Source organism: Aotus nancymaae, unplaced genomic scaffold (assembly GCF_030222135.1).
Source record: "Aotus nancymaae isolate 86718 unplaced genomic scaffold, 86718_ANA_hifiasm-v0.15.2.pri h1tg000102l, whole genome shotgun sequence".
Taxonomy (NCBI): domain Eukaryota; kingdom Metazoa; phylum Chordata; class Mammalia; order Primates; family Aotidae; genus Aotus; species Aotus nancymaae.
In genome coordinates this window covers 2,519,229-2,591,317 of record NW_026988517.1, presented here as the reverse complement: position 1 = coordinate 2,591,317, position 72,089 = coordinate 2,519,229, and the positions used below count along the sequence as shown (strand labels likewise).

Here is a 72,089-nt window from a genome sequence, read left to right as displayed (position 1 = left end):
GAAACGTTTCCCTGAAACTGCTCTGCTGTGCGTTCGTTCACCTAAGAGAGTTGAATCTATGTTGAGATTCAACGAGACAAAAACACGTTTCTTCTAGGAGCTGCGCTGGGATATTCCCGAGTGAATGGGACCATAGGCTGTACAGAGAAATACTGCTTCTTAAACCAAAACGGAGCTATCTAACTGAATGGTTGTCAATGTGCACATTCAACTGAGAGAGTTAAACTCACGTGAGTATTCAGCAGTTTGCAAACCCTTTCTGTGCAGAATCCCAAAACCGGCATTTCCATCCCAATGCCGGCATACGTACGATACAGCAGTAAACTTTGTCTAAAACTCAAGAGAAACGTTTCCTTGAAACTGCTCTGCTGTGCGTTTGTTCACCTAAGATAGTTGAATCTATGTTGAGATTCAGCGAGTCAGAAACACGTTTCTTCTAGGAGCTGAGTTGGGATATTCCCGAGTGAATGGCACCATAGGCTGTACAGAGAAATATCTGCTTCTAAAACCAAAACGGAGATCTCTAATTGAATGGTTTTCAATGGGTGCATTCCAATGCCAGAGTTAAACTCACGTGTGGATTCAGTGGTTTGCAAACCCTTTCTGTGCAGAATCCCAAAACTGGCGTTTCCAGGCCAATGCTGGCATACGTACGAAACAGCAGTAAACTTCGTCTAAAACTCAGGAGAAACGTTTCCTTTAAACTGCTCTGCTGTGAGTTTGTTCACCTAAGAGAGTTGAATCTATGTTGAGATTCAGCGAGTCAGAAACACGTTTCTTCTAGGAGCTGCGTTGGGATATTCCCGAGTGAATGGGACCATAGGCTGTACAGAGAAATATCTGCTTCTAAAACCAAAACGGAGCTATCTAACTGAATGGTTGTCAATGTGCGCATTCAACTGACAGAGTTAAACTCACCTGTGGATACAGCCGTTTGCAAACCCTTTCTGTGCAGAATCTCAAAACCGGCATTTCCAGCCCAATGCCGGCATACGTACGAAACAGCAGTAAACTTCGTATAAAACTCAGGAGAAACGTTTCCTTGAAACGGCTCTGCTGTGCTTTCGTTCACCTAAGAGAGCTGAAACTACGTCGAGATTCAGCGAATCAGAAACACGTTTCTTCTAGGAGCTGCGTTGGTATATTCCCGAGTGAATAGGACCATAGGCTGTACAGAGAAATATCTGCTTCTAAAACGGAATCAGAGCTTTCTAACTGAAAGGTTGTCAATGGGCGCATTCAACTGACAGAGTTAAACTCACGTGTGGATTCAGCGGTTTGCAAACCCTTTCTGTGCAGAATCCCAAAACAGGCATTTCCAGCCCAATGCCGAAATACGTACGAAACAGCAGTTAACGTCGTCTAAAACTCAGGAGAAACGTTTACTTGAAACTGCTCTGCTGTGCGTTCGTTCACCTAAGAGAGTTGAATCTATGTTGAGATTCAGTGAGTCAGAAACACGTTTTTTCTAGGAGCTGCATTGGGATATTCCCGAGTGAATGGGACCATAGGCTGTACAGAGAAATATCTGCTTCAAAATCGGAAACGGAGCTATCTAACTGAATTGTTGTCAATGGGCGCATTCAACTGACAGATTTAAACTCACGTGTGGATTCAGCGGTTTGCAAAACCTTTCTGTGCAGAATCCCAAAACCGGCATTTCCAGCCCAATATTGGCATACGTACGAAACAGCAGTAAACTTCGTCTAAAACTCAGGAGAAACGTTTCCTTGAAACAGATCGGCTGTGCGTTTGTTCACCTAAGAGAGTTGAATCTATGTTGAGATTCAGCGAGTCAGAAACACGTTTCTTCTAGGAGCTGCGTTGGTATATTCCCGAGTGAATCGGACCATAGTCTGTACAGAGAAATATTTGCTTCTTAAACCAAAACGGAGCTATCTAACTGAATGGTTGTCAATGTGCACATTCAACTGACAGAGATGAACTCACGTGTGAATTCAGCGGTTTGCAAACCCATTCTGTGTAGAATCCCAAAACTGGCTTTTCCAGTCCAATGCAGGCATACGTATGAAAGAGCAGTAAACTTCTTCTAAAACTCAGGAGAAACGTTTTCTTGAAACTGCTCTGCTATGCGTTCGTTCACCTAAGAGAGCTGAATCCATGATGAGATTCAGCGAGTCAGAAACACGTTTCTTCGAGGAGGTGCGTTGGTATATTCCCGAGTGAATGGGACCATAGGCTGTACAGAGAAATATCTGCTTCTAAAACGGAAACGGAGCTATCTAACTGAATGGTTGTCAATGGGCGCATTCAACTGACAGAGGTAAACTCACGTGTGGATTCAGCGGTTTGGAAACGCTTTCTGTGCAGAATCCCAAAACCGGAATTTCCAGCCCAATGCCGGCATACGTACGAAACAGCAGTAAACTTCGTCTAAAACTCAGGAGAAACGTTTCCTTGAAACTGCTCTGCTGTGCGTTCGTTCACCTAAGAGAGTTGAATATATGTTGAAATTCAGCGAGGAGAAACAGGTTTCTTCTAGGAGCTTCGCTGGGATATTCCCGAGTGAATGGGACCATAGGCTGTACAGAGAAAAATCTTCTTCCAAAACTGAAACGGAGCTATCTAACTGAATGGTTGTCAATGTGTGCATTCAACACACAGAGTTAAACTCACGTGTGGATTCAGCGGTTTGCAAATCCTTTCTGTGCAGAATCCCAAAACCGGCATTTCCAGACCAATGCCGGCATACGTACGAAACAGCAGTAAACTTCGTCTAAAACTCAGGAGAAGCGTTTCCTTGAAACTGCTCTGCTGAGCGTTCGTTCACTTAAGAGAGTTGAATCTATGTTGAGATTCAGCGAGTCAGAAACAGGTTTCTTCTAGGCGGTGCATTGGGATATTCCCGAGTGAGTGGGACCATAGGCTGCACAGAGAAATATCTGCTTCTAAAACGAAAACGGAGCTATCTTACTGAATGGTTGTCAATGTGCACATTCAACTGAGAGATTTAAACTCACGTGTGGATTCAGCGGTTTGCAATCCCTTTCTGTGCAGAATCCCAAACCCGGCATTTCCAGCCCAATGCCGGCATACGTACGAAACAGAAGTAAACTATGTCTAAAACTTAGGAGAAACGTTTCCTTGAAAGTGCTCTGCTGTGCGTTTGTTCACCTAAGAGAGTTGAATCTGTGTTGAGATTCAGCGAGTCAGAAACACGTTTCTTCTAGGAGCTGCGTTAGTATATTCCCGAGTGAATGGCACCATAGGCTGTACAGAGAAATATCTGCTTCTAAGACCAAAACGGAGCTATCTAACTGAATGGTTGTCAATGTGCACATTCAACTGACAGAGTTAAACTCACCTGTGGATACAGCCGTTTGCAAACCCTTTCTGTGTAAAATCTCAAAACCGGTGTTTCCAGCCCAATGCCGGTATACGTACGAAACAGCAGTAAACTTCGTCTAAAACTCAGGAGAGACGTTTCCTTGAAACTGCTCTCTGTGCGTTCGTTCACCTAAGAGAGTTGAATCTATGTTCAGATTCAGCGAGTCAGAAACACGTTTCTTCTCGGAGGTGCGTTGGTATATTCCCGAGTGAATGGGACCATAGGCTGTACAGAGAAATATCTGCTTCTTAAACCAAATTGGAGCTATCTAACTGAATGGGTGTCAATGTGCACATTCAACTGAGAGAGTTAAACTCACGTGTGGATTCAGCCGTTTGCAATCCCTTTCTGTGTAGAATCCCAAAACCGGCATTTCCAGCCCAATGCCGGCATACGTACGAAACAGAAGCAAACTATGTCTAAAACTCAGGAGAAACGTTTCCTTGAAAGTGCTCTGCTGTGCCTTTGTTCACCTAAGAGAGTTGAATCTATGCTGAGATTCAGCGAGTCAGAAACACGTTTCTTCTAGGAGCTGCGTTGGGATATTCCCGAGTGAATGGGACCACAGGCTGTACAGAGAAATATCTGCTTCTAAAACCAAAACGTAGCTCTCTAATTGAATGGTTTTCAATGGGTGTATTCCAATGCCAGAGTTTAACTCACCTGTGGATTCAGCGGTTTGCAAACCCTTTCTGTGGAGAATCCCAACAACGGCGTTTCCAGCCCATTACTGGCATACATACGAAACAGCATTAACTTCGTCTAAAACTCAGGAGAAACGTTTCCTTGAAACTGCTCTGCTGAGCGTTCGTTCACTTAAGAGAGTTGAATCTATGTTGAGGTTCAGCGAGTCAGAAACAGGTTTCTTCTAGGCGGTGCATTGGGATATTCCCGAGTGAATGGGACCATAGGCTGCACAGAGATATATCTGCTTCTAAAACGAAAACGGAGCTATCTTACTGAATGGTTGTCAATGTGCGCATTCAACTGACAGAGTTAAACTTACGTGTGGATTCAGCGGTTCGCAAGCCCTTTCTGTGCAGAATCCCAAAACCGCCTTTTCCAGCCCAATGCCGGCATACGTACGAAACAGCAGTAAACTTCGTCTAAAACTCAGGAGAAACGTTTCCTTGAATCTGTTCTGCTGTGCGTTCATTCAGCTAAGATAGTTGAATCTATGTTGAGATTCAGCGAGTCAGAAACACGTTTCTTCTAGGAGCTGCCTTAGGATATTCCCGACTGAATGGGACCATAGGCTGTACAGAGAAATGTCTGCTTCTAAAACCAAAACGGAACTATCTAACTGAATGGTTGTCAATGGGTGCATTCCAATGCCAGAGTTTAACTCACCTGTGGATTCAGCGGTTTGCAAACCCTTTCTGTGGAGAATCCCAAAAACGGCGTTTCCAGCCCAATGCTGGCATACGTACGAAACAGCATTAACTTCGTCTAAAACTCAGGAGAAACGTTTCCTTGAAACTGTTCTGCTGTGCGTTTGTTCACCTAAGAGAGTTGAATCTATGTTGAGATTCAGCGAGTCAGAAACACGTTTCTTCTAGGAGCTGCGTTGGTATATTCCCGAGTGAATGGCACCTTAGGATGTACAGAGAAATATCTGCTTCTAAGACCAAAACGGAGCTATCTAACTGAATGGTTGTCAATGTGCACATTCAGCTGACAGAGTTAAACTCACGTGTGGATACAGCCGTTTGCAAACCCTTTCTGTGTAGAATCTCAAAACCGGTGTTTCCAGCCCGATGCCGGCATACGTACGAAAGAGCAGTAAACTTCTTCTAAAACTCAGGAGAAACGTTACTTTGAAACTGCTCTGCTGTGCGTTCGTTCACCTAAGAGAGCTGAATCTATATCGACATTCAGCAAATCAGAAACACGTTTCTTGTAGGAGCTGCGTTGGTATATTCCCGAGAGAATGGGACCATAGGCTGTACAGAGAAATACCTGCTTCTAAAACTGAACCGGAGCTATCTAACTGAATGGTTGTGAATGTGCGCATTCATCTGACAGAGTTAAACTCACGTGTGGATTCAGCGGTTTGAAAATCCTTTCTGTGCAGAATCCCAAAACCGGCATTTCCAGCCCAATGTCGGCATACGTATGAAACACCAGTAAACTTTGTCTAAAATTCAGGAGAAACGTTTCCTTGAAACTGCTCTGCTGGACGTTCGTTCACCTAAGAGTGTTGAATCTATGTTGAGATTCAGCGAGTCACAAACACGTTTCTTCTGGGAGCTGTGCTGGGATATTCCCGAGTGAATGGGACCATAGGCTGTACAGAGAAATATCTGCTTCTAAAACCAAAACGGAGCAATCTAACTGAAAGGTTTTCTATGTGTGCATTCAACATACAGAGTTAAACTCACGTGTGGATTCAGCGGTTTGCAAACCCTTTCTGTGCAGAATCCCAAAACCATCATTTCCAGCCCAATGATGGCATACGTACGAAACAGCAGTAAACTTCGTCTAAAACTCAGGAGAATCGTTTCCTTAAAACTGCTCTGCTTTGCGTTCGTTCACCTAAGAGAGTTGAATCTATGTTGAGATTCAGCGAGTCAGAAAAACGTTTCTTCTAGGATCTGCGTTGGGATATTCCCGAGTGAATGGGACCATAGGCTGCACAGAGTAATATCTGCTTCTAAAACGAAAACGGAGCTATCTAACTGAATGGTTGTCAATGGGTGCATTCAACTGAGAGAGTTAAACTCACGTGTGGATTCAGCGGTTTGCAAACCCTTTCTGTGCAAAATCCCAAAGCCGGCATTTCCAGCGCAAAACTGGCATACGTACGAAAGGTCAGTAAACTTCGTCTAAATCTCAGGAGAAACGTTTCCTTGAAACTGCTCTGCTCTGCGTTCGTTCACCTAAGAGAGTTGAATCTATATTGAGATTCAGCGAGTCAGAAACCCGTTTCTTCTAGGAGCTGCATTGGGATATTCCCGAGTGAATGGGACCATAGGTTGTACAGAGAAATAACTGCTTCTAAAACCAAAACGGAGCTATCTAACTGAATGGTTTTCAATGGGTGCATTCAACTGACATAGTTAAACTCACGTGTGGATTCAGCGGTTTGCAAAACCTTTCTGTGCAGAATCCCAAAACCATCATTTCCAGCCCAATGACGGCATACGTACGAAACAGCAGTAAACTTCGTCTAAAACTCAGGAGAAACGTTTCCTTGAAACTGCTCTGCTGTGCGTTCGTTCACCTAACAGAGTTGAATCTATGTTGAGATTCAGCGAGAGAGAAAGACGTTTCTTCTAGGAGCTGCGTTGGGATATTCCCGAGTGAATGGGACAATAGGTTGTACAGAGTAATATCTGCTTCTAAAACCAAAAAGGAGCCATGTAACTGAATGGTTGTCAATGTGTACATTCAAAAGACAGAGTTAAACTCACGTGTGGATTCAGTGGTTTGCAAACCCTTTCTGTGCAGAATCCCAAAACCGGCATTTCCAGCCCAATGCCGGCATATGTACGAAACAGCAGTAAACTTCGTCTAAAACTCAGGAGAAACGTTTCCTTGAAACGGCTCTGCTGTGCGTTCGTTCACCTAAGAGAGTTGAATCTATGTTGAGATTCAGCGAGTCAGAAAGAGGTTTCTTCTAGGAGCTGCGTTGGTATATTCCCGAGTGAATGGGACCATAGGCTGCACAGAGAAATATCTGCTTCTAAAACCAAAATGGAGCTATCTAACTGAATGGTTGTAAATGTGCGCATTCAACTGACAGAGATCAACTCTCGTGTGGATTCAGGGGTTTGCAAACCGTTTCTGTGCAGAATCCTAAAACCGGCTTTTCCAGCCGAATGCCGGCATACGTACGAAACAGCAGTAAACTTCGTCTAAAGCTCAGGAGAAACGTTTCCTTGAAACTGCTGTGCTGTGCATTCATTCACCTAAAAGAGCTGAATCTATGTTGAGATTCACCGAGTCAGAAACAGGTTTCTTCTAGGAGCTGCGTTGGAATATTACCGAGTGAATGGGACCAAAGGCTGTACAGAGAAATATCTGCTTCTAAAACCAAAACGGAGCTATCTAAATTAATGGTTCTCAATGTGCGCATTCAACTGAAAGGGTTAAACTCAAGTGTGGATTCAGCGGTTTGCGAACCCTTTCTCTGCAGAATCCCAAAACCGGCTTTTACAGCCCAATACCGGCAAACGTACGAAACAGCAGTAAACTTCGTCTAAAACTCAGGAGAAACGTTTCCTTGAAACTGCTCTGCTGTGTGTTCGTTCACCTAAGACAGTTGAATCTGTGTTGAAATTCAGCGAGTCAGAAACACGTTTCTTCTAGGAGCTGCGTTGGGATATTCCCTAGTGAATGGGACCAGAGGCTGTACAGAGAAATTTCTACTTCTAAAACCAAAACGGAGCTGTCTAACTGAACGGTTGTCAATTTTGAGCATTCAACTGACAGAGTTAAACTCACGTGTGGATTCAGCGGTTTGCAAACCTTTTCTGTGCAGTATCCCAAAACCGTCATATCCAGACCAATGCCGGCTTACGTACGAAACAGCAGTAAACTTCGTCTAAAACTCAGGAGAAACGTTTCCTTGAAACTGCTCTGCTGTGCGTTCTTTCACCTAAGAGAGTTGAATTTATGTTGAGATTCAGCGAGTCAGAAACAGGTTTCTTCTAGGAGCTGCGTTTGTATATTCCCGGGTGACCGGGACCATAGACTGTACAGAGAAATATCTGCTTCTAGAACGGAAACAGAGCTATCTAACTGAATGGTTGTCAATGGGCGCATTCAACTGACAGAGTTAAACTCACGTGTGGATTCAGCGGTTTGCAAACCCTTTTTGTGCAGAATCCCAAAACCCGCATTTCCAGCACAATGCCGGCATACGCACGAAACAGCAGTAAACGTCGTATAAAACTCAGGGGAAACATTTCCTTGAAACTGCTCTGCTGTGCGTTCATTCACCTAACAGAGTTGAATCTAAGTTGAGATTCAGCGAGTCAGAAACACATTTCTTCTAGGAGCTGCGTTGGGATATTCCCGAGTGAATGGGAGCATAGGCTGTACAGAGAAATATCTGCTTCTAAAACCAAAACAGAGCCATCTAACTGAATGGTTGGCTATGTGTGCATTCAACAGACAGAGTTAAACTGACGTGTGGATTCAGCGGTTTGCAAACCCTTTCTGTGCAGAATCCCAAAACCGGCATTTCCAGCCCAATGCCGGCATATGTACGAAACAGTAGTAATAAACTTCGTCTAAAACTCAGGAGAAACGTTTCCTTGAAACGGCTCTGATGTGCGTTCGTTCACCTAGGAGAGTTGAATCTATGTTGAGATTCAGCGAGTCAGAAACACGTTTCTTCTAGGAGGTGCGTTGGGATATTCCCGAGTGAATGGGACCATAGGCTGCACAGAGAAATATCTGCTTCTAAAACCAAAACGGAGCTATCTAACTGAATGGTTGTCAATGTGCGCATTCAACTGACAGAGTTCAACTCTCGTGTGGATTCAGGGGTTTGCAAACCGTTTCTGTGCAGAATCCTAAAACCGGCTTTTCCAGCCCAATGCCGGCATACGTACGAAACAGCAGTAAACTTCGTCTAAAACTCAGGAGAAACGTTTCCTTGAAACTGCTCTGCTGTGCGTTCGTTCACCTAAGAGAGCTGAATCTATGTGGAATTCATTGAGTCAGAAACAAGTTTCCTCTAGGAGCTGCGTTGGAATATTCCCGAGTGAATGGGATCATAGGCTTTACAGAGAAATATCTGCTTCTAAAACCAAAACGGAGCTATCTAACTTAATGGTTGTCAATGTGCGCATTCAACTGACAGGGTTAAGCTCAAGTGTGGATTAAGCGGTTTTCGAACCCTTTCTCTGCAGAATCCCAAATCCGGCTTTTACAACCCAATGCCGGCAAACGTACGAAATAGCAGGAAATTTCGGCTAAAACTCAGGAGAAACGTTTCCTTGAAACTGCTCTGCTGTGCGTTCGTTCACCTAAGAGAGTTGAATCTATGTTGAGATTCAGCGAGTCAGAAACAAGTTTCTTCTAGGAGCTGCGCTGGATTATTCCCGAGTGAATGGGAGCATAGGCTGTACAGAGAAATATCTACTTCTGAAATGAAAACGGAGCTATCTAACTGAATGGTTGTCAATGTACGCATTCAACTGACAGACTTGAACTCACGTGTGAATTCAGCGGTTTGCAAACCCTTTCTGTGCAGAATCCCAAAACAGTCATTTCCAGCCCAATGCCGGCATACGTACGAAACAGCAGTAAACGTCGTCTAAAACTCAGGAGAAACGTTTCCTTGAAACTGCTCTGCTGTGCGTTCGTTCACCTAAGAGAGTTGAATCTATGTTGAGATTCAGCGAGTCAGAAACTCGTTTGTTCTAGGAGCTGCATTGGGATATTCCCGAGTGAATGGGACCATAGGCTGTACAGAGAAATATCCGCTTCTAAATCAGAAACGGAGCAATCTAACTGAATGGTTGTCAATGGGCACATTCAACTGACAGAGTTAAACTCACGTGTGGATTCAGCGGTTTGCAAACCCTTTCTGTGCAGAATCTCAAAACCGGCATTTACAGCCCAATTCTGGCATACGTACGAAACAGCAGTAAACTTTGTCTAAAACTCAGGAGAAACGTTTCCTTGAATCTGCTCTGCTGTGCGGTCGTTCACCTAAGAGAGTTGAATATATGTTGAGATTCAGCGAGTCAGAAGCAGGTTTCTTCTAGGAGCTGCGTTGGATTATTCCCGAGTGAATGGGAGCATAGGCTGTACAGAGAAATATCTGCTTCCAAAACCAAAACGGAGCTATCTAACTGAATGGTTGTCAATGTGTGCATTCAACTGACGGAGCAAAACTCACGTGTGGATTCAGCGGTTTGCAAACCCTTTCTGTGCAGAAACCAAAAGCCGGCATTTGCAGCCCAATGCCGGCATACGTACGAAGCAGCAGTAAACTTCGACAAAATCTCAGGAGAAACGTTTCCTTCAAACTGCTCTGCTGTGCCTTCGATCACCTAAGAGAGTTGAATCTTTGTTGAGATTCAGCGAGTCAGAAACACGTTTCTTCTTGAAGCTGCGTTGGGATATTCCCAAGTGAATGGGACCATAGCCTGTACAGAGAAATATCTGCTTCTAAAACGAAAACGGAGCTATCTAACTGAATGATTGTCAGTGTGTGCGTTCAACAGACAGAGTTAAACTCACGTGTGGATTCAGCGGATTGCAAACCCTTTCTGTGCAGAATCCCAAAACCGGCATTTCCAGCCCAATGCCGGCATATGTACGAAACAGCAGTAAACTTCTTCTAAAACTCAGGAGAAACGTTTCCTTGAAACTGATCTGCTGTGCGTTCGTTCACCTAAGTAAGCTGAATCTATGTCGAGATTCAGCGAGTCAGAAACACGTTTCTTCTAGGAGCTGCGTTGGTATATTCCCGAGTGAATGGGACAATAGGCTGTGCAGAGAAATATTTGCTTCTAAAACGGAAACGGAGCTATCTAACTGAATGGTTGTCAATGGGTGCATTCAACTGACTGAGTTAAACTCATTGGTGGATTCAGCGGTTTGAAAACCCTTTCTGTGCAGAATCCCAAAACCGGCTTTTCCAGCCCAATGCCGGCATACGTACGAAACAGAAGTAAACGTCGTGCAAAACTCAGGAGAAGCGTTTCCTTGAAACTGCTCTGCTGTGCGTTCGTTCACCTAAGAGAGTTGAATCTATGTTGAGATTCAGCGAGACAGAAACACGTTTCTTCTAGGAGCTGCGTTGGGATATTCCCGAGTGAATGGCACCATTGGCTGTACAGAGAAATATCTGCTTCTAAAACCAAAACGGAGCTGTCTAACTGAATGGTTGTCAATGTGTGCATTCAACTGACGGAGCAAAACTCACGTGTGGATTCAGCGGTTTGCAAACCCTTTCTGTGCAGACTCCCAAAGCCGGCATTTCCAGCCCAATGCCAGCATACGTATGAAACAGCAGTAAACTTCGTCTAAAACTCAGGAGAAACGTTTCCTTGAAACGGCTCTGCTGTGCGTTCGTTCACCTAAGAGAGTTGAATCTATGTTGAGATTCAGCGAGTCAGAAACAGGTTTCTTCTAGGAGCTGCGTTGGATTATTCCCGAGTGAATGGGAGCATAGGCTGTACAGAGAAATATCTGCTTCTAAAACGAAAACGGAGCTATCTAACTGAATGGCTGTCAATGTGCGCATTCAACTGACAGAGTTGAGCTCACGTGTGAATACAGCGGTTTGCAAACCCTTTCTGTGCAGAATCCCAAAACCGGCTTTTCCAGTCCAATGCCGGCATACGTACGAAAGAGCAGTAAACTTCTTCTAAAACTCAGGAGAAACGTTACCTTGAAACTACTCTTCTGTGCGTTCGTTCACCTAAGAGAGTTGAATCTATGCTGAGATTCAGCGAGTCAGAAACACGTTTCTTCTAGGAGCTGCGTTGGGATATTCCCGAGTGAATGGGACCATAGGCTGTACAGAGAAATATCTGCTTCTAAAACCAAAACGGAGATCTCTAATTGAATGGTTGTCAATGTGCGCATTCTACTGACAGAGTTAAATTCACGTGTGGATTCAGCGGTTTGGAAACCCTTTCTGTGCAGAATCCCAAACCCGGCAATTCCAGCCCAATGCCGGCATAAGAAGGAAACAGCAGTAAACTTCGAATACATCTCAGGAGAAACGTTTCCTTAAAATGTTCTGCTGTGCGTTCGTTCACCTAATAGAGTTGAATCTATGTTGAGATTCAGCGAGTCAGAGACAGGTTTTTTCTAGGAGCTGCGTTGGGATATTCCCGCGTGAATGGGACCATAGGCTGTACAGAGAAATATCTACTTCTAAAACCAAAACGGAGCTATCTAATTGAATGGTTGTCAATGTGTGCATTCAACTGACGGGTTTGAACTCACGTGTGGATTCAGCGGTTTGCAAACCCTTTCTGTGCATAATCCCAAAGCCGGCATTTCCAGCCTAATGCCGGCATACGTACGAAACAGCAGTAAACTTTGACTAAATCTCAGAAGAAACGTTTCCTTGAAACTGCTCTGCTATGCATTCGTTCACCTAAGAGAGTTGAATCTATATTGAGATTCAGCGAGTCAGAAACACATTTCTTCTAGGAGCTGCGTTGGGATATTCCCAAGTGAATGGGACCATAGGCTGTCCAGAGAAATATCTGATTCTAAAACCAAAACGGAGCCATCTAACTGAATGGTTGTCAATGTGTGCATTCAACAGAGAGAGATAAACTCACGTTTGGATTCAGCGGTTTACAAACCCTTTCTGTGCAGAATCCCAAATCCGGCATTTCCAGCCCAATGCCAGCATATGTACGAAACAGCAGTAAACGTCGTCTAAAACTCAGGAGAAACGTTTACTTGAAACGGCTCTGCTGTGCGTTCGTTCACCTAAGAGAGTTGAATCTATGTTGAGATTCAGCGAGTCAGAAACAGGTTTCTTCTAGGAGCTGCGTTGGGATATTCCCGAGTAAATGGGACCATAGGCTGTACAGAGAAATATCTGCTTCTAAAACCAAAACGGATCTATCTAACTGAATGGTTCTCAATGTGTTCCTTCATCTGACGGAGTTAAACTCACGTGTGGATTCAGTGGTTTGCAAACCCTTTCTGTGAAGAATCCCAAAACCGGAATTTCCGGCCCAATGCCGGCATACGTACGAAACAGCAAGAAACTTCGTCTAAAACTCAGGAGAAATGTTTCCTTAAAACTGCTCTTCTGTGCGTTCGTTCACCTAAGAGAGTTGATTCTATGTTGAGATTCAGCGAGTCAGAAACACGTTTCTTCTAGGAGTTGCATTGGGATATTCCCGAGTGCATGGGACCATAGCCTGTACAGAGAAATATCTGCTTCTAAAACCAAAACGGAGCTATCTAGCTCAAAGGTTGTCAATGGATGCATTCAACTGACAGAGTTAACCTCACGTGTGGATTCAGTGCTTTGCAGACCCTTTCTGTGCAGAATCCCGAAACCGGCATTTCCAGACCAATGCCGGCATACCTACAAAACAGCTGTATGACATCGTCTAAAACGCAGGAGAAACGTTTCCGTGAAACTGCTCTTCTGTGCGTTCGTTCACCTAAGAGAGTTGAATCTATGTTGAGATTCAGCGAGTTAGAAACACGTTTCTTCTAGGAGCTGCGTTGGGATATTCCCGAGTGATTGGGACCATTTGCTGTACAGAGAAATATCTGCTTCCAACGCCAAAACGGAGCTATCTAACTGAATGGTTGTCAATGGGTGCATTCAACTGACAGAGTTTAACTCATGTGTGGATTCAGTGGTTTGCAAACCCTTTCTGTGTAGAATCCCAAAACCGGCATTTCCAGCCCAATGCTGGCATACGTACGATAACAGCAGTAAACTTCGTATAAAACTCAGGAGAAACGTTTCCTAGAAACTGCTCTGCTGTGCGTTCGTTCACCTAAGAGAGTTGAATCTGTGTTGAGATTCAGCGAGTCAGAAACACGTTTCTTCTAGGAGCTGCGTTGGGATATTCCCGAGTGAATGGGACCATAGGCTGTGCAGAGAAATATCTACTTCTAAAACCAAAATGGCGCTATACAACTGAATGGTTGTCAATATGTGCATTCAACTGACGGAGTTAAACTCACGTGTGGATTCAGCGGTTTGCAAACCTTTCTGTGCAGAATCCCAAAACTGGCATTTCCAGCCCAATGCTGGCATACATATGACACAGCAGTATGACTTCGTCTAAAACTCAGGGGAAACGTTTCCTTGAAAATGCTCAGCTGTGCGTTCGTTCACCTAAGAAAGGTGAATCTATGTTGCGGATCCGTGAGAAAGAAACCCATTTCTTCTAGGAACGGCGTTTGGATTTTCCCGAGTGAATGAGACCATTGGTTGTACAGGGAAATATCTGCTTCCAAAACCAAAACGGAGCTATCCAACTGCATGGTTGTCAATGGTTGCATTCAACTGACAGAGTTAAACTCACGTGTGGATTCAACCGTTTGTAAACTCTTTCTGTGCAGAACCCCAAAACCGGCATTTCCAGCCCAATGCCGGCATACGTACGAAACAGCAGTAAACATAATCAAAACCCAGGGGAAACGTTTCCGTAAAACTGGTCTGCTCTGCATTCGTTCACCTAAGAGAGATGAATCTATATTGAGATTCAGCGAGTCAGAAACACGTTTTTTCTAGGAGCTGCATTGCGATATCCCCGAGTGAACGGGACCATAGGATGTACAGAGATATATCTGCTTCTAAAACCAAAACGGAGCTATCTAACTGAATGGTTGTCAATGTGTGCATTCAACTGACGGAGTTCAACCCACGTGTGGATTCAGCGGTTTGCAAAACTTTCTGTGCAGAATCCCAAAACTGGAATTTCCAGCCCAATGCTGGCATATGTACGAAACAGCAGTATGACTTCGTCTAAAACTCAGGAGAAACGTTTCCTTGAACTGCTATGCTGTGCGTTCGTTCACTTAAGACAGTTGAATCCATGTTGAGATTCAGCGAGTCAGAAACACGTTTCTTCTAGGAGCTTCGTTGGGATATTCCACAGTGAATGGGACCATAGGCTGTACAGAGAAATATCTCCTTCTAAAACCAAAACGGAGCTATCTAACTGAATGGTTGTCAATGGGTGCATTCATCTGACAGAGTTAAACTCACGTGTGGATTCAGTGGTTTGCAAACCCTTTCTGTGAAGAATCCCAAAACCGGAATTTCCGGCCCAATGCCGGCATACGTACGAAACAGCAAGAAACTTCGTCTAAAACTCAGGAGAAATGTTTCCTTAAAACTGCTCTTCTGTGCGTTCGTTCACCTAAGAGAGTTGATTCTATGTTGAGATTCAGCGAGTCAGAAACACGTTTCTTCTAGCAGTTGCATTGGGATATTCCCGAGTGCATGGGACCATAGCATGTACAGAGAAATATCTGCTTCTAAAACCAAAACGGAGCTATCTAGCTCAAAGGTTGTCAATGGATGCATTCAACTGACAGAGTTAACCTCACGTGTGGATTCAGTGCTTTGCAGACCCTTTCTGTGCAGAATCCCGAAACCGGCATTTCCAGACCAATGCCGGCATACCTACAAAACAGCTGTATGACATCGTCTAAAACGCAGGAGAAACGTTTCCGTGAAACTGCTCTTCTGTGCGTTCGTTCACCTGAGAGAGTTGAATCTATGTTGAGATTCAGCGAGTTAGAAACACGTTTCTTCTAGGAGCTGCGTTGGGATATTCCCGAGTGAATGGGACCATAGCCTGTACAGAGAAATATCTGCTTCTAAAACCAAAACGGAGCTTTCTAACTGAATGGTTGTCAATGGGTGCATTGAACTGACAGAGCTAAACTCGCGTGTGGATTCAGCAGTTTGCAACCCCTCTCTGTGCAGAATCGCAAAACAGGCATTTCCAGCCCAATGCCTTCATACGTACGAAAAAGCACTATGACTTCGTCTAAAACTCAGGAGAAACGTTTCCTTTTAACTGCTCTGCTGTGTTTTCGTTCACCTAAGAGAGTTGAATCTGTGTTGAGATTCAGCAGTCAGAAGCACGTTTCTTCTAGGAGTTGCGTTGGGATATTCCTGAGTGAATGCGACGACACGTTGTACAGACAAATATCTGCTTCTAAAACCAAAACGGAGCGATATAACTGAATGGATGTCAATGGGTGCATTCAACTGACAGAGCTAAACTCCCGTGTGGATTCAGCCGCTTGCAAACCCTTTCTGTGCAGAATCCCAAAATCGGCATTTCCAGCCCAATGCCGACATACTTACGAAACAGCAGTATACTTCGTCTAAAACTCAGGAGAAACGTTTCCTTGAAACTGCTCTGCGGTGCGTTCGTTCACACAAGAGAGGTAAATCTATCTTGAGTTTCAGCGAGTCAGAAACACGTTTCTTCTAGGAGCTGTGTTGAGATATTCCCGAGTGAATGGGATCATAGGCTGTACAGAGAAATATCTACTTCTAAAACCAAAACGGAGCTATCTAACTGAATTGTTGTCAATGGGTGCATTCAACTGACAGAGTTAAACACACGTGTGGATTCAGCGGTTTGCAAACCCTTTCTGTGCAGAATCCCAAAATCGGCATTTCCAGCCCAATGCCGACATACTTACGAAACAGCAGTATACTTCGTCTAAAACTCAGGAGAAACGTTTCCTTGAATCTGCTCTGCTGTGCGTTCGTTCACCTAAGAGAGTTGAATCTATGTTGAGATTCAGCGAGTCAGAAACACGTTCTTGTTGGAGCTGCGTTGGTATATTCCAGAGTGAATGGGACCATAGGCTGTACAGAGAAATATCTGCTTCTAAAACCAAAACGGAGCTATCTAACTGAATGGTTGTCAATGTGTGCATTCAACTGATAGAGATAAACTCACCTGTGGATTCAGCGGTTTGCAAAACCTTTCTGTGCAGAAACCCAAAACCGGCATTTCCAGCCAAATGCCGTCATACATATGAAACAGCAGTAAACCTCGTATAAAACTCAGGAGAAACGTTTCCTTGAAACTGCTCTGATGTGCGTTCATTCACCTAAGAGAGTTGAATCTATGTTGAGATTCAGCGAGTCAGAAACACGTTTCTTCTAGGAGCTGCGCTGGGATATTCCCGACTGAATGGGAGGATAGGCTGTACAGAGAAATATCTGCTTCTAAAACCAACACGGAGCTATCTAACTGAATGGTTGTCAATGTGCGCATTCAACTGACAGAATTGAGCTCCCGTGTGAATTCAGCGGTTTGAAAACCCTTTCTGTGCAGAATCCCAAAACCGGCTTTTCCAGTCCAATGCCGGCATACGTACGAAAGAGCAGTAAACTTCTTCTAAAACTCAGGAGAACCGTTACCTTGAAACTGCTCTGCTGTGCGTTCGTTCACCTAAGAGAGCTGAATCTATGTCGATATTCAGCGAATCAGAAACACGTTTCTTCTAGGAGCTGCGTTGGTATATTCCCGAGTGAATGAGACCATAGGCTGTACAGAGAAATATCTGCTTCTAAAACGGAAACAGAGCTTTCTAACTGAATGGTTGTCAATGGGCGCATTCAACTGACAGAGTTAAACTCACGTGTGGATTCAGCGGTTTGCAAACCCTTTCTGTGCAGAATCCCAAAACCGGCATTTCCAGCCCAATGCCGGCATACGTACGAAACAGCAGTAAACGTCGTCTAAAACTCAGGAGAAACGTTTCCTTGAAACTGCTCTGCTGTGCGTTCGTTCACCTAAGAGAGTGGAATCTATGTTGAGCTTCAGCGAGTCAGAAACACGTTTCTTCTAGGAGCTGCGTTGGGATATTCCCGAGTGAATGGGACCATAGGCTGTACAGAGAAATATCGGCTGCTAAAACGAAAACGGAGCTATCTAACTGAATGGTTGTCAATGTGCGCATTCAACTGACAGAGTTAAACTCACGTGTGGATTCAGCGGTTTGCAAACCCTTTCTGTGCAGAATCCCAAAACCGGCATTTCCAGCCCAATGCCGGCATACGTATGAAACAGCAGTAAACTTCGTCTAAAACTCAGGAGAAACGTTTCCTTGAAACTGCTCTGCTGTGCGTTCGTTCAACTAAGAGAGTTGAATCTATGTTGAGATTCAGCGAGTCAGAAACAGGTTTCTTCCAGGAGCTGCGTTGGGATATTCCAGAGTGAATGGGACGAATGGTTGTGCAGAGAAATATCTGCTTCTAAAACCAAAACGGAGCTCTCTAACTGAATGGTTGTCAATGTGTGCATTCAACTGACGGAGTTAAAGTCGCTTGTGGATTCAGCGGTTTGCAAACCCTTTCTGTGCAGAATCCCGAAACCGGCATTTCCAGCCCAATGCCGGCATGCGTACGAAACAGCAGTAAACTTCGTCTAAAACTCAGGAGAAAGGTTTCCTTAAAACTGCTCTTCTGTGCGTTCGTTCACCTAAGAGAGTTGATTCTATGTTGAGATTCAGCGAGTCAGAAACACGTTTCTTCTAGGAGTTGCATTGGGATATTCCCGAGTGCATGGGACCATAGCCTGTACAGAGAAATATCTGCTTCTAAAACCAAAACGGAGCTATCTAGCTCAAAGGTTGTCAATGGATGCATTCAACTGACAGAGTTAACCTCACGTGTGGATTCAGTGCTTTGCAGACCCTTTCTGTGCAGAATCCCGAAACCGGCATTTCCAGACCAATGCCGGCATACCTACAAAACAGCTGTATGACATCGTCTAAAACGCAGGAGAAACGTTTCCGTGAAACTGCTCTTCTGTGCGTTCGTTCACCTAAGAGAGTTGAATCTATGTTGAGATTCAGCGAGTTAGAAACACGTTTCTTCTAGGAGCTGCGTTGGGATATTCCCGAGTGAATGGGACCATAGCCTGTACACAGAAATATCTGCTTCTAAAACCAAAACGGAGCTATCTAACTGAATGGTTGTCAATGGATGCATTGAACTGACAGAGCTAAACTCGCGTGTGGATTCAGCAGTTTGCAACCCCTCTCTGTGCAGAATCGCAAAACAGGCATTTCCAGCCCAATGCCGGCATACGCACGAAAAAGCACTATGACTTCGTCTAAAACTCAGGAGAAACGTTTCCTTTAAACTGCTCTGCTTTGTTTTCGTTCACCTAAGAGAGTTGAATCTGTGTTGAGATTCAGCAGTCAGAAGCACGTTTCTTCTAGGAGTTGCGTTGGGATATTCCCGAGTGAATGCGACGACAGGTTGTACAGACAAATATCTGCTTCTAAAACCAAAACGGAGCGATATAACTGAATGGATGTCAATGGGTGCATTCAACTGACAGAGCTAAACTCCCGTGTGGATTCAGCCGCTTGCAAACCCTTTCTGTGCAGAATCCCAAAATCGGCATTTCCAGCCCAATGCCGACATACTTACGAAACAGCAGTATACTTCGTCTAAAACTCAGGAGAAACGTTTCCTTGAAACTGCTCTGCGGTGCGTTCGTTCACACAAGAGAGGTAAATCTATCTTGAGATTCAGCGAGTCAGAAACACGTTTCTTCTAGGAGCTGTGTTGGGATATTCCCGAGTGAATGGGACCATAGGCTGTACAGAGAAATATCTACTTCTAAAACCAAAACGGAGCTATCTAACTGAATTGTTGTCAATGGGTGCATTCAACTGACAGAGTTAAACACACGTGTGGATTCAGCGGTTTGCAAACCCTTTCTGTGCAGAATCCCAAAATCGTCATTTCCAGCCCAATGCCGACATACTTACGAAACAGCAGTATACTTCGTCTAAAACTCAGGAGAAACGTTTCCTTGAAACTGCTCTGCTGTGCGTTCGTTCACCTAAGAGAGTTGAATCTATGTTGAGATTCAGCGAGTCAGAAACACGTTCTTGTTGGGGCTGCGTTGGTATATTCCCGAGTGAATGGGACCATAGGCTGTACAGAGAAATATCTGCTTCTAAAACCAAAACGGAGCTATCTAACTGAATGGTTGTCAATGTGTGCATTCAACTGATAGAGTTAAACTCACCTGTGGATTCAGCGGTTTGCAAAACCTTTCTGTGCAGAAACCCAAAACCGGCATTTCCAGCCAAATGCCGGCATACATACGAAGCAGCAGTAAACGTCGTCTAAAACTCAGGAGAAACGTTTCCTTGAAACTTCTCTGCTGTGCGTTCGTTCACCTTGGAGAGTGGAATCTATGTTGAGATTCAGCGAGTCAGAAACACGTTTCTTCTAGGAGCTGCATTGGGATATTCCCGAGTGAATGGGACCATAGGCTGTACAGAGAAATATCGGCTGCTAAAACGAAAACGGAGCTATCTAACTGAATGGTTGTCAATGTGCGCATTCAACTGACAGAGTTAAATTCACGTGTGGATTCAGCGGTTTGCAAACCCTTTCTGTGCAGAATCCCAAAACCAGCATTTCCAGCCCAATGCCGGCATACGTATGAAACAGCAGTAAACGTCGCCTAAAACTCAGGAGAAACGTTTCCTTGAAACTGCTCTGCTGTACGTTCGTTCACCTACGAGAGTTGAATCTATGTTGAGATTCAGCGAGTCAGAAACTGGTTTCTTCTAGGAGCTGCATTAGGATATTCCCGAGGGAATGGGACCATAGGCTGTACCGAGAAATATCTGCTTCTAAAACGGAAACAGAGCTATCTAACTGAATGGTTGTCAATGGGCGCATTCAACTGACAGAGTTAAACTCACGTGTGGATTCAGCGGTTTGCAAACCCTTTTTGTGCAGATACCCAAAACCGGCATTTCCAGCCCAATGCCGGCATACGTACGAAACAGCAGTAAACGTCGCCTAAAACTCAGGAGAAACGTTTCCTTGAAACTGCTCTGCTGTGCGTTCCTTCACCTAAGAGAGTTGAATCTATGTTGAGATTCAGCGAGTCAGAAACAGGTTTCTTCCAGGAGCTGCGTTGGGATATTCCAGAGTGAATGGGACGAATGGTTGTGCAGAGAAATATCTGCTTCTAAAACCAAAACGGAGCTCTCTAACTGAATGGTTGTCAATGTGTGCATTCAACTGACGGAGTTAAAGTCGCGTGTGGATTCAGCGGTTTGCAAACCCTTTCTGTGCAGAATCCCGAAACCGGCATTTCCAGCCCAATGCCGGCATGCGTACGAAACAGCAGTAAACGTCGCCTAAAACTCAGGAGAAACGTTTCCTTGAAACTGCTCTGCTGTGCGTTCGTTCACCTAAGAGAGTTGAATCTATGTTGAGATTCAGCGAGTCAGAAACAGGTTTCTTCCAGGAGCTGTGTTGGGATATTCCAGAGTGAATGGGACGAATGGTTGTGCAGAGAAATATCTGCTTCTAAAACCAAAACGGAGCTCTCTAACTGAATGGTTGTCAATGTGTGCATTCAACTGACGGAGTTAAAGTCGCGTGTGGATTCAGCGGTTTGCAAACCCTTTCTGTGCAGAATCCCGAAACCGGCATTTCCAGCCCAATGCCGGCATGCGTACGAAACAGCAGTAAACTTCGTCTAAAACTCAGGAGAAAGGTTTCCTTAAAACTGCTCTTCTGTGCGTTCGTTCACCTAAGAGAGTTGATTCTATGTTGAGATTCAGCGAGTCAGAAACACGTTTCTTCTAGGAGTTGCATTGGGATATTCCCGAGTGCATGGGACCATAGCCTGTACAGAGAAATATCTGCTTCTAAAACCAAAACGGAGCTATCTAGCTCAAAGGTTGTCAATGGATGCATTCAACTGACAGAGTTAACCTCACGTGTGGATTCAGTGCTTTGCAGACCCTTTCTGTGCAGAATCCCGAAACCGGCATTTCCAGACCAATGCCGGCATACCTACAAAACAGCTGTATGACATCGTCTAAAACGCAGGAGAAACGTTTCCGTGAAACTGCTCTTCTGTGCGTTCGTTCACCTAAGAGAGTTGAATCTATGTTGAGATTCAGTGAGTTAGAAACACGTTTCTTCTAGGAGCTGCGTTGGGATATTACCGAGTGAATGGGACCATAGCCTGTACAGAGAAATATCTGCTTCTAAAACCAAAACGGAGCTATCTAACTGAATGGTTGTCAATGGGTGCATTGAACTGACAGAGCTAAACTCGCGTGTGGATTCAGCAGTTTGCAACCCCTCTCTGTGCAGAATCGCAAAACAGGCATTTCCAGCCCAATGCCGGCATACGCACGAAAAAGCACTATGACTTCGTCTAAAACTCAGGAGAAACGTTTCCTTTAAACTGCTCTGCTTTGTTTTCGTTCACCTAAGAGAGTTGAATCTGTGTTGAGATTCAGCAGTCAGAAGCACGTTTCTTCTAGGAGTTGCGTTGGGATATTCCCGAGTGAATGCGACGACAGGTTGTACAGACAAATATCTGCTTCTAAAACCAAAACGGAGCGATATAACTGAATGGATGTCAATGGGTGCATTCAACTGACAGAGCTAAACTCCCGTGTGGATTCAGCCGCTTGCAAACCCTTTCTGTGCAGAATCCCAAAATCGGCATTTCCAGCCCAATGCCGACATACTTACGAAACAGCAGTATACTTCGTCTAAAACTCAGGAGAAACGTTTCCTTGAAACTGCTCTGCGATGCGTTCGTTCACACAAGAGAGGTAAATCTATCTTGAGATTCAGCGAGTCAGAAACACGTTTCTTCTAGGAGCTGTGTTGGGATATTCCCGAGTGAATGGGACCATAGGCTGTACAGAGAAATATCTACTTCTAAAACCAAAACGGAGTTATCTAACTGAATTGTTGTCAATGGGTGCATTCAACTGACAGAGTTAAACACACGTGTGGATTCAGCGGTTTGCAAACCCTTTCTGTGCAGAATCCCAAAATCGGCATTTCCAGCCCAATGCCGACATACTTACGAAACAGCAGTATACTTCGTCTAAAACTCAGGAGAAACGTTTCCTTGAAACTGCTCTGCTGTGCGTTCGTTCACCTAAGAGAGTTGAATCTATGTTGAGATTCAGCGAGTCAGAAACACGTTCTTGTTGGGGCTGCGTTGGTATATTCCCGAGTGAATGGGACCATAGGCTGTACAGAGAAATATCGGCTGCTAAAACGAAAACGGAGCTATCTAACTGAATGGTTGTCAATGTGCGCATTCAACTGACAGAGTTAAACTCACCTGTGGATTCAGCGGTTTGCAAACCCTTTCTGTGCAGAATCCCAAAACCGGCATTTCCAGCCAAATGCCGGCATACATATGAAACAGCAGTAAACGTCGTCTCAAACTCAGGAGAAACGTTTCCTTGAAACTTCTCTGCTGTGCGTTCGTTCACCTAGGAGAGTGGAATCTATGTTGAGATTCAGCGAGTCAGAAACACGTTTCTTCTAGGAGCTGCATTGGGATATTCCCGAGTGAATGGGACCATAGGCTGTACAGAGAAATATCGGCTGCTAAAACGAAAACGGAGCTATCTAACTGAATGGTTGTCAATGTGCGCATTCAACTGACAGAGTTAAACTCACGTGTGGATTCAGCGGTTTGCAAACCCTTTCTGTGCAGAATCCCAAAACCAGCATTTCCAGCCCAATGCCGGCATACGTATGAAACAGCAGTAAACGTCGCCTAAAACTCAGGAGAAACGTTTCCTTGAAACTGCTCTGCTGTACGTTCGTTCACCTAAGAGAGTGGAATCTATGTTGAGATTCAGCGAGTCAGAAACTGGTTTCTTCTAGGAGCTGCATTAGGATATTCCCGAGGGAATGGGACCATAGGCTGTACCGAGAAATATCTGCTTCTAAAACGGAAACAGAGCTATCTAACTGAATGGTTGTCAATGGGCGCATTCAACTGACAGAGTTAAACTCACGTGTGGATTCAGCGGTTTGCAAACCCTTTTTGTGCAGATACCCAAAACCGGCATTTCCAGCCCAATGCCGGCATACGTACGAAACAGCAGTAAACGTCGCCTAAAACTCAGGAGAAACGTTTCCTTGAAACTGCTCTGCTGTGCGTTCGTTCACCTAAGAGAGTTGAATCTATGTTGAGATTCAGCGAGTCAGAAACAGGTTTCTTCCAGGAGCTGCGTTGGGATATTCCAGAGTGAATGGGACGAATGGTTGTGCAGAGAAATATCTGCTTCTAAAACCAAAACGGAGCTCTCTAACTGAATGGTTGTCAATGTGTGCATTCAACTGACGGAGTTAAAGTCGCGTGTGGATTCAGCGGTTTGCAAACCCTTTCTGTGCAGAATCCCGAAACCGGCATTTCCAGCCCAATGCCGGCATGCGTACGAAACAGCAGTAAACTTCGTCTAAAACTCAGGAGAAAGGTTTCCTTAAAACTGCTCTTCTGTGCGTTCGTTCACCTAAGAGAGTTGATTCTATGTTGAGATTCAGCGAGTCAGAAACACGTTTCTTCTAGGAGTTGCATTGGGATATTCCCGAGTGCATGGGACCATAGCCTGTACAGAGAAATATCTGCTTCTAAAACCAAAACGGAGCTATCTAGCTCAAAGGTTGTCAATGGATGCATTCAACTGACAGAGTTAACCTCACGTGTGGATTCAGTGCTTTGCAGACCCTTTCTGTGCAGAATCCCGAAACCGGCATTTCCAGACCAATGCCGGCATACCTACAAAACAGCTGTATGACATCGTCTAAAACGCAGGAGAAACGTTTCCGTGAAACTGCTCTTCTGTGCGTTCGTTCACCTAAGAGAGTTGAATCTATGTTGAGATTCAGCGAGTTAGAAACACGTTTCTTCTAGGAGCTGCGTTGGGATATTCCCGAGTGAATGGGACCATAGCCTGTACACAGAAATATCTGCTTCTAAAACCAAAACGGAGCTATCTAACTGAATGGTTGTCAATGGGTGCATTGAACTGACAGAGCTAAACTCGCGTGTGGATTCAGCAGTTTGCAACCCCTCTCTGTGCAGAATCGCAAAACAGGCATTTCCAGCCCAATGCCGGCATACGCACGAAAAAGCACTATGACTTCGTCTAAAACTCAGGAGAAACGTTTCCTTTAAACTGCTCTGCTTTGTTTTCGTTCACCTAAGAGAGTTGAATCTGTGTTGAGATTCAGCAGTCAGAAGCACGTTTCTTCTAGGAGTTGCGTTGGGATATTCCCGAGTGAATGCGACGACAGGTTGTACAGACAAATATCTGCTTCTAAAACCAAAACGGAGCGATATAACTGAATGGATGTCAATGGGTGCATTCAACTGACAGAGCTAAACTCCCGTGTGGATTCAGCCGCTTGCAAACCCTTTCTGTGCAGAATCCCAAAATCGGCATTTCCAGCCCAATGCCGACATACTTACGAAACAGCAGTATACTTCGTCTAAAACTCAGGAGAAACGTTTCCTTGAAACTGCTCTGCGATGCGTTCATTCACACAAGAGAGGTAAATCTATCTTGAGATTCAGCGAGTCAGAAACACGTTTCTTCTAGGAGCTGTGTTGGGATATTCCCGAGTGAATGGGACCATAGGCTGTACAGAGAAATATCTACTTCTAAAACCAAAACGGAGTTATCTAACTGAATTGTTGTCAATGGGTGCATTCAACTGACAGAGTTAAACACACGTGTGGATTCAGCGGTTTGCAAACCCTTTCTGTGCAGAATCCCAAAATCGGCATTTCCAGCCCAATGCCGACATACTTACGAAACAGCAGTATACTTCGTCTAAAACTCAGGAGAAACGTTTCCTTGAAACTGCTCTGCTGTGCGTTCGTTCACCTAAGAGAGTTGAATCTATGTTGAGATTCAGCGAGTCAGAAACACGTTCTTGTTGGGGCTGCGTTGGTATATTCCCGAGTGAATGGGACCATAGGCTGTACAGAGAAATATCGGCTGCTAAAACGAAAACGGAGCTATCTAACTGAATGGTTGTCAATGTGCGCATTCAACTGACAGAGTTAAACTCACCTGTGGATTCAGCGGTTTGCAAACCCTTTCTGTGCAGAATCCCAAAACCGGCATTTCCAGCCAAATGCCGGCATACATATGAAACAGCAGTAAACGTCGTCTCAAACTCAGGAGAAACGTTTCCTTGAAACTTCTCTGCTGTGCGTTCGTTCACCTAGGAGAGTGGAATCTATGTTGAGATTCAGCGAGTCAGAAACACGTTTCTTCTAGGAGCTGCATTGGGATATTCCCGAGTGAATGGGACCATAGGCTGTACAGAGAAATATCGGCTGCTAAAACGAAAACGGAGCTATCTAACTGAATGGTTGTCAATGTGCGCATTCAACTGACAGAGTTAAACTCACGTGTGGATTCAGCGGTTTGCAAACCCTTTCTGTGCAGAATCCCAAAACCAGCATTTCCAGCCCAATGCCGGCATACGTATGAAACAGCAGTAAACGTCGCCTAAAACTCAGGAGAAACGTTTCCTTGAAACTGCTCTGCTGTACGTTCGTTCACCTAAGAGAGTGGAATCTATGTTGAGATTCAGCGAGTCAGAAACTGGTTTCTTCTAGGAGCTGCATTAGGATATTCCCGAGGGAATGGGACCATAGGCTGTACCGAGAAATATCTGCTTCTAAAACGGAAACAGAGCTATCTAACTGAATGGTTGTCAATGGGCGCATTCAACTGACAGAGTTAAACTCACGTGTGGATTCAGCGGTTTGCAAACCCTTTTTGTGCAGATACCCAAAACCGGCATTTCCAGCCCAATGCCGGCATACGTACGAAACAGCAGTAAACGTCGCCTAAAACTCAGGAGAAACGTTTCCTTGAAACTGCTCTGCTGTGCGTTCGTTCACCTAAGAGAGTTGAATCTATGTTGAGATTCAGCGAGTCAGAAACAGGTTTCTTCCAGGAGCTGCGTTGGGATATTCCAGAGTGAATGGGACGAATGGTTGTGCAGAGAAATATCTGCTTCTAAAACCAAAACGGAGCTCTCTAACTGAATGGTTGCCAATGTGTGCATTCAACTGACGGAGTTAAAGTCGCGTGTGGATTCAGCGGTTTGCAAACCCTTTCTGTGCAGAATCCCGAAACCGGCATTTCCAGCCCAATGCCGGCATGCGTACGAAACAGCAGTAAACTTCGTCTAAAACTCAGGAGAAAGGTTTCCTTAAAACTGCTCTTCTGTGCGTTCGTTCACCTAAGAGAGTTGATTCTATGTTGAGATTCAGCGAGTCAGAAACACGTTTCTTCTAGGAGTTGCATTGGGATATTCCCGAGTGCATGGGACCATAGCCTGTACAGAGAAATATCTGCTTCTAAAACCAAAACGGAGCTATCTAGCTCAAAGGTTGTCAATGGATGCATTCAACTGACAGAGTTAACCTCACGTGTGGATTCAGTGCTTTGCAGACCCTTTCTGTGCAGAATCCCGAAACCGGCATTTCCAGACCAATGCCGGCATACCTACAAAACAGCTGTATGACATCGTCTAAAACGCAGGAGAAACGTTTCCGTGAAACTGCTCTTCTGTGCGTTCGTTCACCTAAGAGAGTTGAATCTATGTTGAGATTCAGCGAGTTAGAAACACGTTTCTTCTAGGAGCTGCGTTGGGATATTCCCGAGTGAATGGGACCATAGCCTGTACACAGAAATATCTGCTTCTAAAACCAAAACGGAGCTATCTAACTGAATGGTTGTCAATGGGTGCATTGAACTGACAGAGCTAAACTCGCGTGTGGATTCAGCAGTTTGCAACCCCTCTCTGTGCAGAATCGCAAAACAGGCATTTCCAGCCCAATGCCGGCATACGCACGAAAAAGCACTATGACTTCGTCTAAAACTCAGGAGAAACGTTTCCTTTAAACTGCTCTGCTTTGTTTTCGTTCACCTAAGAGAGTTGAATCTGTGTTGAGATTCAGCAGTCAGAAGCACGTTTCTTCTAGGAGTTGCGTTGGGATATTCCCGAGTGAATGCGACGACAGGTTGTACAGACAAATATCTGCTTCTAAAACCAAAACGGAGCGATATAACTGAATGGATGTCAATGGGTGCATTCAACTGACAGAGCTAAACTCCCGTGTGGATTCAGCCGCTTGCAAACCCTTTCTGTGCAGAATCCCAAAATCGGCATTTCCAGCCCAATGCCGACATACTTACGAAACAGCAGTATACTTCGTCTAAAACTCAGGAGAAACGTTTCCTTGAAACTGCTCTGCGATGCGTTCGTTCACACAAGAGAGGTAAATCTATCTTGAGATTCAGCGAGTCAGAAACACGTTTCTTCTAGGAGCTGTGTTGGGATATTCCCGAGTGAATGGGACCATAGGCTGTACAGAGAAATATCTACTTCTAAAACCAAAACGGAGTTATCTAACTGAATTGTTGTCAATGGGTGCATTCAACTGACAGAGTTAAACACACGTGTGGATTCAGCGGTTTGCAAACCCTTTCTGTGCAGAATCCCAAAATCGGCATTTCCAGCCCAATGCCGACATACTTACGAAACAGCAGTATACTTCGTCTAAAACTCAGGAGAAACGTTTCCTTGAAACTGCTCTGCTGTGCATTCGTTCACCTAAGAGAGTTGAATCTATGTTGAGATTCAGCGAGTCAGAAACACGTTCTTGTTGGGGCTGCGTTGGTATATTCCCGAGTGAATGGGACCATAGGCTGTACAGAGAAATATCGGCTGCTAAAACGAAAACGGAGCTATCTAACTGAATGGTTGTCAATGTGCGCATTCAACTGACAGAGTTAAACTCACCTGTGGATTCAGCGGTTTGCAAACCCTTTCTGTGCAGAATCCCAAAACCGGCATTTCCAGCCAAATGCCGGCATACATACGAAACAGCAGTAAACGTCGTCTCAAACTCAGGAGAAACGTTTCCTTGAAACTTCTCTGCTGTGCGTTCGTTCACCTAGGAGAGTGGAATCTATGTTGAGATTCAGCGAGTCAGAAACACGTTTCTTCTAGGAGCTGCATTGGGATATTCCCGAGTGAATGGGACCATAGGCTGTACAGAGAAATATCGGCTGCTAAAACGAAAACGGAGCTATCTAACTGAATGGTTGTCAATGTGCGCATTCAACTGACAGAGTTAAACTCACGTGTGGATTCAGCGGTTTGCAAACCCTTTCTGTGCAGAATCCCAAAACCAGCATTTCCAGCCCAATGCCGGCATACGTATGAAACAGCAGTAAACGTCGCCTAAAACTCAGGAGAAACGTTTCCTTGAAACTGCTCTGCTGTACGTTCGTTCACCTAAGAGAGTGGAATCTATGTTGAGATTCAGCGAGTCAGAAACTGGTTTCTTCTAGGAGCTGCATTAGGATATTCCCGAGGGAATGGGACCATAGGCTGTACCGAGAAATATCTGCTTCTAAAACGGAAACAGAGCTATCTAACTGAATGGTTGTCAATGGGCGCATTCAACTGACAGAGTTAAACTCACGTGTGGATTCAGCGGTTTGCAAACCCTTTCTGTGCAGAATCCCAAAACCGGCATTTCCAGCCCAATGCCGGCATACGTACGAAACAGCAGTAAACTTCGTCTAAAACTCAGGAGAAACGTTTCCTTGAAACTGCTCTGCTGTGCGTTCGTTCACCTAAGAGAGATGAATCTATGTTGAGATTCAGCGAGTCAGAAACAGGTTTCTTCCAGGAGCTGCGTTGGGATATTCCAGAGTGAATGGGACGAATGGTTGTGCAGAGAAATATCTGCTTCTAAAACCAAAACGGAGCTCTCTAACTGAATGGTTGTCAATGTGTGCATTCAACTGACGGAGTTAAAGTCGCATGTGGATTCAGCGGTTTGCAAACCCTTTCTGTGCAGAATCCCGAAACCGGCATTTCCAGCCCAATGCCGGCATGCGTACGAAACAGCAGTAAACTTCTTCTAAAACTCAGGAGAAAGGTTTCCTTAAAACTGCTCTTCTGTGCGTTCGTTCACCTAAGAGAGTTGATTCTATGTTGAGATTCAGCGAGTCAGAAACACGTTTCTTCTAGGAGTTGCATTGGGATATTCCCGAGTGCATGGGACCATAGCCTGTACAGAGAAATATCTGCTTCTAAAACCAAAACGGAGCTATCTAGCTCAAAGGTTGTCAATGGATGCATTCAACTGACAGAGTTAACCTCACGTGTGGATTCAGTGCTTTGCAGACCCTTTCTGTGCAGAATCCCGAAACCGGCATTTCCAGACCAATGCCGGCATACCTACAAAACAGCTGTATGACATCGTCTAAAACGCAGGAGAAACGTTTCCGTGAAACTGCTCTTCTGTGCGTTCGTTCACCTAAGAGAGTTGAATCTATGTTGAGATTCAGCGAGTTAGAAACACGTTTCTTCTAGGAGCTGCGTTGGGATATTCCCGAGTGAATGGGACCATAGCCTGTACAGAGAAATATCTGCTTCTAAAACCAAAACGGAGCTATCTAACTGAATGGTTGTCAATGGGTGCATTGAACTGACAGAGCTAAACTCGCGTGTGGATTCAGCAGTTTGCAACCCCTCTCTGTGCAGAATCGCAAAACAGGCATTTCCAGCCCAATGCCGGCATACGCACGAAAAAGCACTATGACTTCGTCTAAAACTCAGGAGAAACGTTTCCTTTAAACTGCTCTGCTTTGTTTTCGTTCACCTAAGAGAGTTGAATCTGTGTTGAGATTCAGCAGTCAGAAGCACGTTTCTTCTAGGAGTTGCGTTGGGATATTCCCGAGTGAATGCGACGACAGGTTGTACAGACAAATATCTGCTTCTAAAACCAAAACGGAGCGATATAACTGAATGGATGTCAATGGGTGCATTCAACTGACAGAGCTAAACTCCCGTGTGGATTCAGCCGCTTGCAAACCCTTTCTGTGCAGAATCCCAAAATCGGCATTTCCAGCCCAATGCCGACATACTTACGAAACAGCAGTATACTTCGTCTAAAACTCAGGAGAAACGTTTCCTTGAAACTGCTCTGCGGTGCGTTCGTTCACACAAGAGAGGTAAATCTATCTTGAGATTCAGCGAGTCAGAAACACGTTTCTTCTAGGAGCTGTGTTGGGATATTCCCGAGTGAATGGGACCATAGGCTGTACAGAGAAATATCTACTTCTAAAACCAAAACGGAGCTATCTAACTGAATTGTTGTCAATGGGTGCATTCAACTGACAGAGTTAAACACACGTGTGGATTCAGCGGTTTGCAAACCCTTTCTGTGCAGAATCCCAAAATCGGCATTTCCAGCCCAATGCCGACATACTTACGAAACAGCAGTATACTTCGTCTAAAACTCAGGAGAAATGTTTCCTTGAAACTGCTCTGCTGTGCGTTCGTTCACCTAAGAGAGTTGAATCTATGTTGAGATTCAGCGAGTCAGAAACACGTTCTTGTTGGGGCTGCGTTGGTATATTCCCGAGTGAATGGGACCATAGGCTGTACAGAGAAATATCTGCTTCTAAAACCAAAACGGAGCTATCTAACTGAATGGTTGTCAATGTGTGCATTCAACTGATAGAGTTAAACTCACCTGTGGATTCAGCGGTTTGCAAAACCTTTCTGTGCAGAAACCCAAAACCGGCATTTCCAGCCAAATGCCGGCATACATATGAAACAGCAGTAAACGTCGTCTAAAACTCAGGAGAAACGTTTCCTTGAAACTTCTCTGCTGTGCGTTCGTTCACCTAAGAGAGTGGAATCTATGTTGAGATTCAGCGAGTCAGAAACACGTTTCTTCTAGGAGCTGCGTTGGGATATTCCCGAGTGAATGGGACCATAGGCTGTACAGAGAAATATCGGCTGCTAAAACGAAAACGGAGCTATCTAACTGAATGGTTGTCAATGTGCGCATTCAACTGACAGAGTTAAACTCACGTGTGGATTCAGCGGTTTGCAAACCCTTTCTGTGCAGAATCCCAAAACCGGCATTTCCAGCCCAATGCCGGCATACGTACGAAACAGCAGTAAACTTCGTCTAAAACTCAGGAGAAACGTTTCCTTGAAACTGCTCTGCTGTGCGTTCGTTCACCTAAGAGAGATGAATCTATGTTGAGATTCAGCGAGTCAGAAACAGGTTTCTTCCAGGAGCTGCGTTGGGATATTCCAGAGTGAATGGGACGAATGGTTGTGCAGAGAAATATCTGCTTCTAAAACCAAAACGGAGCTCTCTAACTGAATGGTTGTCAATGTGTGCATTCAACTGACGGAGTTAAAGTCGCGTGTGGATTCAGCGGTTTGCAAACCCTTTCTGTGCAGAATCCCGAAACCGGCATTTCCAGCCCAATGCCGGCATGCGTACGAAACAGCAGTAAACTTCGTCTAAAACTCAGGAGAAAGGTTTCCTTAAAACTGCTCTTCTGTGCGTTCGTTCACCTAAGAGAGTTGATTCTATGTTGAGATTCAGCGAGTCAGAAACACGTTTCTTCTAGGAGTTGCATTGGGATATTCCCGAGTGCATGGGACCATAGCCTGTACAGAGAAATATCTGCTTCTAAAACCAAAACGGAGCTATCTAGCTCAAAGGTTGTCAATGGATGCATTCAACTGACAGAGTTAACCTCACGTGTGGATTCAGTGCTTTGCAGACCCTTTCTGTGCAGAATCCCAAAACCGGAATTTCCGGCCCAATGCCGGCATACGTACGAAAACAGCAGTAATCTTCGCATAAAACTCAGGAGAAACGTTTCCTAGAAACTGCTCTGCTGTGCGTTCGTTCACCTAACAGAGTTGAATCTATGTTGAGATTCAGCAAGTCAGAAACACGTTTCTTCTAGGAGCTCCGTTTGGATATTTCCGTGTGAATGGGACCATAGGCTGTACAGAGAAATATCTACTTGTAAAACCAAAACGGAGCTATCTAACTGAATGGTTGTAAATGGGTGCATTCAACTGACAGAGTTTAACTCATGTGTGGATTCAGCGCTTTGCAAACCCTTTCTGTGCAGAATCCCAAATTCAATACACATAGCAGGACTCTTGGTGGAACAGACAGAAAATTTGTAGGTAACAGGTCAACTGCCAGGGTTGTTTTTGCACCTGAGCCAGTGGGGCCAGGGGTTCCTCCTCGGAATGGATGGGGCCCAGTATCCCCTGAGACAGGGGTGAGCCCAGGGCCACATCCCAGCCCCAGGCAAGAAGGTTCAGATCCATGACTAAGAGGCAGATGATCCATCGCCTGTCAGGGAGGAAGGCTGGCTGGGGGATGGGGGTCTTTGCTTTTCACACTGTGAGTGGGGCTCATGCTGGCACCCAGCCTTCTCCTCTCTTCCTCCTATACTTAATGCCACAAATTCAGAGAAAGAGGATGCAGAGAAAGCAAAAGCGGCCCAGACGTCAGCCCCACTTCTCTGCTGACCACATCCAAGTCAGGAGGGGAACAGGGTGGCGTCCTTGACTTGATATCATGTCCTGTCCTCTATCTGAACCTTGAAAACCAAGGTACTCTCCTGCCTCAGTAGAGCTGACCTCAGGATGTCTAAACTGTCTCCTCTCTTGGATCCCCAGACCCAGCTCTGTGCAGCGCATGCCACTCTGGTCAGCTGAGTGTTTGAGTGGCTAATACCCGTAATCAGTGCTTTGGGAGATCAATGTAAGAGGTGAGAGGATGGCTTGAGGCCAAGAATTCGAGACCAGCCTGGGAAACGTAGTGAGACCATGTATACTGAAAAAAAAAAAAGTTTTTTTTTGTGTGTGTGTCTGTTGTGTGTGGTTTGTTTTTAATTAGCCAGGCATGGGGGACCCAGCTAACCTGCAATGCTTGCTAGAATATAGCTTGGCCTCTGAAGATAGGATTGCGCCACTGCGCTTCAGCCTGGGCGACAGAGCCAAACCAAGCATCAAAAAATTGTTAAACATTAAAAATAAACATTAAAAAGGACACTGCCTGGGCTCAGCTTTTGCCTCCAGAGGGGGCTCGGCAGAGGCACTTCCTCCCTCTTCTGCCTCCTTTGCCCCGGACCTCCCAGGTCCCCCTGTCCCCTAAACCCACGCCCCCAAGCCCGTTGACCTTTAACCCTCCTCCAGACCCCCCAACTCTGGGGCGCCCAGGGGAAGGAGCCTGCATGGGGCTCGGATTCCCCCACTTCCTTCGCCGGGCTTCCGGGCACCTCCTGGCTCTGCCCCGAGCCCTCATCTCCCGCAGCAGCTGCAGCTACCACTGTTCCTGCAGTCCTGGCGCCCGTGGTCGGGAAAGTCGGCGTGGAAGCTCCAGAGGCTGTTCAGCAACTTGTGCTCCCGCGACGGGCTCTCCCGGGGTTACAGCATGCCGCCTTGAAGCACCTGCGCGCAGCCCCACAACAGCGGCCAGAGCACCGCCTACGCCACCGTCAGCCCCGGGGCCACGCTCCCGTCTCTGGGGCTCAGCTGCGGGCTGCGGGGCTAAGAGCAGTGCGGGAGGAGCCTGGAGAGCGGGTCGCGTGACGTGCTGAAGTCTTCGGAACCATGTTGTTTGAGGGCGAGTGCCCGTCCTAGAGAGGCTGGGCGGGGCCAGGCGCTGCCCAGTGGGGCCGGCAGCTGAGAACCCCGGCCCAAGCTGGACGATCCAGGGGCAGGCCAGGACAGAACCCCTGAGACATGTGGGATTCCTCTGTTTTTCTTTTTTTTTTTGAGATGGAGTCTCACTCTGTCACCCAGGCTGGAGTGCAGTGGCAAAGAATCACTGCAACCTCTGCCTCCCGGGTTCAAGCGATTCTCCTGCTTCAGCCTCCCAAGTAGCTGGGATTACAGGCTCCCGCCACCACGCCTGGTTAATTTTTGTATTTTTAGTAGAGATGAGGTTTCACCATATTGGTCAGGCTGGTCTCAAACTCCTGACCTCAGGTGATCCACCTGGCTCCACCTCTCAAAGTGTTGGGATTACAGGCATGAGCCACTGTGTGTAAACTTTGTTGCAGTTTTAATTTTAATTTCTCTGATGATTGGTGATGTTGAGCAATTTTTCATATGTTTGGTGGCCACTTGTATGTCTTCTCTTGAGAAAAGTCTGTTCACATCCTTTGTACTTTTTTAATGGGGTTGTTTATTCTGTGTTGTAGTTGAGTTGTTTGTGTTCTTTGTAGATTCTGGATATTAGTCCTCCGTCAGATGCAAAGTTTGCAAATATTTTGTTCCTATTATGCAGTTTGCCTATTTACTCTGTTGACTATTTCTTTTACTGTACTCTTTAGTTTAAGTTCCCTTTGTGTATATTTTGTTCATTGCATTTGCTTTTGAGGTCTAAGTCATGAATTATTTGTCTAGGCCAATGTCTAGAAGAGTTTTTTCTAAATTTTCTTCTGGGTATTTATAGCTTCTGGTCTTTTATTTAAGTTATTAATGCATCTTGAATGAAAGTTTGTGTATGGGGAGAGATGAAGATTGTTTCATTCTTTTGCTTAGTTAATTTTTCCAGTAACATTTATTGAATAGAATGCCCTCTCCCATTGTTTACTTTTGCCAACTTTGTCAAAGATCACTTGATTGAAGGCATGTGGCTTTATTACTTATTCTTTATTCTTTTTTCTTTTACAATTTTCTCTCTCTTTTTTAGCTGTATCTTTGCTAGCAATGGATTCTCTATTCCATTCCATTAACCTATCTGTATGTTTTTGTACCAATGCCATACAGTTTTATTTAGTATAGCATTATAGTATAAGTTGAAGTCAGATATATGATGCCTCTGGCTTAGTTCTTTTTGCCTAAGATTGCTTTGGCTCTTTGGATGCTTTTTTTGGTTCCATATTATATTTAGGATTTTTTTTTTTTTTCTTCTGTGAAAAATGACTTTGGTAATTTGGTAGGAAATGTTTTGAATCTGTAAATTGCTTGATTGCTTTGATTAATATGGTCTTTGTAATATTGATTCTTCCAATCCAAAAGTTCCATAAATTTTTGGAATAGTTTCAGTAAGATTGGTATTAGCCCTTCTTTGTACTTCTGGCAAAATTTGGCTGTTAACTCATCTGTTCTTTTTGTTTGTTTGTTTGAAAATGTTTTGTTACTCAGTCAATTTTATTACTTGTTATTGGTCTATTTAAGATACTATTTTTTTCTGGTTCAGTCTTAGGAAGTTGTATGTTTCCAGCAATTTATCCATTTTACTTTTTCTTTTAAGTAATGTAAGTGGACTCATACAGTATTTTTCTTTTTTCGACCGGCTTATTAAATTTAACATAATATCATCAAGATTTATCCTTGTGATAAATGTTAGATTTCTTTAAAGCTTGAATAATATTCCATATTTTTTATATTCCATATTATATGTATCCATTCATTTAGTGAGGGAAGCTTGGGTTGCTTTTGCCTATTGGCTTTTGTGAATAGTGCCATAACAAATGGTGTTAATAACTCATTTGGCCATATATGTGAGAGTTTTTATTTGTGTTGTATTCTGTTTTATTGATGTAGGGTTTTACTTTTATGCCAGTACCAAAATGCTTTGATTACCCTACCTTCATTTTGTATTTTGAAATCATTAAGCATCACACCTCCAATATTGTTTTTCTTTTTTAAACAGTCAAGCTCTTTGTTGTTTCTTGATATTCCATATTATTTGAGGGTTGTTTTTCTATTTTGGGAAAAGTGAAATTTGGAGTCTGAAAGGGATTGTATTGAATGTGTAGATAGATCACTTTGGACAGTATGACCATCTTCACAGTATTAAGTCTTCCAAGCTTTAAGCAAGAACATGCTTAAGAGTATATTGTTTAATTTTCATATTTTGTGAAATTTTTTGATTTTCTTCTGTTAGTGAATTTTAGTTTCATTCAGTTTTAGCCAAAAATAATAGTGTGTAAGATTCAAGTTTTAAAAATTTATTAAGACTTGTCTTGTGAGATAACAGGTGTTGTATTCAGGAGAATTTTCTTATGAGCTACTGGAAAGATTGTGTATTCTGCTATTGTGTGGTGTGTTCTGCATATGTCTTTTAGGTGTAATTGTTTTATAGTGCTTTCACATCCTTGTTTCCTTATTAATGTTCTGTCATGTTTTATTATTCATTAGTAAAAGTATTAAAGTATTCTCCCATTATTATGTTACTTCATTTCTGTCAATGCTTGCTTTACATATTTGGGAACCCTGAGAGGAGATATAAATAGTTTCCTAGTGAATGAACTATTTTATTATAATTTAATGTCCATGTTTGTCTCTTGTTGAGTTTTGACTTAAACTACATTTTATTAAATATGACAGTGTTTGACTTAATGTAGTTAGTTCTCCACCTCTCATGTGGTTAACATTTGCATGGAATGTTTTTTCAATCCTGCCACTTCAGTCTATTTTCATCATTAGATCTGAGGTGAGTCTCCTGGAGACATGACACACATGGATTTTGTTTCCTAAATTTAAAAATAAATCCTTTATTTATCATTTCCCTTTTGACTGGAAAGTTCAGTCCATGAATATTTTAGTACTTTACTGAAAGGAAATGACTTACAATTACCATTTTATTGTTTTATTTGGCTCTTGTAGCTATTTGTCCCTATTTACTTTGTATTCCTTTGTGTCTTGTGGATATATGTAGTGGCATACTTTGCTTATTTTCTTTTCTGTATCTGCATTTTCTTTATGGTTACCGTTTAAATTAGATTGAATCCCTTAAAGTTACAACTGCATGTTTGAAACTGGTAACAACTTGCACTCAGTTGCATGTGAAACATCTTGTTTATTTTATCTGCCCTTGACTTATAATATCACTAAATATATCATAAATTTATGGTTGCTTTAGTTTTCATGTCTCTCAAATTTTAAAGCACAATTGTTTTCTGCCTAATAAGTATAATGCTACAAAGTTTTACTTTTGTGTACAGGTGGAACCCATATCAATGTGAAGAATATGGCAAAGCCTTTAACAGGTTCTCAAACCTTACTCAAAATAAGATAATTCACACTGGAGAGAAATCCTACAAATATGAAGAATGTAGCAAGGCCTTTAATCAGTGCTCACCCTTTATTGGACATAAGGTAATTCATTCTGGAGAGAAACCTTACAAATATGAAGAATGTGGCAAAGCATTCAACCAGGTCTCACATCTCACTAGACACAAGATAACTCATACTGGAAGGAAACCCTATGCATACGAAAATGTGGCAAAACTTTTAATCTCAACATGATAACAAGGAGAGAAATCCTACAATCATGAAGAATGTGAAAAAAACTTTTATGCATCACTTCATCCTTACTAAACATGGGAGAATTCATACTGGAGAGAAATGCTACAAATGTGAAGAATGTGGGAAAAACTTTACCAGAGATAACATCTTATTGGACACAAGATAATTTATACTGGAGAGCAACCCTACAAATGAGAAAATTGTGGCAAAGCCTTTAACTGGTTCTCAAACCTTACTAAACATAAGAGAATTCATTTGGAGAAAAACCCTAGAAATGTAAAGAATATGGTAAGTCTTTGATCAATGTTCAATCCTTACTGAATGTAAGATTATTCATGATAGAGAACCCCTACAATTATAAGGAATGTAGCAAAGGTTTCAATTTGTGCTTAACTTTTAATGTAAGTGAATTCATTCTGGAGAGAAACCCTACCAAGGTATGGAATGTGGCAAAGTCATTAATGAATGCTGACATCACAATCTACATCAGTAATTTAATACTAAATAAAAGTGGTAGAAATGTAATGACTGTTGAAGAATCCTTCACAAAATATAACCCTTAAAGGGTACATGATTATTTTATTGAAGATAAACATTACAAATATAAAGAAAGGCACAATACTTTACCTATATCACAGATTTTACTGTACAGTGGAAAATTTATACTAAAGGGAAACTCTACACGGGTACCTCAAACTTTATATTGGGGAGAAACCCTATGGATGTAATTAATGCGGAACAACTTTTATTTCATACACATACCTTAGAAAACACTGGAGAGTTTCTACTAGAGTATATTATACAGATTTAGGAAATGTGAAAAAGTAAATTAGAAATCAAGCCCAAGTAAACATCATAGATTGACAGTAAAAAGCACTAAGGCAGTAACAGTTTGAGACATTACTCTTAATCAGGGTTGATTATAGAGAATACTTTAAAATAATTTGCTTACTTATATGTACGTTTAAATGGAGAAATAAATTAATTTTTTCTTTTTTGGACAATTATAATTATGTTCAAATTATCCTTTTTGGAATTGAAATAATTTTAGTTATTTTGTAAAGCAAATATTTTTACAAATTAAACTTACAAATTTCTTTATGTTGTATTTTCATTTCTAGTGCTTATGTGAAAGCACGTGGTTAATAGTTTCTGCATCAGAGCTCTGAGCCATCTTTCTCTATTAGGTTGGTACCATTAATACACTTTTCTTTTTTTATTGCATTTTAGGTTTGGGGGTACATGTGAAGAATGTGCAAGATTGTTGCATAGGTACACACGTGGCAGTGTGATTTGCTGCCTTCCTCCCCATCACCTATATCTGGCATTTCTCCCCATGCTATCTCTCCCCAACTCTCCACCCCGCACTGTCCCTCACCTATTTCCCCCCAACAAATCCCAGTGTGTGATACTCACTTGAATGTAAGATGCATAAAGAAAATCTAAGTGAAGAGGCCCTTTATAACAGTGTTGTAAGTGACTCATGAGGTATTTTTTCAGGGTAATATTATTCTGCATTGTAGTAGAAGAGAAGCAGTTTGAATCTTAGAAGTAAATTGTTTTACTAGTTACACATTAAAATAATGAAATGCAATAGAGCTTAAAATGCTTTTTGAGATAATGTTTGAACTTAATTTATTTTAATGGAATAAAATTGTTTTTACTGTGTTAAGACTGTTTTCCTTTGAATGAAATGCATCCTACCACCAACATTAACCTATCCCACCTTACCCACATGTTGTAGGTAACTGATGGTAGAAATATACTATTGAATAGCATGGTGAAGAATAACATAGTACAATGACATCTTTCATAATCCCTTTTCCCAGTGGAATTATTTTTTACCAGAGGTAATATTTTTATTAGTTTTTGTAACTACAAGATCATTATGATGGTCATAGTAAAGATTATATAAGACTATAATAAAATATATTCACATATTTTCAAATTCTGAATGACTTTTAAATATTTTTTACTTTACATTTTTCTGAGTGTGCCCCCACTAGTCTGCAAAACACAGATTTTTGTTTTGGTTTGCATGGGTTTATATATACAAACATGCCACTTTACAGATAAACTTCAGGTGTAAGAGTTTGTGGTGAATGTAATTACATTTGTGTATGAGTGTGCCTATTTTGAGAAGCAAAGACAAACCTTAGATCAATACAGATAATTTTTGAAAGTGTTGATCATTTACTAGGCAGATCAAACTTAATGGTTCTAAAAGCAAAATTATTTTCTCTTCTTTTTAATGAATTCATTTATCTAAAACCTTATGGCCCCTTGGCTCAGAATTTCCATGGAAATGGTCTGTCTTTTTCTTGCCTGTTTCTTATGGTGGGCCTAATATATAATTTTCTCATTTCAAGGTTTACAAAGCATTCTTTATATGATGTCCTATGGGATTACAAGAATGACGTTTATGATATTGAAGAGTGCTCAGAAAATAACTTTTAGATCTTAGTGTTTCTACAGTTAGTGATTTCAGTTACAGTCCATTGTTTTTCTTTTAATTGGAGAACTTCATTTAAGCCACATTTTCTTTCATGATTGTTCTTTTTGTAATGGACATAATCAAGTTTATTGAGCTAATTTGTTTATGTAAACAATAGGAGCCTTTATACATCATGAGGTTGTTTTGGCACATAAATGAACACACACAAGGCAGTGCTAGCTGTGTAACAGTAGCTCCGGAATTAGCAGTAAATATCCAGAACCCAGGGGCTGTCATCTTTGTTTATTGAATTATGCCAAGCATCTAGAAAGCTGACTTTACACACTATGCTTGAAATATGTATTGAATAAACAAATCTCAATGAGAACCTCCTCTGATATCTAAATTGGAGAGGGACTCCTGTTTCAGAACCCTGGGAAGTTTGTTAATTCTCTGTCAAGGACAAAATCCAGTAAGAAGGAATCTCAAATGTAGCTTACAAATGCAAAAACAGCTTTGCTTTCTATGTGGTGTTCCAAATGCAGAGGGACACAGGCCAATGAGTCAGAGAACTTCTTGTGCAAAAAGACAGAAAAATGTATATATAAGCAACCAGAACATCCTAAGCAGCCTTTGTACAGAGCCAGGCACTAGACGTCTGCTCACTATGTCTTATGCCATTTGGTCCCTACAAGAACTCTATGAGATTCATCTTCCCACTTTTCAGAGTCATAGATTGAGAGAGTTGCTGTGATATCCTTAGTACACACCTAGTAGCTTGCTGAGTCACCAGTGCGTCTTGAAGAAGATAGACACCTACACCTGGCCCAGGAACTATGGATTGGGGTTGAGGTACTGTTAGGAGCCCAGGAAAGTAGTAAAGGAGAAGATGGCTCTACTTGGAAGTCCAGTACCAGAGGCTCATTCAGCTTCTCCCTTGTACCTGGCTGGGAGTATCTGCATGATTCTCATCTCTAGGTTTAGGGTAGACTTACTTTCATATGGAGTGGAACAAGAAGAGACATATGCTCAATGACATCACTGTGAACCACTGGCAGATTGGGGGCTGAGGCTTATACCAGGAAGCTCCTATTCTTCAGACACTTGTGCATGTGGAGGACATATGTGTCCATGGTGAAGAAGGTTCTAGGCTTCCAAAGATGTATGTGGGCCAGGCACTGTGGCTTATCCCTGTAATCCCAGCACTTTGGGAGGTCAGGGCAGATGGATCACCTGAGGTCAGGAGATCAAGACCAGCCTCGCTAACATGGTGAAAGCCTGTCTCTACTAACAATGCAAAAAATTAGCCAGTTGAAGTGGTGGGCACCTGTAATCCCAGCTACTCAGGAGGCTGAGATGGGAGACTCGCTGGAACCCAGGAGAAGGAGGTTGCAGTGAGCCAAGATTGCACCATTGCATTTTAGCCTGAGTTACAAGTGCAAAACTCCATCTGCAAAACAAACAACAACAACAAAGTCTTATGTGGAGTTGGAGAATAATTAAGCCATTAACACCTTCGAGGCATCTTCATGATACTTCGACAACTGTGGAGCAACAGCACTCACCTATATTAAAAGCTTGTATGGAGAGAATTATCCCAGTGAATCCTCATGAAATGTCCTTGTTTTAGAGTTGGGAAAACACAAGTTTTGCAATGTCAAATGTCTGCTCAACAGCACATGGGTCAGAACTGAGAACCGTAAACAGCAAGGGCTGCAAGAAATTTCCTTCAAGCTAATTGAGGCTGTATCTGCTCCTCACATGGATTGAGAGGGCCTCAAGAAGCCTCAGTTTCTATTTTAGAGACAGTGCACAAGGTAAGACAGCCTAGGAGTACCTTTTTGACTTTAAGTAACACAAGTTTTAATATTAATAGGAACCTTGCCAAGCAGCTACATTCCAGCCATGACAAGGGAGAAAATGCTGGGAGAGTCCAGGATGGGAGAAAGTTGGTTTAAAGGTTGAGAATCTGAGCAGATGACTCAGGGAAAACATATGTATTAAGCAATTGAAAGATGACTCAAAAATTTCAGTCAGAAAACTGGAAATCAACATGAGTCAACATGATTTTATTTTCCACATGGACACTATATTGGCAAAAAATTAAAGTTAACATCCAGGTGAATCTGGATCGAGAGACACAGCTATATTCAGAAATTGCTGGTGGCAATGTCCCTTCTAAAGCTCTTTTGTAAAGTGATCTGGTGATAGCTCTTACAATTTTACATATGCATATCCTTTCACTGAGTAATCTCCCAGAAGTTTATCATCTACAAGGGAATAAAACACTCAATGGACTGAAAGATGTCCCCACCCCAAAGTTTATGTTCTAACACTGAGTGCCTCAGAATGTGACTGTATTTGGACATACAGTCTCCACAGAGGTTGTAAGTTTTGAGTTCACTGGAGTGGGCCCCAATCCAATATGACTGGAGTCCTTGTTAGAAGAGGCAGCAAGAACACAGAGATAGAAATCAGCCATCTCCAAGCCAAGGAGAGAGTTCTCAGAGAAACCATCCCAGCTAACAGCTTGTTGTTGGATTTCTAGCATCCAGAATTGTGGAAAACTAAATTTCTTCTGTTAAAGTTCTTCGGTCTGCCGTGCTGTGTATGGAAGCTCTAGTAGATGGTTACAGACTATTATGGCACGTAGAGGGTGTTTCCTGAGGAGTGGCTGAAATGGAAATAGAAGATGATAGTGTTCAGGCTCCACCTGCATTGCAAGGCTGAACTGCTGAGGAAAATGGCCTTCTTTATGGAATATTATGAAGACATGTGAGGTTGCAGCTCCAGTCCTAATGGGGCTACAAGAATGAGTTCTGTGGGATAATCAACACATAGAGTAACTTAGCCACCCTCCCTCTCTCTTTTAACCATTTTTTTGTGTAAAAACCTCCCTAGTAAGAGTGTGGGCTTTTACATCTTAAAGGTCTGGCAGGGAGGTGGAGTTGCCTGCTACAGGAAACACCTGGGGTGGATGTTAAAAACAATATAAATAGGCTGAGCATTGTGACCCATGCCTGTAATCCTAGCACTTTGGGAGCCTGAGGCAGGAAGATCACCTGACGGCAGAAGTCAAGACTAGCCTGGCTAACATGATGAAACCCCGTCTCTATTAAAAACACAAACATTAGTTGGGTGTGGTGGTTTGTGCCTGGAATCTCAGCAACCTGGGAGGCTGAGGCAGTAGAATCACTGGAACCTGGGAGGTGAAGGCTGCAGTAAGCTGAGATCAGGCCCCTGGACTCCAGGCTGGGTGACAGAGCAAGACTGTCTCCAAAACCAAAACAAAATATAAATAGTAGCAACATGCAAAGATACCCATGGGCCAGCATAAACAATGCGAAGCTATGTTCTCTCCTCTTTTTACAACTATGTGAGCAAGAGCTTGGCACCAAACCAAGTTTCTATTGGTGATGAGTAGAGGACCATTTCTTTTGGGAGGAGACTGTGGGTTACTTAGGTGTGAAAGCCCTGAAGCAATGGAGACTCCATATTTGAGTCTGAATCCTGGACCTGTCCTGATCTTGGATCTCTGTCTGAGGTGACCCCTCTGTTCCTACTGCCACCCCAGACCAGCACTGGCCATGGTTTGTGCATTGGTGCTCCTGCTCTTTGCCGAAGGAGATGGAGTGGTTGAACCTATCACTCATTTCTACTGATCTGCATGAAGTTCTGCAAGGAGAGTGCCCAGCAGCTGGGCCAAGAGGTGTCAGTGACCTGCCTGGCTATCTCTGCAGGGGGAAAACCCAATTAGAAATTCTGTTCCCCAGATCAGGCACATAGGAGCATCTGCATAGATTTCCAGTCAGAGAGAAAACCAGATTACAGTGTGAAATCTTGGGATTCTCTTCTGAGTAGACAAACGTGTTCCCCAATGCCCAACTTATTGTGCCAGCCATGACCTGGGATATGATCCTGGCAGATCCACCAGACTCCCAACACTTGACAACCTGCTCCTGTCCAGGGAGAGAACCCTCATCTCTTTCTCCCTCAGCACATAGTGGTGGGCAGAGATATGGGGTTGCCCAGATAGGATCATAGGCGAGGTCTGCCCTGAGCTTCTCTGTGTTACCTATGGGTACCCCCTGCCAAGTGGCCTAAAGATTTGTGGATGAGAGCTGAGCCAACATCTGCATCATTGGAAAATGTCCTCACTTTGAGCCTCCACAGATGAGAGCCTCAGGAAGTCAGCAGAATGTCTTGCTGTTGAGCATGTCCCATGCAATTTGCTTGATACAAGGTTTTGTCTAGAATAAGGGTTTCTGATCATCAGAGTTTTAAGTTCTGGTGGGCCTGTCACCAAGGAAGTGAGGTTACTCAAAGGTTCCATCACCTGGGTCCCTTCCTTCAGTGCAACTTGCCCACAGGCCCTGCTAGTGTCCTGACTGCTCACCCGCCTTTCTTGTGTCAACTTCAGGAACAGTCTTGATTGCAAATAACATAATCCTTTATATAAAAATGTGTAAGAGTTTCACTAAAATACCACTAGAATTAGTAAGTTGATCAGTGTCACAAGATAAAAGATACACATACAAAATTATACATAAATCCAGATGGAGTGACTGGCAAGGTCTGGCCTGCCCTTAGCTGCCCTGTGTTACCTAGGAGGGCACCATACCAAGTGGCCTGAGGATTTGTGGATGAGAGCTGAGCCAATGTCTGCAACAGTGAAATAAATGAACATATCAAACAGTGAAAATAAAGTGCATAAATTTGATTTATAATAGCTTCAAAAATATTTAGAAAAAACAATAGAAGTGCGAAGATTTTACACTTAATTTTTTTGAGATGAGGTCTTGCTCTGTCACCCAGTCTGGAGTGCAGTGGTGTCATCATAGCTCACTGCAGCCTCAATCTCCTGGGCTCAATTAATCCACCTGCCTCAGTCTCCTCAGTAGCTGGGACCACAGGTGTGTGCTACTATGCCTGACTAATTTTTGTGTTTTTTTTTTTTGTAGAGACAAAGTTCCTCCATGTTGCCAGGCTGATCTCCAACTGGGCTGAAGCAATCTGCCTAATTCTGACTGTTAAAGTATTGGCGTTACAGGTGGGAGCCACCACGCCTGACCGACACTGAATTTTTTTTAACACTGAAAGAAATCAAGATCTGAAATAATTGAAAGGTATTTAATATTCAAGGATAAAAATACTTAATCTTTTCAAGACAACAATATCCCACAAGTTGAAAAAGAGATTCAACATAATCCCTTCAAATTCCTGGCTGTTTTTTATGGAAATTGGCAACTCTCCCCACTCTGAAACTGATACAGATATATACAGGAAACCAAATATATGAAGCAATCCTGAAGAATAACTGACTTCCACATCCCAGTATAAATTCTTACTTCAGGCTGTGTGGTGGTCCACACCTGTAATCCCAGCACTTTGGGAGGGTGAGATGGGAGGATCACTTGAGGTCAGGAGTTCCAAAGCAGCCTGGCCAACGTGGTGAAACTCTGTCTCTACTAAAAATACAAAAATTAGCTGGGCATGGTAGTGGACACCTTAAAATCCAGCTGCTTGGGAGACTGAGGCAGAAGAATTGCTTGAACCCAGGACTTGGAGGTTTCAGTGAGCTGAGATAGCGCCATTTTTTGAGATGGAATTCCACTTTGAGATAGCCTGGGCTCCATCTCAAGGTGGAACTCCATCTCAAAAGAAAAAAAAAATCTTACTGCAAAGAATAATGTCTATTACCCCACTTATTCCCCATTTTTTTCTCTGTCCAGACTGAGAACTACAGAGTAACTTAACCACTCTGTAATATGGCCAGCTGCAGGTTTTTCCCTGCAGGCTTAAACCCAAGCCAGGGTCTTAAATATTTGCAGGCACTGATAAAAATGTTTAGGATGTTGTCCACAGTATTGAAATAATGTAGCCCTGGCCCTCAGCCAAATTCCTTAAACCTTTTTATAAACTCCATAACCAGACCCACTCACTGCAGACACATTGCAGTAGAACATCTCTGTTTTGTCCCTTGCAAGAATATGCTGCAGCCCTCTCTGTGTGTCTGTTCCTCCAATGCATGCTTCAGACAGAGCACTCTGGGCTTCAGAGCTCCCTTTGAAATTCCAACTGCCACATTTCAGGGGCAGTTTGGGGAAGTCTCTTGTGAGAACTCCCCTACTGTCACTTTTGGGGGCAACTTCAGCCACTGGTTCAGCCTGAGGGAAGAACTGGTGTAGTTGGGATTATTCAAAAGAATGGGCTGGGTGGACAGGCACAGTGGCTCACACCAGTAATCCCAGCATTCTGGGAGGCTGAAGTGGATGGATCATGAGGTCAGGAGTTCGAGAGCAGCCTGGCAAACATGGTGAAACCCTGTTTCTACTAAAAATACAAAAACTAGCTGGGCATGGTGGTGGACACCTTTAATCCAAGCTACTGAGGAGGCTGTAGCAGGAGAATCACTTGAACCCAGAAGTTGGAGGTTGCACTGAGCTGAGATCACACCACTGCACTCCAGCCTGGATGACAGATGGAGACTCTGTCTCAAAAAGAAAAAGAGAGAGAGAGAATGGGTTGGGGAAAACAGGATCCTGCTGGGGAGATCCTGGGTTGCCTGCAAGTGCCAATGTGAGGCTTTGTCACCCACTGTCTGATACCTGCAGACTGCCCTGTGAGTGCCAAGATGCAGTGAAAATTCCACCAGGCTAGAGGAGATTGATGGGGTGTTTGAAATTGCCAAGGATCTCAGAGGTCAGTGGGCAGAGGAGGGTTAGGCTGGCCTCTGCTATGGGCTGTCCACCTGGGAGCAAAGGCTCTACTGGGGGCTGAGAGCAAGGTCTCCAAGTTAGAGAAGCAGAAATGAACCTAGAGAAAGGCCTGCCCACTGCTGCCCACTCTGTTAGTTGTCCCTGTGGAGGTTAAATGGAAGAAAGTCTTGGCAGAGAGGTGCCAGGGGAGCCTGAAGCCTCAGGCCTGCTTCTGAGGGTGGCTTTGAATGGCAGTGGCAGCAAGGGCTCAGGATCCAATTTTCTGTGGCAGACAGAGAAGAAAAAAGGAAAGAGAAGCTGTGCCACTTGCCTCACACTCACCTCAAACTCATTGGGGTTCTAGGTGGTAGCTGGACCAGGTCAGACCTTAAGGGGCAGGGCTGAGTTCTGATACTGGGCAGATACTGGCAGGCCTGGCTGATACTGGGACCCATACAGGCCAGGAGTGGAATTCTGGGGTCCAAGGATGGAATGTGGGTGCCAGTGTGAGGAGCAGGCTGCTCCCACCACCTCCTCCCTCTCCCAGGAAGGGATCTAGCACCAAAGGAAGGGATCTAGCACCCTACCATGACAGGAAGGCCAATATTCCCCTCAATGTTGGGCCATTGAAGGAGACTGGAGACCCCATGTGGATAGAATGAGTCACTGGTCCCTTCAGAGCAAGCAATGAGTTTTGGCTCTGAGGGGTCTGCATCTTCCCAATCCCCCAGCACATGTTGGGACAAACACTCTCTTGGAAACTGCCCTTGAGGCAACCTTAGACAAGTTCTATCTCTAGGTGAAGGTGGCAAAAGCCATGCTCTGAGGGGAAGCCACATGGAAGCTGGTGATATTGTCTCTCATAAGAGGACTGGTGTGCATCAAACAATAAACAATATCACCTCCCAGGAGGGCACAGGAGATAACATTTTTTTTTCTTTTTTTTTTTTAACAAGTCTCACTGCCACCCAGACTGGAGTGTAGTGGTACAATCTTGGCTCACTGCAACTCTCTCCTCTCAGGTCCAAGAGAGTCTTTTACCTCAGACTCCCAAGTAGCTGGGATTACAGGCATGTGCCATGATGCTGGCTAATTTTTGCATTTTTAGTAGAGATGGGCTTTCACCATATTGACTAGGCTAGTCTCAACCTCCTGACCTCAAGTGATCCACCCACCTCAACCTCCCAAAGTGTTGGGATTACAGGCATGAGCCACTGTGCCTGGCCTGAGATCATAGCTTCTCTTCAGGGCTTGGAGAGGATGGTGATTGCACTTCTGCACAGAGCCCATAAAACAGCTTTGTGTGATTTGTGCCCAAGCCTAATGGAACCTGGAGTGTGACAGTTGATTATTGGGATAATATGACAGTTGATCATTGATTATTGGGAGCTGAATAAGGTGACTCTGGCCATGTGTGCCGCTGTCCCCCAAATGGCTCAAATCCTGGACAAACTAAATAGTTGCTCAGGTCCATGGCACAGTCCTGACTTTGGCAAATGCTTTCTGCAGCATACCCTTCCCAGGACCTTTGTGCCTTCAGCTGAGAGGACCAACAGTGTACCTTTTGGTTGTTCCCAGAGAAACTTACTGAGCCCAACAGCCCACCTATCTGGCATGTTTTAGAGTGAAGTGAGACATTTTGGAGTGATGTGCCCCTCATTCTCTGGGAACACTGTATGGATATTATTTTAATCTCTACAGATTTAAGTATTTTGCAGAAATCTACCCAGAAACTCCTAAGCATTTACAATCCAGAGTATGGGCCAGTAGTGCCCAGAAAGTCCAGGGACCAGTGGGCACCATAACATTCCTGGGCATGGTTGGGTTAAGTAAGACCCAATTTTTGCCAACAGCTGTGTTCAGCAAAATCCAGACATATCCTCAGGCCACTGTTTGGATTTGTGTCCACACCTGAATCTCAAATCTAATTGTAATCTGCAGTATTGGAGGTGAGGCCTGCTGGGAGGTTATTGAATCATGGGGGTTGTCCCTCATGAATAGTTCAGCACCATCCCTCCCATGCTGTTCTTGTGATAGTGAGAGCTCTCACAAGATCTAGTTGTTTGAAAGTGTGTCACACCTCTCCTCTCTCGTTCTTGCTCCTGCTCCAGCCATGTAAGATGTGCCTGCTTCCTCTTCCCTTTCCAACATGATTTTAAGCTCCCTGAGGCCTCTCCCAAAGCTGAGCATAAGCCACTTTGCTTCCTGTACAGCCTGTGGAACTGTGAGCCAAGGAAACTCAGTTCCAGGTATTTATTTGTAGCAGTGTGAAGATCGACTAATATCCCTTGTTTTATATTAGTAATATACAAAGTGCTGTATCTGCAAAGGGATCCCCAACACAGAAGGAGTCAAGAAACCAAAGAATGAGACAGACAAATCCAATTTTTCAGTAAAAGGTAATTTATTGGGGGGAATTTATGAACAGAAGCATGGTCTTGAATGGTAGCAACTTAAGTAGTTCTCCAGGCTGTTACCCCCAAGATTTAGGGCTTACTTAGTAGAGGAAAAGGGTAAATATGCTGTATTCAGATTGTGCAGGACAATTAAAGTCAGCCTTCCAGGAAGAGAAGGATGTGCCCATTGTAGCCTGTAATTTGCATAATACATCCAGGTTGCTTTGACCTAATGAGAAGATTTGCAGTAAGTATGTGCTCTTACACAAGAAACAGTAGGTTAGTAGCAATCTTAAAGGCATTCCCAGAACTGGGGTTAATCCGAAGTCAACATGGTGGATTTGCATCCAAAGCAAAGTTGCTTTAGCCTCCACAGAGCTCTCTCCCCAGACCCATGGAGCCCTAAGTGTTTAGAGGACCAGCATAGACATTTTCATCCAGGAAGGTTGATCCTCTTGGTTCTCAGAAGAAAATTGAATGTACACATCTGCTTATTCTTTTACCATAGTGTTTCTCAAATCTTTCCTTCCTTTCCCTCTCCACAGAAAAAGCTCCAGAAAATTTAAAAATATTTTCAGAAAAGAGAGTATCCTGAGTAGGATTTGCACATCAAGAAAAAGTAGAGATGGGAGTCAGGTGTTTTGGGGGGTAGAGAAAAAGATTAGGCTGAAAGAGGTACTGGGCCAGGTGTGAGGGTGTGCACACCTGTGTGTGTGTGTGTGTGTGTCTTTCTTGCTAAACATTTACTTGAAAACCTCCAGCCCTGTCTAGACTAGATTAACTGAAAGTTGTGTGTTTGCCCGTGGGCATGTGGAAGGTTTGGGGGCAGGCAACCCCAGTAATGGGATGTGCTGATGGAAGCTGGGCTGTTGAGCAGGCATGATGAGATGCAGAAGCATCAGGGCTCTGGTTTCTACATTGATCCATTCTGCTAGCATGGACTTCCTGCAGGCTGCAGGGTGGGTGTGGTAGGTGGGGCTTCCTTCTTTCCCCAGACTAGCCCAGAAATTCCCTAGAAAACCAGTCTTCTGCTACTGCTTCTTCCTGTACTGCACCTCTACAGGGAGGGTCACCCTGTCTGTAACAATGATGGGGACAGCAGAGTAATATCACAGGCCAGGTGGGTCTCCATTGGTAAATGTGGTGTGGATGTATATGTGTTTGCTGTGGCTCCCCACTCTGTCCTTTGCAGGCACTGCTAATCAGTCACAGTCACAGGATTCTCACCCCAGTGCCCAGTGAGTACTACTAAAAGATCCAGATGGTTTATAAATACCTGGAGACTATTGAATTCCCTGTGGATTCTCCCTGACCAGATTTCAGAACCTTCCCTGGAAATGAGGAAGTGACATGTCACCACCCAGTACCTTAGGAAGACCCTACCCTGTCAGTCTGAAATGGCATCTTGGGTGACCACTTCCTGCATGGAAGAAGAGAGGGTTCTGTGCAGAGAACTCCCTTGGTGGATCATGGGGCAACTGAGGCCTGTGTTCTAGCATAAAGCCTGGCATGTGGAGCAGAGATTCTAGTGGTTCTGGGATAAGTAGGTGCTGCTCAACCAGGCCTCCCAAGACCCCTTTTCCCTCTCCCACCATAGCTGAGTCTGGATGGGAGTATGGACACCCCTAGACTCCAGAGGATGGGACCCTGTTCAGTGGTGGTGCTGGGGTGTGGGTGAAGACAGCTGGGACAGGGCCTCCAGGTGTGGGAGGAGCCATCCTCTCCTGGGAGGCTCTGGGCAACTCACTGCCCTCTTTGGGCCTCTGTTTCCTCATCTGGCAAATGTAGAAATGTTGAGCCTGTTTTGCAGACCTCACAAGATGATGATGGAGTTCAGGGAGGAAGAGAATTTGATGTTGCTTGTGCCTGGTCCTTTCCACAAACAATGATGGTGAGAGCAATGCTGAGAGCCACATGAAACTGAGACTTCAGGAGGCCCTGTGAGGAAGGTGTGGTTCCCATCACACCTCCCAGATGAGGAAACAGTCTCAGGGAGGCCTGGCCACCTGCCCAAGGTGACACAGGCAGTGAGTGTTGGAGCTGGGAGTGAATCTAGAATCAGGGTTCACTGGATGGGGTGGGAGCATTTCCACAGCTGGCTCAGGCTGGTTATCCAGGATTTGAGGTATAACTGAATGAGGAGAGGAGAGAATGGTCTCCCTGACCTTGTTCCAGACCCTGGCAGGTGGGGACCTTCAAATTGCCCATGCTAGAGAAGAATCCCCAGACAACCCATATGAGGCTGTAGGAGCAGCAGGTGAGTATGTGTGTGTTGGAGAGGGGCTCCAGGGAGTCAGAGGACAGGCTTCTTCCCTCCCTGCTGGAGGCCTCCACATCATGTGAGCAAGGAGTCTTCCTCCCCCAGCCCTGCAGTAATGTGGCCACAGGGCCTGAAATGCCTCCATTAGAGAGACCGGAGAAACCACCTGGGTGAGCTGGGCTCAGTGTTGATTTGGGGAACGGTAGGACAGGGGACTCTATGACCTTATAACTTGTTAAAATCCCACCATGGAAGTAACTAAGGATGTCTAATGGCCTTGGTGGCCAGCTGGGGAGACATGGAGAGGAGGGAGAGTGCTGGGGGAGGCAGCTGAGGGTCCTGGGCTCTTCCAAGTAGGAGACCTGGGGAGGGAGTGTCCTGGCTGGAGTGGTTGGTGAGATTTCAGGAGACAGGTCTTGGGTGGGCACCTGACAGTGGGGACTCACCACCACTACCACCCCAATGGCCCAGGGTGATGGGCCCTCTCTGGGCAGGTTCCTCACTGACCTGGTGAAGCTAGACATTGCCATGAAGGACTGTGTGGATGTGGGTTAGCCTGGGGCAGGCAGGTCAGGGGCCAGGATCCTGAGTCTTGGGAGGAGAGAGCCCTGGACTCAGCCCTTCCATCTCAGCAAGGTTCCTCCTGTGTGAGCTGCACAGTCCTCCCCATGCCTTGTGAGCCAGGGCATCAGGCCCATCTTACTTCTGAGTGGTGGAGGCTTCAGAGCAGCCACCAGTCTCTGCTCCCTGAGTGCTGAAGCTGTAGAGCTGCATGACTGCAAAGCTGCATGAGCTGCAGGCTGAGTTGGACTCAGCCTTTCCCTCTGCTGGTGCCCTTGGTAGGAGAGGGAAATTGGGCCCCTCCCTCATCAGGCAGCTCCTAAGTGGCCAAGCATTTTTGTTCTATACAGGGCCTCTGTTTGTCTGTCTGTTGTCAGAGAATGTTGGGGCAGAAGGTCCCTGAGCCACAACTCCCACACCTCCTCATCAGAGTCCAGAGCCCGGTTCAGGTTCCAGTGCTGTTCTGTGCACATCCCTCACCCCTGGTGGCCTGGCAGTAGTGCAGTATGGGAGGGTGTGGAAATGGGGACCAATCATGGGCCACTTCTACTGCCTGCTTTTTAAATTGTGTATGGATTACTTTACAATTTTGTGTTTCTCCACATGTCTCATCAATTTTTAAGTTGTGTGCTAAAACTTTAAGAATCATTATAGAGACTCCCAATTCTGTTGTGTACCTTTGAAGAGTAATTCAGGATGTTTAAAGGCAGCTATTATAAATCTGTTCATGGGAGTAAAGGAAAATATTCTAACAATGAATTAAGAGATGTGGAACATCAGCAAAAAAATGGAAATTATGAAACAAGAAGATAAGAAATTTTTAAAAATACTTTTGAGCTTATTCAAAGATTAGAAACAGAAGACAGAGCAATAGAAACTGTCCATTCTGAATAAAAGAGTGAAAAAGCTTAAAGAAAATGAAGAGTCTTGGAGACCTGTGGAGTAATGGAGTCCAAGTTGGAGAGGGGACAGAAAAATTAAATGAAGTGCAAAGTAAATCACCAACTGATAGCTAAAAAATTCCAAAAATTGTTCAAATCCCCCCACTTTTTATACCCAATATGTCAACAAACCCCTCCAAAAAATACAAATAAAACCATTCCAAGGCCATACTGTGATTTAAGAGACTGGCAGGGCAGAGCTTTCTACCGACTTTCTGTGATTTCTAATTTTAATTACTTAGAAGAATGAAAAATAGTTTCTCCTCAGAGTTCCTTTTATTTTGTTGGAGAATGTCTGACTTAGGCACAGATGATTGACAGTTATTAAAGGCAGATGACTTTCCAGTTTTCTCTTAAATTTCCAGTGTCTTAAATTGGGAATTATTTAAATTTGCTTCTTCCAAATCTGCAATAATATTGATGCTCCAGAAAGACATCCCACGGAGATTCTGCTTTTGTGCATCTGTCCTGCATGGAGCTGAGGCTGTGCCTCTTCTAGTTTCATTAGCGCATAGTCTTAGAGTACTTCAAGTTAATCTCAAAAACTAAATGTTAAAATGTGTTCAGGCTGGGAGTGCTGGGTCATGCCTTTAATCCCAACACTTTGGGAGGTGGAGGCAGGTGGATCACTTGTCAGAAGTTTGAGACCAGTCTGGTCAATATGATGAAACCCCATCTCTACTAAAAATTCAAAAATGAGCCAGGCGTGTTGCCATGTGCCTATAATTTCAGCTACTGGGGAAGCTGAAGCAGGAGAATTGCTTTAACCTGAGAGGTGCAGGTTGCAGTGAGCCCAGATTGAATCCTAGAGCCTGGGCTACAGAGTGAGACTCTGTCTCAAAAAAGAAAAAAAATGGATTCAACGAATTATCACTGCTAAGTTCCACCAGCAAATTATTAAATGTGGTTCCAAAGGGATATTTAAAAAAGGGAATTAAACGTTTTCCAAGAAAGCCCTATTCACAACAGAAACACAGACACTGTGTTTCATGACCTCACCACACAAACTTCTCTCATGTGCTGGGAGGGACCACGGGGATCTCTGATCACCCACCTGTGTTAACTGGAGATCCACACTAGGACCCTAAGGCCTGGGAACCAGCCTGGGTCAGGGAAAAGAAGTGGTAGATGTGGCTCCCAAAGTGCTTAAGGGGCTCCTTTCCCTGTGGCTGTTATCCTGACTGGATGCAGCAGGGCCAGGCTTTTCACTGTGACGTTTTCTACATTTTATTAGAATGACAGGAGCGTCCCTGTTCGAGGCCTGACCCAGTAGTGGGCCATGCTGATGCCTCGAGGTCCAAAGGGCGCCCTTGGGGTGCATAGGAGGATTTGTGACAGCCCAGATAATAGAGGAAATTGTGGCTTTGAAAAGGCAAGTGCAGGTTCAGGGACGGTGTATATTCATTTCTGTCAGTGACCTGAGGGTTTCAGACATTCACGAGGGAGCTGTCAGTGTGGGATCCCAAGAAGTCCAAGAACTGTCAGACACGTGGCCATTAACCCCATTTCTACACAGGGACTACACTGCGCATGTCCGAGAGAGCGTTTTAGGGGCAGGGAGAGGAGAAGGGGCAGTGTCCAGGGGAGAGGAGGGGCTGAGGGAAGGGAAGGGGCAGGGCCGAGGGGAGAGGTGGGGTCGAGGGAAGGAGGGAAGGAGGAGAAGGGATGGGGTGGAGGAAGCGGACGGGGTGAGTCCAGCTACAGAGGGAGGATCATTTCTATGGCAACCCTGACAGGTTTGTGAGCAGCTCCAGGTCCCCTGCTGCTCAGTGATAAATCAAACTCACTGATTGAGCATGAAGCCAGCATGTTAAGAAGATTTATGGCATAATTAGAAGGTAAGACCAGCAGTCCTGTCCCGCTGTGACAGGCAGGAGGGGTTTGGGAACATCTAGGAACCCTTGACATGGCAGAACTGCTCTGGACGCGCGGAGGTCCGGATTCAAAAGCCGTAGCTACGCCTGGCATACTGGGAGTTGTCGTCTTTCATTAGCTTCCAGGTTTTTTTTTTTTTTTTTGAGATGGAGTTTTGCTCTCGTTACCCAGGCTGGAGTGCAATGGCGCAATCTCGGCTCACCGCAACCTCCGCCTCCTGGGTTCAGGCAATTCTCCTGCCTCAGCCTCCTGAGTAGCTGGGATTACAGGCACGCGCCACCATGCCCAGCTAATTTTTTTGTATTAGTAGAGACGGGGTTTCACAATGTTGACCAGGATGGTCTCGATCTCTCGACCTCGTGATCCACCCGCCTCGGCCTCCCAAAGTGCTGGGATTACAGGCTTGAGCCCGGCCCAGCTTCCAGGTTTTTAATCGCAGGGCAGCAAGATTACAATCACAGCCAGCAGGAACGTGGGGCAGCCCACAGTCCTGAGGGGGGAAGCCGGGCTGTGCTGGCCTCGCTGTGCATTCTGGGACTTGTGGTCTCTTCACCGCTCTCGCCGGTGTTTTAAAGTGCTTCAAAACTACAATCCCAGCATGTCATGGGATCGGGGAAGGGGCACAGTTCTGGGGGAAGAGCAGAGGCTCACGCCTAGCCAGGGGCTGGAAACTGTACCTCTTAAAGCTTCCCCACCCGTTAGTGGCAAGTCGGCTGAACTAGAATCCCAGCAGGTGAAATACGAGGAGGCGGTCAACACAGGAGGGTTTGCCAGGGCAGTGTGGACCTCACCGCTTCCACAGCGATATTAGCTACCGATTGCCTGCACTTCCTTGCCATGGGAATTGAGTCTGGAGAGGGACAGGAGGGGCAGGTCCAGGTTGGGCAGTGAGGAGGGCATGGCGCTGTAAAGTGCACCTCTTCCGTGTCCTATTCGGACTTGTGTGGTCCTAACCCGACTTCTCGCTGATCAGCTGGGTTCTCTCCCGCAGCTGCTGCCGAGGTCTTTACTGGGCATCGAGCCTTCTCCAGCCCAGGGAGCCGCCTGCTTTCCTAAGCTGCTGTGGGAACTGGCCTGAGATCCAGACGCTGTCCATTGTGCCGCTCCCCTCTTTTCCCTCCATTCAGAGAGCATTTCAGACACTTTGGGGAGAAATCCGCTGCCTGGCCCGCCAGTGCACAAGTTCAGAGCTTTGTAGGGTGTATATGGACTGTGGCTTTGTGAAAGTATCACCCTCACCAGCGCCTTTTTCACGAATGTGGATGTTGAGGTAACAGGGAGGATCATTATTGGTTTTCCCGGGAGATGCTACTAGCAGAGGAGAAAATCTCAATTCCCAGGCCTGTGTCTCTGGTGCGGTGGCACGCAGCCTCCTTCCTGGCACCGCCCCTGCCACCCACTCCAACGTGTACCTGTCTGGCAGCAGCTGGACAGCACCAACATTGCTTGGGCACGCGAAAGCGCATGCGCAAGCAGCCTGTCACAAGCGCCAGCGCTGAGCCGAGGCTCACGTCACAGTGACAGCCACCGTTGCCTGGGGAACGGTCTCAGCTGCTTAGCAAAGCAGGGGCACTCTGTGACAGTGCCTCGGCGTTTGGCAACGACCCTCCCTCTCCGCGGGATCATCACCACATCCTGCGATTTTAGGAATCCGGCAGCCCGAACCCGGGTGAGAAAAGGTCGCAAGGGGCTTCAAGGATGTCCACGGTGATCCACAAGAATCCCCACGATGCCTCAGGCCTGCCCAGATAGTGTGAAGTTACCCCTCGCTCAAAGTCCTCCTGGCTGAGATTTCCAGGTACGGCCTGCCTGCCAGCGGCGGGGCTGCTCTGTCCCCGAGAGGCTTCCCGGCAGAGAGCAGTACACCGCAGCCTCAGGAGCTGCCTGGCGGTGTGTTTCCGTGCAAGTGGTGGATGTCTCTGTGTGTCTTTGTGTGTGTGAGCGTGTATATGCGTGTATCTTTCTGAGTGTGTTGATGAGTGTGAGCGTGTGTTTGTGGGTGTGTCATGCTGACACGAGTGTGGCCAGTGCACTCCAGTGCCATTTCTCTGTAGTTTGCTTACCTTCAGCTGCGATCTGCGTTTGGCTCAGTTTAGGGGCTGTGGCGCCCCACGTTCTTTGTTTGCCTGGTGCTTTCTAAAGCCTCAGTGTAATGGGGTCTGTCTCCCACCTGCAGGTGTCATAATCACCTGCCCATCCCGAGGTGGGTCACTCCTTGAGAAACAAGACAGGCGCAACACACCTGCAATCGATTTCCTTCAAAAGCCCTTGGTCCTGTGGCACATCTAGGGCTGGAGGGACCCTAGCTGTCCCATCCACAGGACCCCTTGAGGGGCTACATTGATGTCCTTAAACTTATGTGTGTTTCGTCTACTTAGGATTCTTGTTAAAAGAGATTGTAATTCATGTGCGGGAGTGAGCCTGAGATTCTGTATTTCTTGTAGCCACTCAAGAGATGCCAGTGGTTATGGGTCAAGATTGACATTTGGAGGAGCAAGTCTCAGTATTGTTCTTTTGAGGTAAGAATTGGAGATGTAGGGTCTGCATTTAAAGGCCTTTTCTCAGTATCCTCTCCACTTTTCTTCCTAATTATGTTGGTAATATAATTAAAACACACTGATTTCCAATATAAAAAGAGACACATCAATAATTCATAAATTTACTCTTTAGAAATGAATAATTTACTTGACTCTCGGTTGTCTCAGGACAGATTACATGGTATGAGTTAGCTGTGGCATGAAATGACAGTGGGCTTGGTATCATAAAGAAGTGAAATATCAGTAATGTAAGAAAAAATGAATATATTTAGAGTATAATGGAATTCTGTTTAGAATTATTTATTATCTACTCTAGCTTGGGAATGTTCCTTAATCTCAGCTGTCTCAGTAATTTTTGGGAGCAGGGCCTGCTTTCTCTTCCACTCTCTATGGAACAGTGGTCTGCAAATGAGAATTACAAAATCTATACAGAGACTGTGCTGTGATTGGCAGAAGTTTCTAACATATTGGCAGCAAATACCCATGCAGTTAGAGTTCTTTGAAACATTTCTATTCGATCTTTGGAATGGTAAATGTATTCTGAAATATAGGATGAGAATTTTAGATGAATTAGTTTAAAATGATCTTTCATAAGACATTTTAATTGGTTTTACATTAATTAGGAATTAGGATATGTGAGACCTCTTCATTCTGCTCTTTTTGGTAGCTTAGAAATTATTTGTTTACATAAACATGAATGCAAATGCAGACATGTGGGCAAACGATGTGTGTAGTTGATCCCAGGTTTAGCATTTCAGCTGTAGAAGTCATTTGTGATAAGTTATGAAACCTTAAATGCTTTGAGTAAATCATAATTATAGATAATTAAGAAATGTTGAGAAAATCCTTTAAAATAATTTTGTACAATTCTTCAATCAGTTACATGGTGATTTACAAGTAAAGTACTGCAAAGTATATCGAATTTGTTACTTTTTAATTTGTGTTGCATAAATGGTAACAAAATACAGTGGTCCTATATAGTATTAATTAGAAATAGCTAAGTTTTCAAGGACCTAACTTAAGCAAGAATGTTGAACAGAGGAAATTTTTTTTTTTTTTTTTTTTTTTTTTTTTTTTTTAAAGAGAAAGAGAGAGAGAGAATAGGAAGGAGAAAAAAGGAAGAGAAAGAGAGAGAGAGAATGGGGAGGAGGGAGAAGGAAAAGAAAGAGGGAGAGAGAATGGGAATATTGCTTTCTTGCCCAGGCTAGAATGCAATTTAGTAATGGGTATTAAAAACCTCTTTTATACTGATAATTATACTTAATGATGTAATCAGGAAGGAGTAAGGGAAGAAGATAACAAACAAACAGCCAACCAATATTTAATTTAAACCTGTAAAATGCTATGCGATTACTGAGGAGTGATTTACTTCCAATTATATAGTCACCTTTGGAATAGGTGTGAGGTGGTAATGTATGTTTTGTGTATTTGAAGTGGAGAGTACTATAAATATTTATTAAGTTTACTTGTTCCGGGTCTGAGTTCAAGTTCTGAATGTCCTTGTTAATTTTCTATCTCGTTGATCTATAGAATCGTTAGCTCTTCTTGTTGCATTGATCCTTTTGCCATTATGTAATGTCATTCCTCGCCTCTTTTGATCTTTGTTGCTTTAAAGTCTACTTTATCAGAGGTGAGAATTGCATCTGCTGCTTTTTGTTTATTAGTTTATTTTTACTCTCTGTTCAATTGGTAAATCTTCCTCCTTCTCTCTGAGTCTTTGTGTATTGTTTCATGTAAGATGGGCCCGGATGCAGCATACCGATGGGTTTTGGCTTTTTATCCAATTAAAATATATGTAAGTTTAATACCAGCATTTGATGCTAGCTGGCTGTTTTGCCCATTAGTTGATGTGAATTTTTTATTGTGTTAAAGTTCTTTGCTTTTTGATATATTTTTGGAAAGGCTGATATTGGTTGTTCCTTTATATGTATAGTGCTTCTTTCAGAAGCTCTTGTAAAGCAGGCCTGGTGGTGGTGAACTCTCTAAGTACTTGTTTGTTCGCAAAAGATTTAATTTTTCCTTCGCACATAAAGCTTAGTTTGGCTGGATAGGAAATTCTGGGTTGAAAGTTCTTTTCTTTAAGGATGTTAAATATTGGTCCCCACTCTTTTCTGGCTTGTAGGGTTTCTGCTGAGAGATCTGCTGTAAGTCTGATAGGTTTCCCTTTATGGGTAACCTGAACTTTCTCTCTAGCTGCCCTTAGTATTTTCTCCTTCATTTCAACCCTAATAAATCTGGCAATTATGTGCCTTGGGGTTGGTCTTCTTGAAGAATATCTTTGTGGTGTTCTCTGTATTACCTGGAGTTGAATATTACCCTGCCTTGCCAGGTTGGGAAAATTTTCCTGAATGATATCCTGAAGAGTATTTTCCAACTTGGATTCATTCTCTTCATCACATTCAGGTACACCTATCAAACGTAAATTAGGTCTTTTCACATAGTCCCATATTTCCTGGAGACTTTGCTCATTCCTTTTCATCCTTTTTTCTGCATTCTTGTCTTCTCGTTTCATTTCACTGAGCTGGTCCTCGACTTCTGATATCCTTCCTTCCGCTTGATCAATTCGACTGTTTAAACTTGTGCAAGCTTCGCGAAGTTCTCGTGTTGTGTTTTTCAGCTCCATCAATTCACTTATATTCTTCTCTAAATTGTCCATTCTCATTAACATTTCGTTAAACCTTTTTTCAAGGTTCTTAGTTTCTTTGCATTGGGTTAGAATAAGTTCTTTTAATTCACAGAAGTTTCTTATCACCCACGTTTGGAAACCTGCTTCTGTTATTGGAATACCGGTGTAATCTATTAAGCCTTGTTCCGTTACTGATGAGGAATTGCAATCCCCTGTAGAGGGAGAGGCATTCTGATTTTGAGTATTCTCTACCTTTTTACGCTGGTTTCTTCCCTTCATTATATATTTGTCCGTCTGTCGTCTTTATAATTACCGACTTTCTAACTGGGTCTCTGACGTCCAACTTGTTGATTCCCTGCGCCGAAATCTGAGCAATCCACTGAGCCGGCCAAAAGAGCGTTGTTAAGATTGATGGTGCTTTTCTGCCCGGGAATATCCGGACTCTGCACCAAGAACTGGCGTGCTAAGGCACCAGCAAAACCGCCACGCCGGCCACAAGAGTCGCCCTGGCGACCCGTGGAGCTCCTCCACTGGGAATCTCGTGGTCCGTGAGCAACTAATATTCGTCTGAAAGTGTGGCGTCCTCTCGTTCTTTGCGCTTTCACTGGGAGGTACGTGCCCGAGCTGCTAATCATCAGCCATCTTGGATCTCTCTCCTATTTTTATCATTGAATAAACATTAGATATATGTATATTTTTTCTTCAGAGAACCAGCAGAAGAAAACACAGCTTCTCTCTTGAGGAAGAAAAACATGAGGTTGGAATAAATTAAGCACTTTACACAGTGTTAAGTTTGAGAAATATTTTTGCTTAAAATTGTTCCTGTATATCCTGATTTTGAATTGTTATGTTTCATTTTATTATCCCTTGTATGGCTAGAAAGAGTTCCTAGAGAGAGAAGACAAAGGCAGTCTGTGTTGCAAAAGAAGCCCAAGGCTGAAGATTGAAGAACTGTTATGCAACTTTGCAGTGGACCTGGAGACAAGGAAAATCTTGTCAGGTAAGTTGGATGCTAAAACTTTGTCTAGGGGTTAACTGTCCATGTTTATTATTTTCTCATCCTAGAAAAAAATGTAAAAATAATTGCAGGGTAGGACCTTTCTTAAAATATTCTTTAGTGGAAACAGTACTTCAGAAACAGATTTTTAACCACTTATTAAGCTCCCACACTAGCTATGCTCTGGATTTAGATATAAAGTAGAGTGATAATCTGACACAGGGAATTATGTTTCTCTTGACAAGAGATGTTGACACAAAGGTCTCTCTTTAGAGGCCATAAAAGCAATTTGATCTAAACACTTTGTACTAATATTGTGATGTTTTTTGTCAAAATGATGAAGTTACTAAGCTGTGTTAGCATATTCTAAATGTTGAAATTTATGAGCCATGGTGAGAAGACAGAGGTTTTATTGACAAGAACTTAATTAGCACTTTCTGACTGCTTATCAAAATAAATGTGTTAAATGTTTCTCTCTGATGAAATAAAAGTGAAAAGATGGCTTAGCTAGATTTTATTTTTTATTTTGTTTTTCTTTCTTTGTTTAGCCTGGTACATTTTTCTTTTAAGCAGTCATAATACTAATCAGGAATCTTAGCTGATGCTGCACATTAGCTGTATCCAATAGCAGTTTGGTAACCTTAAAGCATGTCTGTGTGTACTGTCATTTTAAATATGCCCCACACATTTTGTTCACTGCTACAACTATTTTTGACTTAATGATGATAAAAGAATGGCTTATTCTGAGATATGAATATAGACCCATAAAATAACTCATTCCCATTCAAGGGTGACTTCACCAGTTTTAAGCCTCTCAACTTTCACCTACTTTTTGTATTTAGCCTTACCTCTAATGAGACCAGTTATGGGCAGAATTAGAAACGTGTGATCAGAGATGTTAAAATTCAGCTTTCAAAACCCACTTATTTTGTACCATGATGTTTTTCTTTCTCAGAGAGGTAAAAACCTCTTGCAAGTCATTCAAGTTGTTTCTTATTTATTTGAACAAAGACAGTTGCTTGATATAACAATTAAACATTGTAGATTTTTTAGTCAATATCACATAAATTAGATTCTATTTTAAATAAACCACAATTTTGCCACCCACCAACAAATGAGCAATAATAAAAGTGTGTATATTATATGTATAAAACATGTGAAAGATCAGCTGTCCTGCCATTCAGAAATTAAAACTTGTTTCTCTAGGCTACAGCCCATGAGGTTCACTAGTCTACATCTAGCAGAAGCAAACTTCTAAAGACTTTTGGATGGGTAAAAATTACCCACATACATTTCATAAAATGTTATAACTTCCATTCTGATCTAAGGAGTTAACAGAATTATGAGTTTTGGCAAATTCAGTTCAGCAACATGTAACAAAAGAGGAACAGAAAGGGGTATGGGAGTAATCTCCATCTCATTGCACAATTCTGTGAAAAGGTAAATGAAGTTGGTGCTACAAGTATGTGGCACATTCATTACCTTTGTCTTTTTCTAAAACAATGGTATCTAAAAACATGCTGTATAATCACAAAATTTTCCAGGTGAATTTACACAGAAAAGAGAAGGGAAATATTCCAACCATAGATTTGGGTTTGGTACTTAGTGCAGCAATGAATTTTAGAAGGTGACAGGTTACATAATGAGGTTGAAGTTATGATTGCACCTGGCCCTGGAAAATTGCCATGTCAAGAGAAGAGACTATCAGCTCACCTGCATTATATATGAAGTGATTATTGAGTATTCAATTATGGCTGAATTTTAAATGGTTGGGATCCAGTTCTAATTGATTTCAATGTAAATCAGTAGAGTTTCTAATCAGGGTTAAGTTCAATGCTGAATGACTAGTTAAGCCGCTACCATTTTAAATTACGCTTAAATCAATAGGTAGTATTATATTTCATATTTGATTGGAACCATATTGCCTCCATAACTGAGGCTATAAAGCCATTTCTTGACAGAGTGATATGTATTATTTTGTAAATGTGTACATTCCAGGCCACATAGATGCATTTGAAATGCAAGAATAATAAACAGGAATGCTCAGGAGTATTTTTAAATCTAAGGGATGTTTTTTAGGGAGCAGTTAACAAAAGCAGTAGCTATTTAATATTAGGTGTTTGAATTGCTACTCTATGGTGGGAAATAGAAGTTTAAAAAATTACATAATTGTAATCCCAGCACTTTGGGAGGCCGAGGCGGGTGGATCACGAGGTCGAGAGATCGAGACCATCCTGGTCAACATTGTGAAACCCCGTCTCTATTAATACAAAAAAAAATTAGCTGGGCACGGTGGCGCGTGCCTGTAATCCCAGCTACTCAGGAGGCTGAGGCAGGAGAATTGCCTGAACCCAGGAGGCGGAGGTTGCGGTGAGCCGAGATCGCGCCATTGCACTCCAGCCTGGGTAACAAGAGCGAGACTCCGTCTAAAAAAAAAAAAAAAAAAAAAAAAAAAAATTACATAATGTCATGATTATAAAGCATTACTGCAGGGAGGGTTAGGCTTCAGGAGAAGATAATCAAAAAAAAACAGTTCTTCAGAAGGAGGCTGATTGGCTGTTTTGCTAAAGATAAATCTTTCCTCTTCCAAATATTCTGAAAAAACTAGTAGACTGATAGGAAGAAGTGTAGTGATTTGCACATTATCCAAGCCATTGAGTTATTCCTTCCTGTCCTCATTCTGGTTCTTGATTTGCAGGCCAGCTATTCTCTGCAGCTGGAGCAAATTATTTCAGCAGAAGTGCTGAAGTGACCACAAGTTGACAAAAGGACATGATTTCTAGTAGCAAAAAAGCAACTAGATTTTATGAAATTCTGTCTAATAATGTTGTTTAACTCATGGATCCTGCATCTGATGCCTGCTTTTTATCCAGTCCTTTCAGTGGCCATTTGTTAGCAGTCACTCAGAAGAGGAAATGAAATGTAGCTATTGAAATAAAAATTGCTCTACTCTTTTTAATAGCTCAGCTGCAGGCTCTATTGTTTTATTTAATGGATTGTATAACTGAATTATCTCCTGATAATTTGTTTGGCTTCTGAGTCCCTGTCAGAATCTTGGAGCTTCCAGATTCTGGTGTTTTGCTTATTCAAAATACAAGGGGATAGTAAAAGCAATTACATTCTTTAAAATGTAATTTCTGCCATAGAATCTATAGTACTATGAACAAGAAGAAATGCTTTTTCATCAAAGAAAGCATGTATAGACAGTCCCTAGGTTCAATAATTCTAGTTTGGAATACAGTAAAAACTTTATTTGCCTAAATGTATGGAGGCAAGTAGGCTTGGTGGCAGTAGTAAGAGGAAAAAAGAAAATAGAGGTGCTAGAATACATAAATGTCTTCTGTCTTGTCAAAATTAATGTGTCATCTTCAAATTGGTAGATGGAGTCCTTGCTAGAGAATCCAGACAATGAGTCTCTCTCTCTCTCCTCCTGCCTATCCATTATAGATATAAAAAGCATACCTACTGAGTTTGACTTACTGTCATTGTAAACAGTATCACATGGTTATTGTATTTTTAATTATATTATTTGTTTGGTTACAGAGCAGTTAAGATTTATCTGGTTTCTGTTGTAAGAATCACAGTGATTAAGATACATGTATATTGCTCCTGCTTTTCTAAGAAGAATTTCATTATATGTATATTCAAAAGATCAAGATTAAAAAATAAAGTGCCTCCTACATAAGGAAGGTGGTGTAAAATACCAAGAGGAAGGATCAACCCTCTGCTCCATACTTATGAATATTTCAAATGTGGATGAATTGCCTAGTATTTATCTGACTAAAATAAACTGCTATGGTTCTTGGAAGATTCTGCAGAAAGCTTTTGCAGTTCATTTTTGTCCTGCTTTCATATGTTCCATCAGATCAGCTTCATTGTTTTAGGAAGAGGAGGAGAAAGATTTGTTAAATCATGAAGTGGTAATACACCTTTCAGCTGAGAAAGATACACAATGTACAAAGCAGTTAAAACAGATTATACAGTATAACTTGTTAAGGATGTAAGTGACATACATGTAATCATTAATCTTGGAACAGACTGGAAATCTGTTAATGAATCAAATCAATACCCTCTCCATTGATCCATAATAATTTGAAAGAAATGAAAACTTTAACACTTACCGTATGTGGACATTATGATGGGCTGCAATTAGCTAGCCTCCAGGAGATTATGTTACCTAGTTACCAGAAGGTAAATATAATTTCTGTAGACCTGCTGGAGAGATTGTCATAAAGACAGGTGCAAGATGTGGAAAAGGGTCAGGAAGGGATATTTGGGACAGCCCAAACCTGGGTTATCTTTCAATAATTTCATTCCATCTATCCTCCTTATGACATTTCATACTCCTAGTTCAAGTGAATGTATTGCTTTGAAAAGATATTACAATCTAATTTTGCCAGTTAAAAAGGGATTATCCTTTTAATATCTTTCTACACATTTAGATCTCACATGAGATGGCAAAGAGGTCAAGGCAAAAATTCTGCATTTGGGAAAAGAATAACACATGGGCTTTCTCCTACAGGCAAGACACATGCATATAAAAGTATTTCATGTTTATACAACGCCCCCCACCAACCATCACCATCAACCTCCATCTCAACAGTTCCAGCATGGTCATTATTTCCAATAAAATTATATAGAAAAAAATAGTGAAAAGGAATGAAGGCTTTTGCATCTATTGCATTCTCACATTTTTTATGCCCCCATTTTGCAAATAGGTATGTAGTACTCTACAAAATAGTATGTAAAGAGGAAAATGATCCCAGGACCCACTGCTTATATATATATATGGCTTTGATGTAAAACTTAGAAGAAACAATCATAGTATATGAAGTTCCATAGGAAAATCTCAATTTGGGAAAGATATAAAAATCGTTATTGCCATTCTCTAGGAAATCAGTAAATAAAATGGAGAACAGAAATTTTAACAAATGCAGGTAAAATACATGCTTATGGAGTTGTGAAGAGCCTTATTTTATAATGCCAAGGGGGAACAAGTTAAAAAGTGTTGTCACCTGTTTCCAGGGGAAGCAGTTGGTGAGACCAAGCACAGTAGGATAGTTTGTTAGGTAGCACATGTAAAGCCATGAGCAGATGGTGCCATTCACATAGAGTACAGGAATGTGGGTGTTTATGAGGGTGAGTTTCTGTGCATGTGCATGTGGAAAGCAGCAAGGAGTTTGATACTAATGTACTCCATCAAGTCCAGTTACAAAGAACAAGTAGCTAGAAGAACATTCTGTGCATCTGGCAGCCTAACTAGCTCTGTCAATCTGTGGATGCTGCTATTGTACTATAAGCTTCCATTCCATCTGTGTTGTTTATTTTGAGCTAGATTTACTGCACGCTATGTGAATTGATGATGGCTAGAAGGTCTAAAAGATTCTGAGTCTGTTTAAAGTTCCAAGGTGTCAAATTATGCAGGACTGTGTCACGAACATTATAAAAGGGTAAATGGAGAGGCAAACTGATCTCAGTATTTGTTAGAAATCCAAGAAAAATTGCCTAAAATATAGATGAAGGTTTATAAAAAGACATAAAGAGTACATATGAATACATGCAATCAAATGTTTTATTTTCAAGTTGTATTTTGTCATTTTACAAAATTCAAAGTATGTACAAACAAATAGACAAGTCAAATCAGTTCTCCATTCTGGGGTTGTGACATACATATTATTCAAAACTTTCTGATTAGTACTGTGTTAAATTGTCAGAATTAAGGAGTGGACTTGATGAGTGAGGGTTGTGCCTGGCTTCTTTCTGAATGGCTAGATCTGAGGAACAGGTATATTTCTATGCACTCACTATTAAGTTATTCTGTGATGATCCTTTTGCTTCAATTTCTTTCCATATAATGGGATGTTTATAAATCTTTCTACCATACAGTTTAGGAAATAGACTTTGCTATCATCATTAAGAAATCACTAAGTAAATTGAGAATATACTTTTTAATGAAAATCATATATATTTATGTGAGAAAGTGACACTAATTGGGATAGGTCATCAATTTCAAGGCTTTTGTCTGTTTCAGTTTTCAATACAATGTGCAGCTGAATGTTATGCCTGCATGATGCTGGGTCATTCTTATGAACAAAGAGAAGAGAGGTTTAATGAATCAAGCATTATATCTGCATCTGCAGATAGGATATCATTTATGTGGCTTCTCTTGTCTGCTTATGTAGTAAGTAGCCCAGATCAGAATTTTCCTGTACCAGCCAAACTGTATGCAGTTTAACTGCAGTCAAAAAGCATTTTGTTTATGGTATAGAAATTTTAATTAGCGCTTTCAACCCCCATTCAGTTAGTGGTTGGTTGTGGTTGAATTGTGTCACTGAATATACATATATTTATATAAAACTCTGCCCTTCTTCAAGGAATAAAATATTAATCATCCTTCCTTATTTGTTTCAGAGCTGTGACATCAAACAGAAACTATGAATGTAGTTCATTTGATTGACAATGTTTAATATTCATCTGCTGAGTAGATACTTATCCATATTCATAATATATGCTAGATAATGTGAGATATTGAGATATATAAGCCAATACAATATGTAATCCTTACCCTCCAGATACTTTAACATCTAGTTGAGTCAGTAAGCCATTCTTATGAAAAAAAAAACCCACATCAAATAGCAATGCATACATTCCTTATCAATTAAAAAATACAAGGATGGCACAAATTGGATGAAAATTAAGCTGGCAAGTATTCATTTCAGTCTTCTATCTGCCAGACATTATATTGGGTACTTCCTCTCATTAGGTGTCTCACCTAACTCCTCAATAACTCTGTGAGATGTTTTCCCCAACATTTGAGATGAAGACAGAGGGAAGAGTAGCTATAACTTGTCTGGGCCACATAGCCATTAAATGAATAAACAAGATTTTACTTTAGTTTACCTCCAGAAGGACATATTGAATATCTGATCTATACCAGGCATAGTGTTTGACACTGAGATAAATAAAATAAAAAATCAGTTTTAAGAAGTGTAGAGGCTTGTAAAAAGTAAAATATGAAAAGTTTAATGTGAACATAATGGACTAAGTGCTGAAATAGGTGTATACATAGGGAGTGATAAGAACAAAAGAGAGAGCACCTAACTCAGAAACATAATTGAGTTAGATAGAGGAGGAAAACATGAGAGGCTTCCAAGACAGGCACAAGCATAAACAAGGGTACAGTGGCACAAACAGCAGGATAGTGGGAAATGTAGCTTTTGCAGCATACCATGGTAACTCATGTGACCAGCAAGGAAGAAACACATTTAACAGCATGCATTATGGTAGGAAATAACCCCAGTGGGCTGACATATTGAGACAAGTCTTGAATGAAGTAGATTTTCTGTTGCCTTATGAACTTTGGGTATATTTACTTTGATTATCCAGATAATGATCAGATGTTATAAGTGAAGATAAATGGGATCAACAAATGCATAGAGACAAAGATGGTAGGTTGAGGAATGTACAGGCCAATATGATAGATCTGCTAATCTTCTATTCTTAGGATCAGTTGCCATGTATAAACTTGAAGCTTCTTATCACCTAGAGATGATCTTCCTCTTAAATCTTAAATTCCACTCGCTGGCAACAACTTCTTAACTGTCCAGGTTTTATTGTCATTGTAATTCTCCAAACTGACCAAGACCTTTAATCCCTCAATCCTCCAATTTGTTTGTCTATTATGGCTATCAGCCATAATCTATTCAACTTCTGACTGATCTAGATTCCCTGCCCCACCACTTTAGCCCCTCCTCTTGCTGTAAATTCCTTGCTTAATTTTACTTTTACATCACACATTCCTGCAAACATTTCAAGATTGGATCAATTCATTCTTATTTCTCTAGCTCTCTTTTCCATTATTGGAAGAAAGGATTTTCACGACCATTTCTCTCTATGCTAGTCACCTTCTGACTCTCAGATCATTATCTCTTCACAAAGAAATGGAAATTATCATCCAAGCACTACAAACAAATGGAGATAAGGTCCACTGCATCCAATCATAAATGTAGAGGTATTATTCCTTCAATATGAGGCCAATCCTTCTATCTGTGCTTTGGATTCTCCTTCTTCCTTTCTTACCCATCATTCTTCCACTTTTTTCAGATTATTATATGTTTACTAGCTTTTTTAGGAATATTGTGTAAATACACTTATGTCTTTCCAATCACAAAAGCAAAACAACACTCTTTTCCTCAAGTCACTCTTTTAGTATCATCTTATCTACCTCTAGCATAGACAAACATCTTGAAAAAGTGACTTAGAGTCATTGTTCTATTCTTCCTACACTTATGATGCATTCTTCAACCTGTTGCAATCTGAAAAACACTGCCAGGAGTTCTCAAAACTGTTCTTGTCAAGGTCATCAATGAATGCCTTGTTTCCAAATTCTCATGGGTATTCTTACTTTATTTTACTTGTAGGATTTGATATTGCTAACTAACCACTCCCTTCTGAACATGGTTTCCTTGGTGTAATGACACCACTCACTCTCATTTTCTTGGTAGACTTCTTGTCCACTGCCATTTCCCTAAATATTAGTGTCTTCAGATATATCATTTAGGCACTTGACTCTTATCTTTCAAAACATCCTTCCTGAATAATATCATTTATATCTTTAATAATAATTTATGTACCTATACCATCATTTATCACTCACATGTGGAACAATCTGATCCAAGGAATAAATCCTTAATTAATCCCTTTTTGATGAGTTTTAGTCAGTCCTGTATGTTTAAATTATTACTCAATTTGGAGAAGACCATGGGTTCAGCTTTGAAGCAGTGCCTTTCACACAGCCACTGAAAGGCCATGGGTCCAAAACTGGATGTATCCTCTCCTTCTCTCCTACTTCCAGCCAACTTTTCTAAATGTTCTCAAATCCATGAACATTTCCAATAACATTATTCTAGTAAATAACTAGAATTCGACAAGAACAATTGTTGCGTTTACTAACGTAAATGAAGAAACCTCATCATTTAAGACATCTATAACTGAGTAAGAAATATATAATCCAGGTAAGTGTAGCAAAAAAAATCACACAGTTCATTTAAATTATATTTGAAAGTATGTGTGTGTGTGTGTGTGTGTGTGTATATATATACCTCTTTTAATTAAGTTGAGACAGTTGAGTGAACTACACCTAAACTACTAAATTTCAGAAGTCTAACTCATAAGAAACAAATATTTTAATCAAATTAAGGACAGAAAGCACATCATTTTAATATTTATATTCCTAGTTCCCAGCAGCATAAACTATAACAGAGTTGCTGCTTGATATTTATTAGTAAATTAGTGTTTGTTATTCAATACTACCTAAAAGTGAAAAGCATTTTCAACCATGTCATTCATACATGAATATGATATAGTTATAATTTATTCTATATACTAAATGGCTAAGTAAATAAGAATATCACAATTGTCTTGATTTATGTCTGAGAGAATTATATATTAATTGGAATATAGTAATACTACAAGGAATATAAGGTATTAAAGTGACTAGTCATGTGAGCTTTATGTTAAACAAAGACCTATTTTACAGCTTTAGTTTCAGTGCAAAAGTGACCACTACTCATGGGGAAAAAAATGTTTGACTATCTTGATGCCACCTATTACCATAAATGGAATACTAGTATTTTATGCATTCTGCTAAGGAAGAAGGTTGACTCTTCTTCAGCCAAAACAAACTTTATATATTTTCCCCTCAATAAGGTCATTTCCTCCCTGAGCAGTGAGTATGAACTACTATGCTGATAAGAAGTTAGTAAGTCTAGTTCATATTGCAGTAACACTCTACACTTAAAGCAAATAGGAATGAATTTTACTGTTGATACAGTTTGGATTTGTGTCCCTGCCAAAATCTCATGTCAAATGGTAATCTGAAATGTTAAAAGAAAGGTCTGGTGGTTGGTGATTGGATCATGTGGGTGGATTTCCCCGTTGCTATCCTGGTGATAGTGAGTTCTTACATGATCTGGTGGTTTAAAAGTGAATAGCACCTTCCCGTTCTTTCTCTTCCTCCTGCTCCTGCCCTGCAAAATAAGCCTGCTTCCCCTTTGCCTTCCAACATGATTGTAAGCTTCCTGAGACCTGTGCAGTCATGTTTCCCATACAGTTTGCAAACCTAGGAGACACTGAAACCTCTTTCCTTTATAAATTACCGAGTCTCAGGTACTTCTTTATAGCAGTGTGAGAATGGACTAATACAACTGTGGTCCCATCCTCCTTTTATTGTAAAATATACAAACACAAATAATGATTTAAAAAAATAAATGCACAATGTAAATTTATAGTAAATAGAATTATAATAAATCAAACATCCTTGTAATTCACCACCAAGTTACAAAATAGAACTTTGCCAATGGCTGTACCCAATTATAACACCTTTTCTCCCATTCTAAGACACCACTGTCAGGATATTTACAGTAATATTTTCCTTGCTTTGCATTATGGTATTAGTATGTGAAAATGTATCATTAAAGTACATAATTTAGTTTTACCTGCTTTGAAATTTATACAAATGTAATAATGTAGTATAAATTTCCGTTGTGTGACTCCTTCCATTCAATGATTGGTTCAAGTAAGTACTGAGGTCAAGACTGTTGGGGTCCTGCGCTCCTCAGGGCAGGCAGGCTCCTTTCCCGGGGTGGGCTCCAGCAGCACCTGCACCATGTACCTGCATGGCCTCAGCATGAGAACACCAACTGCCGGGCACGCGAATGCGCATGCGCAAGCAGCAAGACACAAGCGCCAGCGCTGAGCCAGGGCTTGTGTTACAGTGACCGCCAATGTTGCGTGAGGAATGGTCTCAGTGGCTTGGCAAAGCAGTGGCCATCTGTGGCAGTGCCTCAGTGTTGGACAATGTCACCATCCCTGGGGGATCGTCGCCATGGTCCCGCGATTTTTGGAGACTGGCAGGCTGAACTAGGCAGAGAAAAGGTCCAGCAGGGCTTCAAGGATATCCAGGGCGATCTCCAAGGACACCCATGATGCTTCAAGCCTGCCCAGACAGTGTGAGGG

The 72,089-nt window shown here is 42.9% G+C and overlaps 1 long non-coding RNA gene across 1 annotated transcript; it reads left to right on the top strand.

Annotated features, from left to right (window-relative positions):
• The first annotated feature begins 54,689 nt into the window (after window positions 1-54,689).
• On the top strand, window positions 54,690-71,568 carry LOC135272046 (uncharacterized). Its single transcript, XR_010340153.1, has 6 exons — window positions 54,690-54,876; window positions 55,905-56,711; window positions 57,358-57,432; window positions 60,783-60,833; window positions 60,956-61,076; window positions 63,772-71,568. It is a non-coding gene; the product is annotated as an uncharacterized LOC135272046 (long non-coding RNA).
• The last annotated feature ends 521 nt before the right edge of the window (window positions 71,569-72,089 follow it).